The 56,947-nt window shown below is 34.7% G+C and overlaps 5 protein-coding genes and 1 long non-coding RNA gene across 11 annotated transcripts; 3 read left to right on the top strand and 3 right to left on the bottom strand.

Annotated features, from left to right (window-relative positions):
- The first annotated feature begins 6,905 nt into the window (after nt 1-6,905).
- LOC140983615 (nucleoside diphosphate kinase 3) lies at nt 6,906-10,197 on the top strand. Its single transcript, XM_073450734.1, has 7 exons — nt 6,906-7,114; nt 7,834-7,968; nt 8,504-8,541; nt 8,632-8,682; nt 9,019-9,186; nt 9,270-9,382; nt 9,900-10,197. The coding sequence occupies exons 1-7, from the start codon at nt 7,039-7,041 to the stop codon at nt 10,021-10,023; spliced, it is 705 nt and encodes a 234-aa protein (XP_073306835.1). The 5' UTR covers nt 6,906-7,038; the 3' UTR covers nt 10,024-10,197.
- An 800-nt stretch (nt 10,198-10,997) lies between these two features.
- Nucleotides 10,998-11,729, bottom strand: LOC140982121 (secreted RxLR effector protein 161-like). Its single transcript, XM_073448538.1, has one exon. The coding sequence runs from the start codon at nt 11,727-11,729 to the stop codon at nt 10,998-11,000; it is 732 nt and encodes a 243-aa protein (XP_073304639.1).
- A 7,088-nt stretch (nt 11,730-18,817) lies between these two features.
- On the top strand, nt 18,818-22,123 carry LOC140983045 (uncharacterized). Its single transcript, XM_073449922.1, has 7 exons — nt 18,818-19,010; nt 19,509-19,575; nt 19,674-19,732; nt 19,834-19,923; nt 20,026-20,165; nt 21,518-21,572; nt 21,737-22,123. The coding sequence occupies exons 2-7, from the start codon at nt 19,509-19,511 to the stop codon at nt 21,911-21,913; spliced, it is 588 nt and encodes a 195-aa protein (XP_073306023.1). The 5' UTR covers nt 18,818-19,010; the 3' UTR covers nt 21,914-22,123.
- A 1,550-nt stretch (nt 22,124-23,673) lies between these two features.
- LOC140983522 (uncharacterized) lies at nt 23,674-24,582 on the bottom strand. The gene has a single exon (XM_073450606.1). The coding sequence runs from the start codon at nt 24,423-24,425 to the stop codon at nt 23,832-23,834; it is 594 nt and encodes a 197-aa protein (XP_073306707.1). The 5' UTR covers nt 24,426-24,582; the 3' UTR covers nt 23,674-23,831.
- A 6,279-nt stretch (nt 24,583-30,861) lies between these two features.
- LOC140982464 (uncharacterized) lies at nt 30,862-33,375 on the top strand. Of its 4 annotated transcripts, none has more exons than XR_012176275.1 (3): nt 30,862-30,973; nt 31,153-32,131; nt 32,290-33,375. It is a non-coding gene; the product is annotated as an uncharacterized lncRNA (long non-coding RNA). The 4 variants fall into 4 exon arrangements; XR_012176277.1 differs by having other exon boundaries at nt 30,862-31,379; nt 31,475-32,131; XR_012176276.1 differs by having other exon boundaries at nt 30,862-31,571; nt 31,899-32,131.
- A 9,194-nt stretch (nt 33,376-42,569) lies between these two features.
- On the bottom strand, nt 42,570-47,411 carry LOC140982463 (calcineurin B-like protein 4). 3 transcript variants are annotated; one of them, XM_073448973.1, is made up of 7 exons: nt 47,306-47,411; nt 47,137-47,219; nt 46,915-46,974; nt 46,543-46,651; nt 43,346-43,479; nt 43,119-43,234; nt 42,570-42,802 (listed from the first exon to the last, which is right to left on the bottom strand). In XM_073448973.1, exons 1-7 carry the CDS (start codon nt 47,373-47,375, stop codon nt 42,736-42,738), a joined length of 639 nt encoding a protein of 212 aa, XP_073305074.1. In that variant the 5' UTR covers nt 47,376-47,411; the 3' UTR covers nt 42,570-42,735. The 3 variants fall into 3 exon arrangements, with proteins under 3 accessions (XP_073305074.1, XP_073305075.1, XP_073305073.1); XM_073448974.1 differs by having other exon boundaries at nt 47,301-47,407; XM_073448972.1 differs by having other exon boundaries at nt 47,288-47,400.
- Between the last annotated feature and the right edge of the window lie 9,536 nt (nt 47,412-56,947).

Raw genomic sequence — 56,947 nt, 5'->3', positions numbered from 1 at the left:
TTTTATGCGCGTGAGTATACATACATACACACTAAAAATTTAGTTTGTACGTACAATCACTATGTTAGGAGAGCGAGAGTGGCCAACAGTTGTGGTTCACTCACATAAATTCAATACCCATTTATTTACAATATATATTATTTAGTTTTAATTTATATTTTTAAATAATTCAACTAATGAGTAATTAATTTTTAAAATAAAAAAAGTAACGGTTGTTTTTATTAAAAAATTAAAAAAATTGTTTTAACGTCCATTTTAATAAAAAATAATCAAATATTCATTTACAAATATTCACACATTACAACAATTATTGAATTAGTATTTTATAGGTTCTCTTACGTTTAATTTATATGTTTTTTTATTTTATGCCAGTATGATTTATTTTTATATGTTGTACTCTTTTATTTCAAGTTTATAATAAAAATTTTAATTTTTAATAAATGACACCCATNTAAGAATAAGATGAATGAGTGGACATCGGGACCTATAAATAATGAGTGCTAATGTTAAAATGAATGTGAGAGAATAGATGTGTTAATATATTGTGTATGTGACATGTGGACATCACGATTTTTGACGAGGTGATAGGTGTTATAATTGGAACGAATGAGGATGCTCTTATAGTGTTGTAAATCTTGTGGTAGAGGTGCAAAATATTACAACAATTTGACCAAATTCTATATGATTATTTCAGAAAAAAATTATAATACCTTTACTTACATGTAAATTACAATGAAAAATTAAACATATTTATTTTTTTTGATAAAAAAGATGGTGAATCATCAAGTAAACTAAAAATCCACAAGACTCGTCTATTCCAACCTCCATATCACCATCAAAGGCTAAAAAATCCAGATTGAAGATGATGTTATTGAACCAAGTGGCAATAATACTTCATACTATGAACCAAATCCTGGAAAACGAATTCCAATATTACAATATTTGGTTGACATATTACAATATTTGGTTGACATATGGGATGAGGCAAGAAGAACATACATTGATAAAAGACCGAGTCAACCTATATATGATTATCCTTCTACTGATTGTGAGGGTCAAAATAAAAAATTTAAATAATCTTGGTTCCAAAAATATTCTACAGAAAAACAAAGTGCATTTTGTTTCTCTTGTTATGTTTTTTACAATAATCCAGCACAATTTGATATGTTCACTGTCAAGGGATTCAAATATTGGAAAAGAGTTGATGGTAAAAATTGTCCATTTAGACGACATGAAAGAGATGGAAACTTAAGACATGCTTTTGTCATGAGAAAATGGGGAGAAATGAAAATGTAGATCAACATATTGACAGGAGGATGGAAAACAATATTCTAAAGAAATTCAACAAAATCAGTTACTTTTTAAGGTATCTATAGAAAGTGTGAAGTTTCTGGCAATACAAGGATGTGCTTTTAGAGGTCATGATGAATCAGTGAAGTTTGCTAATCGTGGAAACTATATTGAATTGATGAGACTGTTAGGAAGATTAAATTCAAATGTTGGTTAAAAATTATTTTGGAAAAAGTGGCAAAAAATGCTAAGTATACGTTACCAACTATCCAAAAGGAGATTTTACAAATTATTGCTGATATTGTGAAAGATAAAATTCGTCAAGAAATTGGGGATGCTAAGTTTGTATCTTTGTTTATGAAGCGGGTGATGAATCTAATAAAGAACGTATGAGTATTATTTTGAGATATGTTGATGTGGAAGGGTTCATAAGAGAACGATTTTCGAAATTGTGGATGTTGAAACTACAAATGTATTAAATTTGAAAAAAGAGATATGTAATGTATTAAATAAATACAATCTCTTTGTTGAAAATTTAAGAAGACAAATATATGATGGTATTAACAATATACGTGGTGAATGAAATGAACTACAAGCTTTATTTCTCAAGGATTGCCCACGTGCTTACTATGTCTATTGTTTTACTCATAGAACAGCTTGCTATAGTTGCACTTTCTATAGAAGTGCATAATGTATGGCGTTTTTTCTTGCACTAAGCTCAATTGTCAACTTTTTCGGTGCTTCTGCGAAACGTCATTTTCATTTGAAGTTAATTCGAGAAGCAAAAATTATTGATTTAATAGCATTAGGGAAGTTGAGAATGGTACTGGAGATGATAAAAAATTTTCTTTGCAACGAGTTGGAGCTACTCGTTGGAGCTCACATCTTAACTCTGTTAGGAGATTGATTGATTTATTCGGTTCAATATGTACACTTCTTGAAGATCATATTGATGGTGGTTTGAACTTTAATATTCATGGAGAGGCTAAAAGTTTGTATTTGGATATAAAATCATTTGAATTTGTTTTTTTTTTCTTACTTTTATGCGTGAAGTTTTGAGGATGTAAGATATGTTGTGTCAAAGATTGCAAAGGGATAAAATTGACATTTTGAGTGTTGTGAATTTGGTCTATACTACCAAGTTGGTTCTTCAACATATTCGAGATGATAGATGGGAAATAATCATTTTGAATGTGATAAAAGTTTTGTGAAGATAATGATGTTGATATGCCCCATTTGAATGATTGTTATATACAAGGAACGTCCATGTCAGCCGAAGAATAACACAACAATACATGATTGCTGAAACATCTGCTTCTTAAAATACTACTGAAATATTTTTTTAAAGATATGACCGAAAATACGCACACTTATATAAACATATAAATATAAATAAGTTAATCATGTGTTTTAAAATTTATCCAATCACCAAAGCATAAAAATCAAAAACAATTGAAACTACCGTTTAAAACCCCTGACTTAATCATATTATGCGGAAGAAATGCAAGGTCCTCGGGTTATCAAGTGCGCCCCCAACTTCGCCTACTCAGTCTTCAGCGCCTCCAGTCTCCACATCCTTATGACCACCTGCATCAATCATACTCAGTGAATCTAAAGACTCAACACACCTGAACTGTAATAGAAATTACATATACATATCAAGCAACAATGAAAAGTACTGTAATTAAAATAAGTTTCACGATCTTCAAAAGTATAAACATAAGAGTAAACATATTCATCTCAAATCATGTAATATCGTATCATCATATAAATGTTCATTTTTCATTATTGAATTCAGATAATTAGTTGTGACTTTCGTATCAGCTCTAAGTCGATGGATCCATCTATGTATAACCGCGGTACCCCGTGGCGGGGGACATCAACGACAGTTTTACCCATCCACTGAACCTTGCCCTTACATGTTCGTGTTCATATTAGTCACAACTAATTCACCTCCTTCAAAACATGTCATTATATTAACCACTTGTAAAATTCATGCATATACATACCTTTTTTTAAAACCAATCATGCAACGTGTTTCTAACATTAACACAAAAATTCATGTTCAACATCAACGTATACAATTTAAATATGCATAAACAGTTGTCACGGCACCGCCAGGGCTACTAACATAACTCGGTTGCAAAAATGCCCGATGCCCAATCACACTTATCGAATGCCTTAAAAACATATTTGTAACAATTTCTTAGATGTAAACTCGAGCCCATACTTTAACTTCTATAATCCAATTAAAACTTAGACCGGAGTCCCAGTTTGAACCTAAATTTTAACCATAGTTCAGAGACTCCTAGCCAAATCCCGTATGACCCAATTAAACCCTCAATAACCTCGGACACATTGACGTATCAACACCCAAAACGAACCATGCTCATCAAAATCATTAACCCAAGTGCAGGACTAGCGCCTAGGCGCTGGCTGAGTAACCCTGCGGCGCTACAAGAGCCGAAGCTCAATCGCTGCAGTGCCAACTGGGCAGCGCTGCGGCGCCATAACTGCGGGGAAAATGCCTAAATTTCCGGCCCAAACCAAGCTCGAACTAACCTATCCTAGACCACAACAAGACCTTCCTGCACTGCCCTAGCCATGACCTTCAACCCCATGCTCTCGAATACACGTGAACCACCCGTACGCCCCAAAACTGAGCCACAAACAGGAAATTTCGACCGGCCTCATACCAACCCAATCCACCTCTGAACCTAGCCCTTAACATCAACAACCAGACGTGATTTGAGTCCTCTAGCCCTCAATCCTGGCAGCCCCTTGCAAGATATGTCAAAAACGATATATACATGAAAGCAAAATCATATACATGAAGAAAAACGTGTAAATACCGAGCCAAATCATTCGATCTGACACGTATCATGAACAATCACTCCAAAACATGTATTATGGTGTGAATGACGAGAAATTAAAGGAATCGGTCGTGCCTTGATATAAAACGCTCAAAAATTCGAACCGACAAAGCGAGGGACGAGCACCGGAGAGACTTGACAAGCTTCTACTGAAATTTTCTTACAAGGAACAAAACCAAAGCTGCTGCTAATGTTTGAGAGGTGGGCGGCCGAGAGAGAGAAGGTGGGGGTAGGGTTTTGGGAGTGAAATTTGCTTAATAATTAATTAGGATAATGAGCCTAGTTTTTTTTAATAATAAAGTGTAGAGATCTAGGCCCAAAAGCCCAATAACAAGCTCATTAGACCCAATGACACGTATGTAAAATATTTCGTTTAGTTACGTTTTCCAAAATATTACCCGGACCCTCAAAAAGTCATTTGCTTAGCTAACAATCTTCTACCGGTTTAAAATATGGTTCAACGTGTAAAAATTTACATATTAAAAAAGGGCCTATTTTCGAAATTTACATATCAATTATATTATATATTAAATAATCAAAAATAATTATTTAATAAAAATATTTTTTCCTCAACTGTCTCCGATCTACATTCCTCGTTCGGGCGTGAAATACTGCTAGAAGCTCTATATTATGCAATTCAAATAGACCATGCCATAAAATCATGAAATCGTGTCATAGCCATGCATTAAGTGCATTTAAAAAATTTAAATTAACATTTTAATAAAATCCTAGATTTGCATGCATTCTGGTTACATCGTTCGAATTTCTAGACTTTACAATTACTATCACTTTCATATATTCAATATTGTAATAGATTTTCAGTTGATGGAGTTGAACGAAAGATTTTCAAGGAGTTCAATAGAACTTCTTACTCTTAGTAATGCATTGAGCCCGGTTGATGGATTCAAATCATTTTCTCTCCTTATTATTTGTTCTTTAGTCGATAAGTTTTATCATCAAGACTTTACTAAAGAAAAAAAAGATTTGGAGAGACAAATAAATCCTTACAAGTTAGATGTGCCTCGTCATGTACGATTTCAAAAACTTGATTCTCTTCATCACGTGCGTCAAAGAATGGCTGCAACGAATAATTCATACATCATCCTTAAATTGATATATTGATTCGGTTGGTGTTAACTCTTCCAGTTTTCACAACAACTACATAATAAGATTTTTCGGGGATGAAACTTATCAAGACGCCGCTTCGTAATAAAATGAAAAATGAGTTTCTAACCAGTATCGTGATTATCTATATTGAGAGGGAGATCATTCTTGCTATTGATACAGATTTTTTCATTGGCAAATTTGATATTTTGAAGAATTGCAAGTTGCGACTGAAGTAGAATTCTATCATTTTTTGTATATTTTGAATACTTAATATTTTTATCCTTGAAGCAAATATAATACTCTATATTTCGTCTTTATGTCTATATGTCTATGGCATACAAAATATGCTGATCGGGAAAAAAATTCATGTCTACGCCCCTGGTTGTAATAAACTCCCAACTTAGATTAATCATGTTCATAAAATAAATATGAATACGAAGTATTTTTTATAAGAGTTAATTGTACATTCATATTTACGCTAATATGAGCCCAGAGTTTCAGAACGTGACATTATCATGTAAGAGCATCCTCAATGGAATCTCTTTCATGAGTTGGCAAAAGGAGCTCCTTCGAGTAACAACTAAAATCAATAAATGATTTTTTAATCATTGTTAAATGTCTAATTTTTTTAAAAAAAATTAATTTTTCTTATAAATATATTTTCAATATTTCATTTTACTTACCACTTTTTTACTTCTTTTAGCTTATTATTTCATTTCTATATTTTTATTTTTATTAGAGATGGGATAAAATTCTAGTGCTTCTTTTACAAATCTTTTGAATTCTCCAGACGTAGAAGAAAATACATATTCTAAAAATACTAGAATTTGTCCAAATATCCAATATATTCAATTTTCCTCTCACACGCAATAACACCCTTTTATAAAATTTCAATTATATAAATGTAAAATGTAAATAAAGAGTGAGATGCATAAAGAAGTTGTTGAGAGGTTTTTTAACAGGAGAGATGGATGAGATTTTTGGGTTTTGATATATATAACTCCCATTAAAATATATATACATAATTTTAATAAAATTCTAGAGGTTTAAAGTCTCAATAATTTATTATAAGATATTTTTTATTGTAAAATAATACTACGAAAAGTTTTTTTAAAAAAATTATTTGAATTGGTGACTATTAACTCCTAATTTTTATTACTATGTAATTTGATTATGGACAAAAACTTTTGTGATACGGTCTCACAGATCTTATTTTGTGAGACATATAACTTATTTGTGTCATTTATGAAAAAGTATTTGATATCAGAATTTTTGGAGATGTTTCGTTCTCCCGATATTTGATAACGGAGTTTGCTGTAAAGGTTTCACTTCCTAAGTTCAGATTAACGGTTGATGTGTTATAGTACGTGTCCAGTGAATCAATTTATGACTTCATGTAAAAATAATTTTTATTTTAATAAAATTAACAGGTGATGTGTTATAGTAGGTGTCAAGCGAATCAATTTATGACTTTTATGTAAAAATAATTTTTATTTAATAATATACTAATACAATGATGTTTTTTTTTTTTAAAAAAAATACCGTTAAAAGTGATATGGAATCGAGGGGTGATTAATTTAATTTAATTTAATAAGAAACACGTGTTACCTTCCTAGCATTCCGGAAAGTGCGTTGAAAAAATCCAATTTTAACTTTATACCAGAGTCGGCCCAAACGGAATCAAAAAGCCACCACTCATTGCACTGCTTTTCCCAACCTAACTGATTTCTTCATTCAACCAACCAATCCTAGTGCTTGTTGCTGAAGGATGAGGTCTCAAATATGCAGATCTGCGAAATATTTCCTCTCAGCTGCGTCCAAGCGTTGCTCTCGTTCGTTTTCGGGTAATTTTTAGCTTAATTCGTAATGTTTGGATAATTGGATCGGTGGGCTTTTTCTCAGCTGTATTGTATTGTTCGTAAGTTTTACTGATGACCGATGCATGGAGTTGTTAGATCTGCGTTGATCATAGTTAACGAATGCGTGATTGCTGTTCGGTCAACTGATTGGATTTTCCAGGAGGAGTTTATTTTTGGACTTGGTGGCAGATGGTTGGTTAGTTATCGAAATGGTGTATTTTTCCATGTTTAATATATGAAAACTGCGGTTTTAGTTTTGTTCTGATCAGTCATTACTGAGAGTCTAGATTGGTTATCATTCAGTGACTGTTGTTTGATTAATTGATTGAAATTTGTTTAGAAGAGAGTTTTTTTTTGTTGGAAGTTACGAGTGAGTGATTGAATGAGCTTAATTTTGACTTTATTATCTGTTTTTCTTTTATGAGTATATAACTCAAAAAGGATTGATCGGGCAAACTATGCAAATTTATTTTGTTTTAGTGTCTCAGACCCATATCCTTTGGCTGTTCTCACTTTTGAAACTGACCGAACATCCTTGGACACATGCAACTTGAATGAGAACGGTTGTATTGTGAATATGTGCTGCGCTATCAGAGCCTGTTGGTTTATCTTTTAATAATAAATTATTTGAGCAAAAATTGAAATGTGTCGTTATGCCTTAACATGCTAAGAACAACAGAAGTTGAGTAAATTCATAATTGCAGGAGGTCCTGCTGCTGCAGCTGCAGCTTCAGTTTCATGCAGAGGAAGAGTTTCATCTTTAGCTTCATATAGTGCAACTGAGTCAGGAAAGGCATATAAGGTTTGGCTTTCTGGGGCCTTATCCCTTCCTGCTGCAGGTTATAGCCCGTTCCCCTTCTGAATTGAATTTCTTTTCCATAGAAATGCTGTATTTTATCTTAGATGAATGCTAAATTTTTTATCGTCTTTCGGCTGCCTACAATTTCCTTATGCAAATCCTGCACTATATTAATTTAATTAGTGGAATGTTGGAAAGATAAAAAAGAAGAGCTGCTTTGTCCCATGCTTAACATTGACATTGTGGCATCCGTTGCCTCTTCTACGGGAATTGTTATATGCTTCTGCAATGTAACAGTATGGAAATTTTCCCGTGTTATAGTTAGAAATTGGGCATGTGTATGCACTTCCCAAGAAAGCTACTTCATCCACAAGCCTCCATCATTTTCTATTAGTCATTTACCTGGTTCCCTGTTATGCGCTTTCCCTTATGCAACTCAGAAGCTGTTCGGGATGTGGTTATTTTGCGTTGATTCAAGTTTTAGTCATGTATCTTGATTCGCCAAAGATATGAAACCTGAGCATCAGTCGGCACTAAAATTTTATATTATGTCTCTCTTTTTTTATGTGTTGCAGCTTTAATGCTTAGGGAACAGGAGGCACACGCAGCAGAGGTACTTCGACCAAACATTCATTGTCTTGTAGTATGTATGGTTTATCCGTTCCTTTCTGCTGAATGAAGCTGCAATGTTACTTTTTTGTAGATGGAGCGAACTTTTATTGCCATCAAGCCTGATGGAGTGCAAAGGGGCTTGGTATTGTTCTGTTAAACTTGTTCTGTTAAAAATTCTTTCAAATCCCATTAAAAGGCTATTGGCGGGTGGTTACATTTGTTTCTCGATTTGTATTTACTTAGTACATGGCTTAATGTTTAATTTTATTTACTTATCCCCCTGACAGAATTACCTATGAAGAAGTATTTGGTGTGGTTTGGTCTTGCTACATGTTCATTAAGACCATAAAAATCCACAGAATAAAAAGAAAATTATATCGGAACCATCCTCTTTGTATGTTTCAGGTTTAGGCATCTCTTCTATATATCTGTGTGTATTCAAATTTATTTAATCTGACCAAGTTTCTAATGGTTTCAGATATCGGAAATCATATCCAGGTTTGAACAAAAAGGCTTCAAGCTCACGGGAATCAAGATCATCGTTCCCTCAAAGGATTTTGCGAAGAAACATTATCATGACCTCAAGGAAAGGCCTTTCTTTGATGGGTTGTGTGATTTCCTAAGTTCTGGACCAGTTATTGCCATGGTTAGAATATCTAAGCTCCCGCTTGCAAACTCTGTACACAATCTTTTGCAAGAACCTAATTTACTCCATTTGTGCTGATTCAGGTTTGGGAAGGTGAAGGAGTGATCAAATACGGTCGTAAGCTCATTGGAGCTACAGATCCACAGAAATCAGAACCTGGAACGATCAGAGGGGATCTAGCAGTTGTGGTTGGAAGGTATGTTTAAGCTTAGTTTGTTTTGTTTTTTTGGGGTTGTATAATCACACCGTTCACAGATTCAGAATGTGCTTGCTTTTTTTTAATCCAGCAAAATTAACCCTCACAACAAGTTATGTCCAACCAACTGTTTGATGTATATTATGTGAAATTTGAAACAAAAAATCATAGATTATGTGCCAATGTTAGTAAAAAGAGTTCATTAATAACTCGATTTCAAAATAAACTATCATTAATCTACTTGAATCGACTGTTACAGTGTTGTATCCTTGATATGTTCAATGCTGTTCTATCATATGTGATAGATGTGAGATTACTTCTTTTGTGATATGGTTAGAATTTGCGTTCGACAAGGGTAATTTAACCAAGAATCATGCCACTGGACACAAGATTTCCAAAATTGAGTCTAAGAACTTGAAATAACAATTCTCCCAAATTTGTGAATGAATCTTCATTCCCAAGTGTGGCATTTTACTTCTGGCTAACATAATGCTATCATTTTTGTTATGGTTTCCAGAAATATAATTCATGGGAGTGATGGCCCGGAGACTGCAAAGGATGAAATCAACTTATGGTTTAAACCTGAGGAATTGGTTAGTTACGCGAGCAATGCTGAGAAGTGGATTTATGGTGTCAATTGAAGTGCGACTCTTCTTTCTTTTGTTAATAAATTCTTCGAAACTACCCACTAATATGCTGCTGGGTAAATCATCTAATTAACAATGGTGGTTTCATCTTTTTCTCTGCTGAGAACTTTGCCTCCAATAATGTAACACTAAAATTTTAATTTAAAGAGCGGTCAAATTTTTGTTGTCTTTTTATTGGTTAATACTTTATTCTTATTTATTATTATTATTATTATTATTATTATTAGAATAATGTTAAAGGTACAACCAATATATCGTTACAACAATATTTACAACTATTATATCACGAGATTTTACTGTTATATCGCGAGATTTTGTATTCCATATATAGTGAAATTTTGACAAATTGGATTTTTACATTGAATTTTTCGTGTTGTACAAATTGATGTATAAATATGGATGTACATATAGCATCACTCTTATTATTATGATTATGAGATGGATTTTAATTAATTAAACTCAATAAGAAAAACATTTTATAAAATATAGGAATGAAGAGAGACTATTCTTATTCAATATGAATGGAAAGAATATTCTAATAATATGAAAATATTCATTTCCCTTTTGATGCTCTAAAAAGCATGAGAAGAAAATGGCTCATTGACTTCGTTCTATTGCTACTTATTTCCTCTTACATAGTATGCTTCATTTTCTCTCCTCAAACATGTCTTTGTATACCCGAAAGTTAAAATTACATTGGAAATAAGAAAGAATACCAGTCATATGTTATGTATAATTTTAATGAAACAAAAAGTATTTCAGATCTAATTAGAGATGACAATATTAGAAAGAAAAACGAGGCAAAAACTCCATTGATGAATGAACGAGAGTTTCTCAATACAGCAAAGCTATGTTTCTGTAATAAAAAATCTGAGATTCAACTGCTACAAGTCAACCTATTTATACCAACAGTAAAGAAGGGAAAATGCGATAACGTGTTTTAAGTAAATGACTTCTAATATTCCCCCTCAAGATGGGGGGTGAATGTTTTCAATTCCCATCTTGACCATCAGTGCTCGAAGCTTTGAAGGAAGAAGGGCCTTAGTGAACATATCTCCAAGTTGTAAGTGAGAGGCAACGTGCATTACTCGGATGATGCCTGACTGTATTCTTTCGCGCACAATGTGACAGTCAATTTCAATATGCTTTGTACGCTCATGAAATACAGGGTTGGATGCTATATGAATGGCTGCTTGATTATCACAAAACAGCGTCACTGGAATATCGATCACCGTGCACAAATCCTTGAGCAAAGAAATCATCCAGACGGCTTCACAAGTAGCATTTTCCATGGACCTGTACTCGGCTTCAGCAGAAGATTTAGACACAGTTTGTTGCTTCTTTGATTTCCATGAAACTAATGAACTGCCTAACATCACACAAAATCCAGTGACTGAGCGACGTGAATCAGGACATGCAGCCCAATCAGAGTCCGAGAATATATGCAATTTGGCTTCGGTCTTCGAACTATAGAACACACCCTGTCCTGCTGTACCTTTTACATATCTCAGAACTGAATACACAGCTTGCAAATGAGCAGATCGTGGTGCTGAGACAAACTGACTAAGTTTGTTTACTGGATAAGCCAAGTCCGGACGTGTGATAGTGAGATAAAGCAGCTTTCCTACAAGCTTACGGTATAAGGATGGGTCTTCTAATAACTCTCCATCATCTTGACTGAGTTTCGAATTGACATCCATAGGAGTAGTGCGGGGTTTACTCCCAATGAGTCCGGCTTTAGTGACTAACTGAAGTGCATAATGACACTGATATATGTATATGCCTCGTGAAGATCTTGCTACCTATATGCCCAAAAAATACTTCAAGTCGCCCAAGTCCTTTAGCTTGAATTGCATGTTCAAGAAAAGTTTCAATCTCTCAGCTTCAGCATCATTGTTTGTGGCAATTACTATGTCATCCACATATACCAACAAAGCCAAGAAAACATCACCGTGTGTACGAACAAATAAGGAACTGTCCGCATGAGATTGAACGAAACCAACCTTAAGAAGAGTAGAAGAGAACTTAGCAAACCATTGCCGAGAGGCTTGTTTGAGCCCGTATAAGGATTTTTGTAGCTTACAAACAGCATTAGGTGGCAAAGATGCCCTTTTTTGTTCATATCCAGGAGGAAGTGACATGTAAACCTCCTCAAATAAGTCACCAAGCAAAAATGCATTGTTCACATCAAGTTGCATCAAAGACCAACCTCGAATGGCTGCTAAAGCTAGCAAAGTTCGGACTGTGGTTAATTTAGCAACAGGAGAAAAGGTCTCAAAATAATCTACCCCTTCTTGTTGCGTATACCCTTTTGCGACTAAACGGGCCTTATATCGTTCGAGAGTCCCATTTGCTAGAAACTTGGCTTTGTAGAACCATTTGCAACCAACAACGTGTTTCCCAGGAGGTAAGGAAACAATGGTCCAAGTGTCATTGCTCTCTAAAGCACACAACTCATCACTCATGGCCTGACACCATTCCGGGTGCTGAACAGCCTGAGAAAATGTGCGAGCCTCGTGGATGGATGAAATATTGTTGACAAAAGCTCGGTAGGAAGGTGAGAGCTGATGAGTGCTGAGGACCAATGACAGAAGGTAAGCTGTTGATGGCTCGGGTGAGCTTGAGAAAGTAGCATAGCAATTATAGTCACGTAAGTGACTAGGTTTGGTGGATACTCTTTTAAAATGGGATTGCAGTAGTGGGTCAGCAGCTGGCGATGGTAAATTAATATGTGTGGGAAGGACACTTTCAGAAAAGAAATGAGAAGAGGGGTCGGGTGGAGATGATTGTTCTGCAAATGGAAAAGTTTGCTCTTGAAAAACAACATCCCGAGATATAAAAACTTCATTGGTGTCAATATTGAGAAGTTTGTAGGCTTTATAACCTGAGGGATATCCAAGAAATACAGATTTGATGGCACGAGGAGAAAATTTGGAGCGTTGGCTCAAAAGTGTAGAGCCATAGCAAAGACACCCAAACGATCTAAGGTGAGAGTAAGCTGGCAGCTTCTGAAACAGCAACTCAAAAGGGCTTTTATCAGAAAGGCGTGGAGAAGGAGTTCTGTTGATAAGGTAGACTGCAGTAGACACACAATCACTCCAATAGATCAAAGGAACATGTGATTGGAACAACAAAGCTCGAGCTACATTTAAGATATGCTGGTGTTTTCGTTCCAGAATTTTGTTGTGGTCGTTCAACACATGAATGATAGGATACAATTCCCTCGTTTTTGAAAAAATTGGAGAAATTCAATTCTGGAGCATTGTCGGAACAAACAGATTTGACTTTGGAACCAAATTATGTATGGACCAACTTGCAAAAATCAGGAAAAATGCGCAAGACATCAGACTTGGTTTTCATCAAATATATCCAAGTGTATCTTGTGTGATCATCAACAATAGTAAGAAAATACTTGTATCCTTCAACACTCAAAGGATGAAATGGATCCCAAACATCAATGTGAATTAATTCAAAAAGAATATCACAAGTTAGGTTGTTGGAAGAAAATGATAGTCTCTTTTGTTTAGCTAGGTGACAAACTGAACAATCAAGTACATCATTTGGATTTATTGAATCATCATGAACTAACTGGCCTATTACAGATAACCTAGGTGAAGATGGATGCCCCATTCTATAATGCCACAATTAGCTATGAGTAAGAGAAACATTATAGATTACAGGAAGAGTGTTGGATGGATTCAGAACATAAAGGTCACCAACGCGGCTACCCATCCCAATCCTCCTTTCCTTGGTGATATCCTGAATGACACAAGAATTAGAAGAAAAGGACACATAACACTTTAGATGTTCGGTCAGAGAACTAACAGAAACAAGATTGAAATGGAAGCTGCTAACAAAAAGTACATTCTCTAGTATCAAATCAGGGGACAACAAAACAGACCCTATATGTGTTGCTGCCACTGTGGAATTGTCAGGTAGTGTGACTGTGGAATTTGTCGCTTTATAGGATTGAAAATATGCAAGAGAACAGCAAATATGATGTGTAGCTCCTGTGTCTAAGACCCAATGATTATTGAGGATAAAAGAATCATAGAAGGATAGTGAAGAGATACCACTGAGACACGATGCAGATGCCTCAAGCTGTTTAGAATCCATGCTGATGCCATAACCAAGCTGGAGTTGGGTACTCAAGAAGGCAAGAAGCTGCTTGCATTGTTCAGAACTTAATGACTCAGGTGCATTGCTGATTGGTTGTGGATTGACTGGAGTATCATCAATTCTAAGATGATTTGCTCGAACTTTAGATGCATGGTTGTTGGATACAGAATGGTGCTTCAGCTTGTATTTGGGGTGACTTGGTGGATATCCATGCAATTGGTAGCATTTATCAATAGTGTGACCTGGATAGTGACAGTGAGAACATGTTGGCAGATCCAACTTTCTACCTTTATCACTTTTACCATATGAGGATCCCTTGACAATCGCAGTGCTCGGATGAGTAAACGAGTGTGAAGAATGATCCAGTGACGATCCAGAAAAATCATAATGTATGGATCGTTGACGTTCTTCCTGAACTACCAATGAGAAGATCTTCGAAATTACAGGAATCGGATCCATCATCAGAACTTGAGCACGAATCTGAGCATATGACTCATTGAGTCCCATCAGAAATTGCATAACATAGTCTTGATTTTGGTACGTCACCCACTCTTTCATAAAACCACAATTACACACCGATACCGGCTGGAAATCCTTCAATTCATCCCACAGAGTTCTCAAACGAGTATAATAAGTGCTAACATCCATTGAACCTTGTTGCAAACCAGCCAATAGCCTTTTGATTTGAAAAATTCGAGGTGCATTACTTTGATGAAACCTTTCACGGAGATCTATCCAAATCTCATGTGCGGTAGCCATATACATGAGGCTATCAGCTATTTCTCGACTCACAGCATTAAGTAGCCACGAAATCACCATGCTGTTGCATCTAATCCAGGCACCATACAACAAATCTTCGAGAGGAGGACGCACAAACGTTCCATCAACGAAAACAAGCTTATTCTTAGCAGTAAGTGCCATAGACATCGCACGACTCCACGTATTATAATTGTTACCTGTAAGGGAGTGAGATACAAGCACTAAACCAGGATGATCACCGTTTTGGAGAAAGTATGGGCTGCTCGAATCATCGCTAATTCTCCCATTCTTCGAAGTCGTAGCTTGAAGATGTGGCGCATTTGCTTTCACCATGGCGAGAACAGAGTAGCGACCGGATTTAACGCTCTGATACCATATTAGAAAGAAAAACGAGGCAAAAACTCCATTGATGAATGAACGAGAGTTTCTCAATACAGCAAAGCTATGTTTCTGTAATAAAAAAATCTGAGATTCAACTGCTAAAAGTCAACCTATTTATACCAACAGTAAAGAAGGGAAAATGCGACTAATAAAACGTGTTTTAAGTAAATGACTTCTAATAGACAATGAGACTGGTTATGATTTTTGAAACAATAGTGAAAAACATTATAAATTAAGTTCAATCATCGAAGTACATTTCAGTTTTCCACATGTTGTTAGAATCATGAATTTCCAAGCGGAAGGTGAAGCTCACTTCTCTTCTGAGCGTGAAATTGGCGATCTTCTACATCCAATTCTCAATTTTGCCCTTCATTCTTCTGAACGTGAAACGAGTCTTCAAAATTTGCCATATTCCCTTCTGAAGTTTGAGCGTGAAATGAGTCTTCTTTTTTTTTTTATTTTGTTTTGTTTTTTATTTAATTTTTTTTAAAAAAAAACACAGTTGGGCACCAGCGCAAACCCTGCACCCCTGGCCTCCACATATAATTCACATCCATCTATTTTGTTTTTTTTAAGAAAACCTTTCCGCATAAACTTTAATTATCGTAAAACCAAAATATCTCAACTTCACATCGTTTATTTTGTTTATATATCTATACTATATTATTAAGTTTGTGACACTTAAAGTAAATAACTTTTGGTGTCATGATCTGTTTTAATAATCTATACTATATTTTTAAGTTTGAGACACTTAGAGTAACTAACTTTTGATGTCGTGGTCTATTTTAATGATTATTTATATTAATAAAGTGTTAAAATTTTAATGCAAACCACGTGTAGTTTAGAGGATATAGTATTTATTTCTTAGACATAGAGTTGTGGGTTCAATTATTATTTGATTTTTTTTTAATTTTTTTAATTTATTTTTTAATTCATATAACAAAATTGAAATATATTTTTTCAATATTTTTTATAATTATATTTTGATCTACATTTAAATATAAATCAAAAAAATTATAAAAAAATATGGTAAAAACACTCAACGGGGTGGGGACAATAAAAAATATACGACTCATTTTAAATTTAATTAAATAAAAGGGATTTTGACTTTTTTAAATCAAAAAAAGGGAGTTGACTGCTGTTAATTAGGTGAGTTCATTTATTAAGTCATTGGTTAGTTAGATTTTAATTTTTTAAAAAATATTTTTTTAAGAAAAAAAAAAACTGCTTGGGTCGAGGTGAAGAGCTTCACCTCGACCCACCCAAGCAATTAAAAATTGTAAAGAGCTTGGGTCTCCTGCCGAGACCCAAAGACCCAACCTCTTCACAATTGTGAAGAGCTAGGGTCGTGAAGAATTTGGGTCGAGGCCTCTCGACTCAGCCCGACCCAAAAACAAATGTTCGAAAAAAAAAAATCTCGACCCATCTCGTCCAAAAAAAAAAAAAACTCGACCCAAAAACAAGCGCGTCTCAATCACGCTTGTTTCAAGAAATTAAAAAAAATTACAATATCCGGTTACAAATTTGTAACCGGGTATTGTTGTAGCACACAAATCAATGGTGTGCAATGGTGAATATTTTAATGGAAAAGATATTTGGATGACATGGCTTGGATAATATCCACCGTTGTGGATGCCCTTATAATATAGCATATTTTTTTTAAATATATACTATTGTCTATATAATAATCTTATTTATGTTTTGTAGGTTATGCCACCTGTGATCAAGAGAATACGTGGAAGGAAAAAACAAAACAGATTTCCATCTGTCGGAGAATTTGGTAGAAGATAAGATTGAATGGTATGTAATTTGTTTGAATTTAAAAAGAATCGATTTGATTTTATTAATATGTAATGTGTTTGTGATGAATTTTTAATTTTGGTGTGGATCGAGTGGACAAGATTGTAATGTGTGTAGTAGATTTTTAAATTTGGGTCGTGCGGGTGGTAAATTGTTTCAATTTTGGGACGAGTGATAATGTTAGAGGTTTGGTTTAGGGTTTTGTTTAGGGTTTAAGGTTTGGGTCGAGTTTGGGTCGAGTGGGTAGGAAATTTTTGATATTTTTGAATTTTGATTATTTTATAATATATAATTCACTTTATATATGATTAGAATGTAAATATATATAAAAAATTTATTTGTGCAAACATTAGTTATATGTTATAATTTAAGTATGTTAGTTAAAAAATTCATAACAAGTTGAAGAATGTATCTCTTATTCTAACAATGTGGGTTGAATTTATACTCGACTAAAAATCTTAACAAATTTTATAATTCCACTAAAATTCATAACAATTTTATAATAATAGAACTAAAAAAAATTCATAACAAATTTCATTACATATTCACTTTAATGTAATGAATGTATATCAGAGCATATGAAATTAATGTTTATTATATATAAACATTAACAAATTTTATAAAATTTATAATTATACTAAGAATTTTAACAAATTTTATAATAATATGCTTCTCGACTCATCTATTACATTATATATATATATATATATATATATATCTTTATGGGTCAATAAGCCAAAATTATGTTTCTCGACCCATCTCGACCCACGCGACCACCAAAATTGGGTCGCGTGCGCCGAGTATAATCTCGACCCAATTTTGTGACGAGTTATAACCTTCGACCCAGTTTTGATTGAAATTGTTATAATCCTTAGCACATAAAATTAAATTACCAAATTGAGTGTACTGCACCAAATATTTTATCTTTTTCTCATTTAAAAATGATACAATTTTCTTACAGATTTCATCGTATCTTAATCCTAAAGTTAACTTGCATTCAAAATTTTTTTATTAATTATAAAAATTTAAAATTAATGGATCGTGACGGGTCGTGAAGGGGTCGTGAAATCTTCACGTCACGACCCCGAGTGGGTCGTGAAGCCCACAATCCTGGGTCTTGGGTGCTTCACAACCCAAAGCCCAAACTTGGGTGGTTGGGTCGTGAAGCACCACCCAAGTACTTGGGTGGTGAAGCACTTGGTGCTTCACGACCCAAAGTTGGGTGGTGAAGCACACGACCCCTGGGTCGTGAAGCAGTTCACGACCCAGGGTCGTGAAAGCCGTGCTTCACCCTGAGCTTCACGATCCAAGGTGAAGCTCGTTGACTCTGACGAGACCCAATAAATTTCATATCTCAAAATAAATTTATTAACAATACGTGGTTTTCTTATTGGATTTGTTGCAGAGGAATAACTTGTAGACTCGTGGTTAATTGTTAGCCAAAAAATGAGAGGATAGAAGGTTGAGAAGAAAAAGATTTTTTGTGAAGACAAGGAATGAAATGAGATCTAGGATTGAGTCGAGAAATATGAAAAAATTGAGTCGAGTAAGTTTTTTTATTTAATTAAATTATAAATTTTATTATATATAAAATTAAAATACATTATTGAAAAAATTAATTCTTAAACAAATTTTAAACAAAAGATAAAAAAATAAATTACATTTACTCTCTTTTTTTTTTAATAAACTCTTCCCCGACTCTCTTTTTCCTCTTTTTTAATAAACTATTCCCGGACTCTTTTTTCCTATTTTCCCCAACGGGGTGTATGTATACGCGTTCGACCGCGTCGGTGGTCGGTGGAGTAGCTACAGGTTTTGAACCTTTTAATCTCGACGATATCTTATTCGTATTTGTGTGAAAACCCTTACCCTAATTTCTTTAAACTTTCTTCCCGGAATTCATTCGCTTAGGTGTTTATCAGGTAATTGTATCTTCGAAGTTTGATTCTTATTACGTGCCTATATTCATTTCTTTGTTCGTGTGCTCTCATATTTACGACGTTTTTATGATTTGTGCTTATAGCTACGTAATTGGGTTTTTTCACCCTTTTAGCAATGTTTCGAAGTTCCTAATATTTTGTGTTTCGGAATTGTGGTGGTTTTTTGGAAGGATACCTTGATTCAACAAGTGCGATATTATGTGGTTTCTATTGTAGTTTTCTTGAAAATTTGTTATGAAGATGAAGTGGTAGGAAAATTGGTAATTTTTTTAATGAAAAAACTTGTCTTGAGTGGTGGAAAATGTGATGCAAACGATTTTGTTTTAAAAGCCCCTTTTTCTTGCCCTTCATATATTTTCCCTCAATTTCACTTTGCTTGATGCTTATGTAATATGTTTGTGAGCAAAGCGTCTTGGGGAATCTGGTTTGAGCATGTATATGATGATCCTATTTTCCTGATAATTTCTTTTTCCCTTTCAGATGGCAGCTAAGCCCATCAGTAGTGAAACTATTGCACTCGCGGAGAAGAAAATGGATATGACGTTGGGTATGCTTTTATTTTAGCTTTTTTGTTACAGTTATTTGTGTAAAACTATTAATCTATTATTATGTTGCTCATGTCCTGTGCTATTACTTTTGATACAGATGATATTATTAAAATGTCAAAGACTAATGACGCTAAGCCTAAGAAGCAAAGAGTTTCAGTGAGATTTCATCTTTGTTTTTTCTTGATCCTTTTTGTTTTTCTGCTGAGAATATAATTTTTAACATCTGGATTGAATAATTTCTAATTGGATTATGACAGAATCGGAATCAAAAGTTTGCTAACAATGCTACCCAAGATAAATCAGCAAGATTAAGAAAATTTATGGATACCAGATCCTCCCTTAGACAGGTAAACATGGCCGAAGAAATCTATCCCATCAGTTAGAGGCGTTAGGAGTTATTTATTCTATGATACAAATGGTTCATCTAATTTCTTATTCTCCTTTGATAGGGAGCTCTTGCTCGGAGGAGGTCAAACTTTCAGGGAAACCAGTTTCCTTTGGCAACTGAGGCTGCTAGAAAGGCTGCTGCTGTGCCTCTTCACAATAGAGGTTTTAACAGAAATAGGACTTTCAATGTTAATAAACCAAGGTAATTTATGTTCCCTATTTTACAGAGGCTGTTACTGAAAATAACTATTATAATTCTTTTGAATTCATCGATATCGCATCTGAAATATTTTTTTTTATTTGGTGCAGGTAATTATTGGTTAGTCGTTCATTTTGTGGTGTGCCACTCTACTTGTCTATTTTCAAAAGCATGCTGTTGGGTGTAAGGGCATCGTCTGGTGCTTTTGAATGTTCATTGTCAACATGTGAAGCATGCTCATTCTGGCAAGCTTATCTTTTGGAAGTGGTATTAATCTAATTCACATGTTTAGGAGATGTTGAGTTGGCTTTTGATGGAGGGGGGGAGTTGATTTCCATTGACTAAGAGGAAGATAAATTACATGTATGAAAGTTAACTGTTGACTAACAGAGTTGCATACGGTATCGAGTCTATGCCATGGCGCAATTATTTTGTTTGTTACTGAATATGAAGTTCATACTTCAGTAATATCAATATTTATTGTTGGAGGTCTATGACAGATGCAACACTGTAGAAATGTGACCTTGTTTGCAGTGTACTCTCATGGATGATTCTGTATCGTATGCTAACTTCTGATGCTAGAAATAGGTCCTTTTGCTTTGAAGCTCGTATGCCAACAAGCTTGTCCCATTGGGGTCGAAAATTAGGTTGATTAATATGGTTCCTATAGGAAGCTGCCTGTGTGTTGCATGTTGGACGATTATCTTCTAGGCTCATTGCTATTTTGTTATTTGATAGTTTCCGTTCTGAACTGGCATTGCTTGGATGGTTTGGGTTCTGAATCGTTGTTGCCGTGGTAACTAATGGTTGCGAGCATAAGCCGCAGTGGCATTTGAGCTGGGGAATGTATGCACAAAATAATGAATTAGATGGCGCATTTTGGAGGTTACTTGTTTAGCTTGTGAAGCTATTTTTCACGAAGCTTGAGCAGCATGTGTAGTCCAGTTGAATTTTCTCATGTTATTGGTAAACGTTGATACTGAAAAGCCAGTTTAAGCTGTGGTACTTCTCGTGGTGGTTCCGTTCTGCTTGTCAAGTTTCATCTACTGTTCCTACGAGTCATTTGCATATCGACCGATCAGGGAGGGATTGTTTCCTGCTTCCTGAAGAGTGTTTCTTTATATGTGGGTCAGAATACAAGTTTTTTAATGAATAAAAAAATATCAGATCCACCTTTGATTCTGCTATGGTTTATCTTGCTTTTGTTGGTTCAAGCTGCAAGGTTGCATCTATCATGATATCTGACTGCCATACCAATTTTGTCTCATGATATTGGATGTCTTCGATACCCTGGTTAGTGCTGTACTATTAATTTCATTTTTTATTTCCAATTATACTTTTTTCCATGTATGCAGGGTTGGTGCCCCACCAGTTAAGAATGTTTCCAATGGAGGTGGCTTCACTGTGAATGTATAATTCTGCATATCCATAAACATTCACATTGTTGCATATTTTCAAGTGTTGTCTTTCATCATTAATCTTTTCATTTGGGCTTTGCTGCAATACAATTTGAATTTGGGATCCTGAATTTTCAATTCTGTGATTAGTCGACTCTATTTTGTAATTGCTTGCAGAAACCGGCGCATCAAGCAAATGTTGTGGCCAAACAGAGGACTCAAACATTAGACTCGTTATTTGCTAACATGAAGGAGCAGAGGATGAAGGTGTTATCCAAACAGAATAATGGACGGAGGAGAAATGGAGGTGGTCAACATGCTGTGCCATGGGTGAGGGGTCGTCTCCACTATTAACTATCGTGTGTGCCAACCTCTGTGTTCATGGAGCTACGTTCCTAGTAAAGATGACTACACTTTGGTTTAAAATTCATCTTTCTTTGCGTCTTGCTTGCAGTATTGGCGACCAAGATATTATCTTGTTCTATTGAAATTGTTAAAGTCTTCTGTGTATGATTGGCTTATTTGTTGTGTAATCCTATCTCTTAAACTAAATTTTTGGTATAATGGCTACGTAGGCTATGTTAGTAATGATAAAATGAAATAAAATACTGATAATTTTTGTAAATGGCATACGAATTGCGATTGGAGTCCACAAAATTTGCTTAAAGCACACATCCATCAAATGAGCAAGTTCGGTCAAAATGTCGTAAATATTTGTCGATTAGTGAATTCAATAGGTACAAAAACAAGTAGATAGTGTTGTCAAAAACGGGTCAATGGGGTGGGTCGGTTTTTATGTCGTCCTTCATTTGTGCTGGTTGGGATATTGCAAATCCAAACCTGTTTATTTGATGGGACAAGAAAATGAACTCGTCAATTTTTAGTTATAGATCATAAATTGTCAATCCAACTCATTTTTTTGACGTGACGTGACAGGTTAAATCGATATACCTAACTCATTTTAACAACTCTACAGGTAAATTACATTTCTCACTTTCAACATCAGTATATAATGTGGCACATGCGATGACACAAAAATGATTTATCAATATAGAAATAGAATTACCGATATTTTGTAACTTATCTGACATTAAAATATCAAATTTAGAGACTCCAACTTAAAAAATGGAATTTAGCATTCAATATTATTATTTTTGAAAAATATTATAAATATGGATTTGGTTATATGTCAATGGAATGCCTTTTTATTCCCGTCAAAAAACAAAAGTAAATCTTTTGACCCCAATCCCGAGGGAGTGGGGCAAATTTCTGTGACTTTCCACCGTTCAAATAACATAACTACCACAAAATACGGGTTCAAATGCCCTAATTTATGGCCACTTTTCATCAAAGATCAAAATACAATACTTTAGTCGAGAAGGATCCGATCATAGTTTAGGAATAGTTAATTAAAAATCATTATATTGGAATTACCACTTCTTTTATATATAAAAAACGATTTATCCTATTTTCAATATTGAAAAAATCATTGTTGTTACAAATTTAACATTGAATAACAGAGAAAAGATAATGTCTTTTGTGAGACGATCTCACGAATCTTTATCAGTGAAAAGGATCAATCCTACCGATATTCACAATAAAAATTAATATTCTTAGCATAAAAAGTAATATTTTTTCATAGATGACCCAAATAAGAGATCTGTCTCACAAAATACGACCCGTGAGACCGTCTCACACAAGTTTTTACCCAAAAAAATAGAGAATTCAAGATAATGAAAGACGAACTTATCATAAAATGATTTTTTTCCTGGGAATTTATATCTCAATTCATGAGACTAATGTTGCATAAGGTGAACCCATTTAGATGTTGATTAAATAAGATATGTTTAAGAAATTTTCCAAATATATTTTCAAAAATTAATAAATAATATTTGATAATAACATGGAATAAGATAAGGTATCAATAAATTAGTTCATTCGGGTTTGGTAATAGGGAGCAAGTATATAGTCATATTTCTTGCTTCTTCTTTGGTTTTACGATTATAATTGAATTATTATTGTTAGGTATTATTTTTGGTAAAATAGTAAAATTTTTAGTTAATTTTTTTATAATCTCCATAATACTACAATAATTTTCATCATCTTGAAAAATGTGAATCAGAAAATTAAAGATTTGCCATTTAAATAAAGAAAAATATCAATATTTCCAAGTTCCATCGATTTTTTTTTTTAGGAAAAAACTTTTTCCTTTTGGTTAAATTAAAAAAGGGGTGACAATTCTCAAAAAGGAAAAATAAATGAAAGAAAATGACTAACAATGGAATGCCAAAACAGATCCATCACTAACACCAATGGCCACCCTACAATCCACCCTCGTCACCACATGGTGATTGAAGAAATGAAGGATCCGGACCCGACCCGCCATCTCAATCCTCGACTCCACCTCCATGCTCGGCTCGAACCGTGGTCCGTTCGTCGCGGTGGGACCCACCTCCCCCCTCGTCCCAGCTGACGCAGGCATTAACGGGATCGGCTGAACCGAGAACGTGGCGGCCATGTACTGAGTTTTGCCAGCGGAGATCTTCCCGGCGGGGATGAACATGAAACCTACCTGGCTTCCGCCGTAGAGCAGCTGCACGGAGCTGTCGTAGTGGGTGAAAACGGCGCGGTTGGGGTTGCTGACGGTGACGTACTGGGAGAAGGTGAACCTGACGGTGGCGTTCGCGGCGGAGAAGGAGGGGACCTGAACGGAGTTGACGGTGAGATTTGGCTCTTTGGGTCTGATGACTGTGAAGTAGATAATGAAGATTATAATGATGAGGAAGATCAAGAAGATGGCGGCGAGAGTGCATGAGGCTAAGTTTGTGCTGCCGGTGGAGGTTCTGCGGGGGTTAGGTTTCCCCATTTCTTGAATATTTGGATTCAAATATAGAGTTAAGTTGATTCTCTAGGTTATGTTCTTACAACATGGGAAGGTGGAGAAGAATAGACGAGGCAAAAGTGCGTGTGAAAACAAAGACTTTTTCTTGCATGTTTGATTGTTGGTATTATTTGTCTTTTGACGGGTTTTTTTTTCAAAAAAATAATTTCAAAAATAATATGGTTGCTGGCATTTTGAAGAGATACTGCAAAACGCCATCATTTGTGGCGGATATTGCAATAATTGCAGGGTTTAACTATAGCTTTTCCGTCAGCACATCATATACTACAACAACATCTGTTGTAAATGTAAATGGAAGCTGCAACTTTTAAACGTGTGGCTTTTAATAGCCAAACGTTCGAGCATACTTTACTATAAATAAACCTTCAAGATTTGCATATGAAGAACGATATAATCAAATGAAAAAACAAATATTCGTCCATTTAAAAAATGTAGATTGAATTTTTTCATTGTGTACCAGAAGATCTCGGTGTTATCTACTTACAGCGACATATATATCATCAACAGTTTCATGTTGATGATATATACTGCAAGAGTTAAGCGTTCCGACAATCTGGTTTGAATGTTATCTGTTGTAAATTATTTATACAATCGTGTCATTGCATACTTAAATCATATGATATTTTATGGGGTTTTACAATTTGTTTTCGAGTGTTTGACAATAATTTAATTACTGCTCTTATTGAACGATAGCGACGCGAGACACACACATTTTATTTTAGATGTGATGAAGAAATTGTCATGTTACAAGATATTTCGATAATTTGGGGTCTAACAATTAATGGTGGCTTAGTGACTAAATAGATGTTTCACATACAGTTGGTTAATGACAACATATATGTCTTAGTTTACCACTATTGGTCCATCAGTTGAGTTTAATACTATATGACCTTTTGTTGGATATGAGATTACAACATCTGAACCATCAGGTGTTTTTTTTTTTTTATAATTCAGGGCCATCTACTTCATCATGTTTTTTTGGTAACACATACCCATCTGATCCATCAGTTTTTTGGGGTAATACAGGGCCATCTAGACCATCAGGTTTTTTCGGTAATACAGAATCATCTGATCCATTAGGTACTGCCCAACATTCGTTTGCTGACCATGATTATCAAACTTTAGTTTGGTTAAATATCCAAAGTTTTACAGATCTTAGTAATGTTGGTCTGCAAAAATTTGTTCATGATATGTGATCCGAGAGAAATATTATTAATCAAGATATTAGACTGCGTAGAACGACGAGAAAACGTAAACCACCCGAGTGTAGAACTGGAAACCATCTGTATCATTGTAATTCTGATGATGATTCTTTTGATTGAAATTTTATAATTTAGATTTTTCTGATGGGAACCGAAAATTATTTGTATCATTGTATCAATTAAATTATATATTGCACTAAAATTTCATAATTAAGATTTACATATTTTCAAATTATATAAAATATTTATTTTATTTTTAAAAAGTTAAATACAATACTTTTGTATATCGACAACTAAAATTTAATATTTAACATGAATAGATGATTGATATTGATTTTATTTGAAGAAGTTAAAAAAATAATATATATCATACTAAAAAATATCATTTGTATCTTGGTATCGATTAAATTATATATTGCACTAAAATTTCATAATTAAGATTTACATATTTTTAAATTATATAAAATATTGATTTTATTTTTAAAAACTAAAATTTAATATTTAAGTACTTGAATAAATGTTTGATATTGATTTTATTTTGTAGAAGCTAAAAATAATGTATATCATATTAAAAAATACCATTAGTATCATTGTACCAAATAAATTATATATTGCACTAAATTTTCATAATTAAGATTTTGATATTTTCAAATTTTATAAAATATTGATTTTATTTTTAAAAATTCAAATACAATACTTTTACATAGTAACAACTAAAATTTAATATTTAAAATGAATAGATGATTGATATTATTTTGAAGAAGTTAAAAAATGATATATATCATACTAAAAAATATCATTGTACCAATTCAATTATATATTGCACTAAAATTTCGTAATTAAGATTTATATTTTTTTGAATTATATAAAATATTGATTTTATTTTTAAAAAGTCAAATACAATACTTTTGTATATCAACAACTAAAATTTAATATTCAACATGAATATTCATTATAAATAATTTTTAACCAACATCAATACAAAATTCATATTAATTGATCAGGAGATATCTTTGCAGTCAGTTCTATATTCTTCAATTATCGATATTATTCTTGTATCACATTTATCTGATTGTTGAAATAAAAAATTGAATAAAACAATTATTTCATAATAAAAAAATAGAATAAGCAAAAATATATGTGACAAATTAGAATTAAAAACATTTTTACATATTCATAGTTTGATGTTGTCTATCTCTAACTACTGGCTAATTCATCTCATTTCTCAATCGAGTTGTTATGTCACTACCAACTCTTTTTCTTTCATGTCTAACCGGGTTATGATGTAACTCAAACGTGGTTAGATCCCAGTATCATTCATATGTAAGATGTTGAAATCTTCCCTCATATGTTGCTAGGTACTCAGACATGTAGTACTATGACTGCACAAGTGTTGTCGGATCTAGCTAGTATCATTTAGAGGTGCAGATAACATGGAAACATGGGATGCCAAAAATCGTCCATTTACCACATGAACAATCATTGGTTGATAATTTCACCACCTGCATACGCTACAAAAACCGCTCTTAAAATTGAAAAAAACCGCTTCTGTATGAGTATTTTTTTGTTATGCTGGCACGACTTGCTCTTCCTCCAGTCGCAACCAAATCTGTTTGCTCTCGTACATCATATTTGGCAAAATGATGTTCACTAAATTTTCTTGCCCATTCCTCATACTTCCGACATTTTTAATCTGACCATATTTGATTTTCTTAAATCATATGACTACCTCTTGTCACACGTTCAATGAAGTACTGTACGTACCTCAGAAAGGTCAAGTGTAATATCGCAGATATAGGAAGTCTACGAGCTCCCATTAATACATTGTTTAAACACTCCGACATATTGGTTGTCAACTTGTCATCACCCAGCGACGCCAACCACTGTCATGGGTCATACTCCATTTCTCTTTCGCAATTCCAGCCATACATCTATGCCTCAAAATGTTTTTGTTCTTGATTGCTTCCATTTTTGCTTCAAAATTATAAATTTTATGTTGTGTGCCTGCCTCCTAGCATAAATATTTCAAATTAGCATATTTGAATTTAGAATTAAAATTTGAGCAGACGTGTCTCAAACAAAAATGATGCACATGATGAGGAGATTGAAAACATGGTAGATCCTTAGCTTCTCGCACAATTTCCTTATATCTATCAGAAATTAGACACATACAATTTGAATCACAAACAACACGTCAACCAAGATTCTCCACGAACCATTTCCAGAAATAAGATGTTTCTTCATCTACAATGGTGAATGCTAGCGGTAGAATATGATTTTTCGTATCCAAAGTTTCAACGATCAACATTTTATGCATGTATTTTGTGTATAAATGTGTACCATTGACAATAATAATTTTTCGACAGTGCCAAAATCCATCCATACATTACCTGAATGCCCATAAAACAAAGTTCAACGTCTTTATCGCTTCGGTGTTTGATCTGAGATGCTTCCACTCCACAATTGTTCTCTTATTATATTTGGACATGACACACATATATTTTGGACTTAGTTTCACGAAATTCTCCCATATACCATATGCAATTTCCACCTTGTGTTTCAAACTTCGCCATGCTTTCGGATACGAGATTTGATATCCATATTTATCTTTCTCATTTTCCATAACATACTTAATCTCGTACGAAAGATCACATCGTTCAACTCCCAATAGAGTGTGCCACCATATCACTGTTTTAGTTGTGATAGTATATACCAACATTGATAGATATACGTGTGTGAGGTCCGACATATTTTATTATTTTCCAATAACTCGTTTTCGACTTGAAAGAAGCTCAAAGACCCCATCGACATAGGACCATAGAAGAATCATTTTTGCACCTTAATTTCCACAACATGTATATGCTATCCACGACATGATACTCACACCTAACAACTACAACAAAATAATCCTTCACAGATGCAATCAGATAATTCTTATTCTTAAAAAACATATTTACACATAATCATCCTATCCCCGTATTATAGTAGCTTGTTCGCATTCCAAAAAATACACCGACAAAATCAAGAGACTTTTCCCCAAAAAATTTATTGAAAAATGATGACTGTTCAGAAGTTGCTAAAAATAAATGGTATGATTTTCCTCTGCAAAGTTTCACAAGGTGGTTGACGAGATGATGTCCCTTCATCAGGATTAGCATGTGTATTCACATTTCGTCAGCATTCAATTATTATTATTATTATTATTATTATTATTATTATTCTTCTTCTTCTTCTTCTTCTTCTTCAGAATCGCTATGTGACATTTCCGGTTCATTATCACTCCTAGAAACATCATCATTAGTGACCATATCTGGACAACGAGCCTCGTATCTGAGCCATCATTGATTGTTGCACAATTATGTATTTCTGGATTCCAACTTGCTCTGTCAACATTTAGGCCCCAACCTAGTGTCGTATTTGGCCAACATGCAGCATGATTTGGTTCAGACGAGCCGCTGATATATTGATCCTACGATCCACTTCCATGCTCCAAATATATATTGCTTAGTCCTTCAATGACTTGTGCAACATATGATTTTGGCTCATGAAAACCCCCATATGAAGAAGTACGTACTGAGTTGGTTATTTGAACCCTGAATCAATATGTGTGGAACATATGATTTTGGTTTATCAAAACCAACATGATGATCAACTGGATTTGTTTCCATGTGTAATGCAATATATGCATATTGGTACATTGCATTGTAAAGTCTAAGGTGTCGTCATCAACGAGAGTGACTTGAATTTCATACTAAGATTATCTCTCCATTAATGAATATTTTTCTGAAAACTTCATAGTAAACTTCATTGGATCGATTCCTAACATTTTATGCTAAACTTGAACAAACTCTAACAAAGTGAGAGACCATAATACTCTTATCAATCTAATATAAGGAATACATTATTCGATCGATCTATTCTCGACAATAACATGATCGTCAAAATATAAAAGCACATCAATAACAGCCATTTGGAAAAAGAAATTTCGGATAGAGGGAAAGTTAAAAGAAATTGACAGAATAAATTTAGACTGAATAAGTGTAAGAAAGAAAGAAATACAAAGTAAATAAGTTTAGAAATTGTGAAGATTTTGAATATAACGAAACAAACTAATGAGAGATTTATAGATTTTGAACGCATGAATCATGCACATTCAACGGGAGAATTGCGCTGAAAATAAAGATACAATTGAGGAAATCGCGTCGAGGCAGCGTCCGCTGCTACTTTAAGCAGACACTGCAAAATAATTTTGTTGCATCCGCTATTGCCCATGTCGTTTTGCAGTAATCTTGCAAAACATCACCATCAAAATATTTTTGAAATTAATTTTTTTAAAACTAGTAATAAAAAAACCCGTTTTTGTCACTTTTATTTGCTAGTTATTATTTTTTTTTTGTGAAATTCTCCTTATATAACTCATGCGTCGTATTCTACTTTTATTTGAAGTCGTTTATTGTAAGTTGTACATAAAATGTGAAATTAGTATAGATAAGAAGGTATAAACACCAAGACAGAAGATTATTGAGCTATATATATAATTCACTTCTTTCGTCTTTCCATCACCTTTAAGCGCAAAAAATTCAAATCAAATATTTATTTAATTTTCTCTGTTTTTGGGGATAAACCCAAAAGTAGATTAATAACCAAGAAATTAAATAAAAAGATATCGCACTAAAAAAAGAAAATAATAAGACAGTGCCCCATATTTCACGGAGCACTAAAAATGTCTACAAATGGAGTGATAACCATTCAAAGTGGTCATTAATCCTTCCTCAAAAAAGTTTCGATAGAAATCATGATGTTTTAATGGTGGATAATGAGAATTACTAGGATACAAAATGTTGGGATAAATAATTAAACTTTGTTTATAAAATAATCGAAAATTTGACGTTTGTGTTGTTGTAATGATTTTTGATTTATATCGATATTATAAATTATAACTTTTAATAAAATAATAGTCTTTTGCTCAAAATTCTCAACACAATTTTTAACACACAAAGAATGTCATTGAATATTTTTTTTAAAAAAATAGAAGCTAAGAAAAATTGTTCTAGCTTTACTAATATAAGTAAGGCTGATTATTCGACGACTATCATATCATGTGTCAACTTCTAATTTGTTAAAATGATTTGAAAAAGAAACATACTAACTTAAAATTCAACCAAAAATTTATAGATCACAATAATTCCCATCAAACTTAAAATAAATACATACAAAAAAAATCCAAATTCTTGAAAACAAGTTTCATTCATTGATCTCATCGGCCTACTGGAAGGTTCTGCAATGGAAGGATTCCTGTTGATTATCTCGGTAGTTTAGTGTTCTGTTTCTTTATTATTTTTCTTTTCTTTGGTTTTGTGATTAAAGGTTTAATTACTTGGTTGATCTTCAAAGTTTGGCGTCGGATGCAGCTAGAATTATCTTGGGGTTGGACACATTTATCTATTTTCAGACAAATTTATCTTGGTGTTTTTTTTGCCCATCCCCAGTTTTATGTGACCTATATCACTAAAATGCCCACTTGCTGGATGTTCTTGGGAGGAGATGATGTGGGGTGGAAACTGGAACGAAGATCAATGTTCTTTGCTTCTTCGTGAACGTGAATCTTGAAGATTTGCCTTTTATTCTTGAATCTTTATGAAGTTGGATTGAATTAAAGATTACATGAACTGGAGATTATCGGTCTTATACAATGCTGTGGGATGATTCCAGGAATGTAATGCCTGATTTTTGTCATTCTTTAATCTGACAATTTTTTTTTTTACTTATTTGACTTTAAAAGCATCATCTTGGGCTGCCATTTGTGCCCAGTTATCTAGGGGAGACAGGCTCTGTCGAGGATATGGTCCAAGGTGTCGACTATGCCTCTGCTGGAGCTGGGATCATCTTCTCGAGTGGTTCTGAATTGGTATTTCCGTCAAAAAAGCCATTTAGTATATTTTTTACTTCAACATTGGAGCTGGCATAAGTATTTTAAATAGTGTGACTGAAACTTTGTTGAACATGGTATATTTGACCTTGCTCTTTAACTTCACTGTTTTATGTGTAAGATGCTGTGATTTCTCTTATGAGTAGCAACAAGTGTTCCAACTGTCTTATGTTCATGCACCGATCGGAATGCAGTGCTTGGGCTGCGACGTGGTTTAGAAATTTTGAGTTGGACTATTACAACCACGCAACGGCAGTTGCTTGGTCTCAGAATCTCAATATTATTTGGTTTTGACAACTTCTACAGGGGCAGCATATATCCCTCACTCAGCAAATTCTGCAGGTTATGGATACATCTCAGCAGTTCATTCTTAGTATGGGTGAGGATGCATCATACGATCTTATCTCAAACTCCATGTTCTACATTTCAATCGGAAGCAACGACTATATACACTATTATCTCCGAAATGTATCTAGCGTACAATCTCTGCATCTGCCATGGATTTTCAACCAGCGCGAACGATGAAGCAGGAGATTAAGGTAATAAATTTATATATTTTTAATAAACTACGTGAAGTTTAAAGAATTTACATTCTGATGGGAGGCTTTCTCTACTCGATTCAACGCGGCACCAGATCCATTTGAATGTCATAGAAAAATGAGAGCTATCCTGAATTCAATTTACTCCTATCTTGCAGAATCTCTACAATACAAATGGTAGAAATGTGTTTGTCATGGGACTAGCCCCAATAGGACGTGGGTCATATTACTTGTGGTTGTATCATAGCAAGAATATTGGGGAGTGCGTCATGATGATAAATGACATGATACTAAAGTTCAACTTCGCCATGAGATTAATAGTCGATGAACTTAACCACGAACTTCCTGAAGCCAATGTGATCTTTTGTGATGCATTTGTGGGCTCTATGGACATCATAAATAATCACAACCGTTGCGGTAAGAATTCTTGATCCTTTTTTTTGAGCAAAAGAATTCTTGATATCATTTCCACGAACAAGTTGTCGCAACATTTTATCGAATGCTATTTATATGAGCCCTTTATAGGATTTAGTCTCACGACTGATGCATGCTGTGGCTTTGGAAAATACAACGGGTGGATAATGTGCATTTCCTGTTAGAGTAGAAGCCCTGCAAGCCAACGGTTGGCTAGGGAATTTATTTACTCAAGTGTAATAAACAATCTTTATTTTAATATAATTTAAATTTTCATGGTTTCAGTTTACTTTATCTGTATACCCATGCAATCAGCATAGATAAAGTTCTTGATTATACTTTAATACAAATGAATCGTAATTCGATGTTGAAACTCATTTGTAAACACTGTATAATCTAAATTCGTTCCTAGTCGATTCAGCCGCCTAAAACATGGATAAAAGTCGCTTGAGCTCGAAACTAGCATCTGTGATGTTGTGTACCGCGTTTCTTGGTAAGGGCATAGAGATGTCCAAACATGCAGATGGGTAGTCATATGATGATTATACCGAACAACCCTCCCTCGGACTTTCCAAGTGGTTATCATTCATCGAGAGGATAAGTTCGTGGCTATGATTGTACACCATTAGTCCTTACGACCCGGGACAACACTGAGGATCTATATGCTAAGGCTGTGCTTTGACTCGTTTACCGACTCTAGGAGAGTCATCAGGTGGCGAGGTTGGGTACAGTTGCGACACATGTAGGAGCCAGTGCATTGTAGTCGGGAATTCACCGCTCACCTACGGGTGTGGATATCCTATGTGATCTGATGAAGTAATAGTGCATGGAATCTCTGGCCAGAGTATGAGATGTACATTGGAGAAAGAGTTTTCCAAATAGTACACGCGATGCCGCTATTATATGTGTCACATAGTTATCGAATTAATATGCAACTCTCGTGAACCAATGGTTGCAGATTCGATCGGGATATATGAGATGAAGGGATCGTAATGTACGTTAATCATAATCGACTGGTTTTTGTAGGCACTATCAGTGATACCTAAGGGATCACGGGGCGATGCTACTAGACGCTCTTACCATGATCCGATGGGTGCAATCAGAAATGAGTTCTGACATTCTTGATCAAGGTGTTGATGAGAAGAATGGGGCTAACTAGGGTAAGCCCGAATAAGAATAAATATTATTCTGAATCACAAAGAGTTGTGAACCCACGGCTAGCTGTATCCCTGAATCATTGAGGGTCACACAAGCACTGGTTTACTTGTTCCCGTTGAGATAATAAATTCAAGGAGTTGAATTTATAGAAAACGTTGAGATAATGAATTCAATGAGTTGAATTTATAAGAAATAAGTTTGATATGATCAATCGATAAGCTTATAAATAAAGTTTATAAAATCTTATAGAAATTTTGAGAGCAAGACTGTTAAGACAGTCAAAGGAGTACACCTGTTGGTGATCTCGAAATTAAAGTGTGCATCATAATAACAAATAAGTTGAATTTCTCACATCGATGATATTGGATCGTCGATCGGGATTATGATGAGATTAATATAATGTGAGCATGAATCATGAGCTTGTAAGAGTATAAGCTCATCATACAAATTTATTAAAGTTCAAATGGGCTTTAATAATCAAATTATATTTTAATTGAGTTAAAATATAACCCATTAAGTTTTTATTAAATATGGTATTGATTTATGTAATATGGAGATATTCATGATACCATAATTTAGAAACTTGCACACAAAGTAAAATAATATTAATGCATGATATTCTCAGAATATGTGCATTAAAGATTCGAGATTGGCTAATGTATATGGCATGCAATTAGAATCCATAATTATTTAATTAATCTGATTAATTAAGTAAAGGTTGGATTAGAAAATAATTAAGGATTTTATTATTCTTATTTTGCACAAGAATCTTTCGAAATTTTCTTGAAAATTTTGTAAGGCATGACCGAAGCTTTGAAATAGAGGTCCAATAGAGGGGACCGAAGATTTGGCAAGGAATAAGAATATTTCATTAACACAATGAATTGGATTAATTAAGTTAATGAATATTTAGTATTAAAATAAGGATTTCTTATCCTTATTTAAAAAGCATGCATTCGGCAATCTTAAGGTGAAGAACAAAATATCGGCGATTAAAATTCTTTCACAGGCAGCTCTCGAAAATTCCTTCTCTATTGCAAGAAAAATTCGGTCACTCCTAGTTTGAGAGTTGTGTCGATTTTTAGTGCAATATTTTTACGAAAAAGTTCTTCTAAATTTCTAATGCAATTTAGAAGAGGAACAAATATTCCAGTCGTGGATCGGATTAGGAGATTTGAAGAAAGTTCGAAGGGATTTACAACAAGAGCTACATCCGCTAATACCGGATTAGTTGGTGCAAAGTGAATTTTCACTAAAGGTATATTTACTAAACATCCTATGAATGTTTTGATTTTGAAAACCATACGAACACTCAATCAAATATATTTTGATTGTCAAAATAAAATAAAAATTTTAAAAGTTCCGCTGCGTTTGGGCATGTAGAAAACCAAGATCCAACAGTGGTATCAGAGCCAAGGTTTTTCGAAATCGTATGGTTTTGATATTGAATAATTTGTTTCTAACCACACAAATTTTTTTTTTTCAGAAAATTGTAGCACCATAAAAATTATTCTTTCCAGAAATTAAAAAAAAAAATAGACTGCCCGGAATTGTTCCGGGCAGCCGCGTGCGCGCGCAGAGGCCGCGCGCGAGAGCTGTGCGGAGCGTCCGCACAGCGAGCGGCGGCTGCGCGCGCTAGTGCTGTGCGGAGCGTCCGCACAGCGCGCGGCGGATGCGTGCATTCCGCACGCGGCGCGCACAGTGGGCCGCTGCGCGCACAGGTTGGTCCCAACCCGCGCTGCCCGGGAGTGTCTCGGGAACCGTGCTGGATGATGGGCTTGAATTGTTTGGGCCTAGGGTGCAATTTTCTGATTTTTCAAATTTTTGGGCAAAATTGATATTTTTTGAAAATTGGTTTAATTTTTGTTTTGAAAAATTAAATTTTGTAAAATTAATAATTTTCTTGTAAAATCTATAATTAGAATATGATTTTAATTATTTATGGTAAAAATGAGTTTTACAAGAAATCAATTATTATTGAATTAATTGGAAATTAAATAAAGGTGTTTATTTAATTTATTAAATTCTTTAATAATTGTGGTGGTTAGTGATAAATTATTAGATATATGATTTATCAGTTAATTAAATTTGTTTAATTAATTGATGTTAATATTTGATATTAAATGCATGAAGGATGATCGAGAGCTTTGACCAATGTGTTAGGTGTATGTTAGGATATTTTACTGTTTTATTCATTTTGTTAATATTTCATATTATTAAAGTGAGCCTGGTTTATGGCCCGTTCCCACCCCCATGAGATGTATCCCTTATGTGCCATGACTATTTAAATGTAATTTTTAGAAATAGTAGGAGATCAAGGCTGGACGATGGTGGACCCGATGCACAAGATGAAGACATGTAAAATATTGGAAGCTCTTGTAATAGTTGCATTTGCATCTCTGCATTCACCTAGGTTTTGGACCTGGATCCATGTCTGGCTCACATGGATCTAATAGTGTTGGCGATCGATCATCCTTATTTATTTATTGTTGAATGTCATATTATGATATATGCGATATATAATAGTATGCATGTATGTATATTATTAAATAATATAGTTGCATGAATCCGGCAAGCATACAAACATGGCACGCGTTTTTATAAAATAAAATGATGAGACAATTTTAAAATTAAAATCCCTCATTTTGAATATGATTCAAAATTTATATCAAACCGTAAAAGTAAAAATTAAAAGTGTTTAATTTTTCCTTGCCTTCCATCAACCGTGGTTGCATGTTGATCGCTACCCGCGGGCAGTGTCTAGCTCATATTATTGGGGAGGCCTGGACGCCGGAAAGCTGTGATTTTCACTGGAAATATGATGTGAATTGAGTGGAACTCCCATGACTTCGGTTCATATTATTGGGGGAACTCATGGCGACCGTCTACTACAATTCAATATTGATGGGTCGGTTTGACACGCGAAAATAAACGGCGTCATATTATTGGGTCCTTATTAAACGTGAGGCAAAACACGCGGAGGTTGCATAGGGATGCAATTGGACTCTACCTTTTAGAAATTATAATTGGCTGATATTATTCGGGATTATAATTGGCTAATTGGACTCTACGTGCCCACTAAGGAAATACGATTTCCCTTTTTCATCAGAGTGTGGTGGAAATGTCAAAATAGTAGGAGGGAAATTTATAAAATAAAAATACATATTTTATATCTTAAAATTATTTTAAAATAATCAGCAACCATTATTCTGTTTCCATATCAGTATATTTTCGATTTCGTCACATAATCCAATTTTGTTATTAAGAAGCTAATCGAATCTAATTTTCAAGACCGGTTGGGAAAATTATTCTAAATTCGGAGAAAATGACATACACACAAGAGTCAGTCCTGCTGAACTGACAAAGCATGCAAGATGGTAGGACCATAGTAGGCAAGCTAAAGTGTCACATGCTCGCTTCTATGTCAAATGAGCTGTATGGACAGTTTGAGGAAATGTTGAATGCTGCTGACATTCGAATACACATGCAAGAGTTGCATGGTGCATGAAACTAGTACAATGATGCACACCATTTTTAAAAGCTCATGACTACACGCATGCAAGATGGGGCTCTGGCCCATGAGCGCGGTGTACATATGACTGGGCTTATTGAGAATGTGGTGGGCCTGGAATATGTGATTCCTAACGAGTTACTTGATGACATTAAATTGTTGTCTTTCTCTTCCTCATTTGACGGGGTTATGGTGAACTTCAACTTGAATAAGATAGATGATAGCCTTGAAGAGCTAGTCAATACGCTTATAACTTATGAGATCACCATAAAACATGAAATTGTTGTTTTTCTAATGGGCCTCTCGTCAGACGAAAAATGACCCACAAGGTAAGGGAAAGAAATGTTCTGTCCCTCACAAGAAAAAACAAACCCAATAAGAGGCAAACTATGGAAGACACTTAAAGGTCCCACAAAGCCCGATAAGTCAGAACATATTTGTTTTCACTGAAAGAAGAATGGATATAAGAAATTATCTGGGCCAAAAATGTTTTGGCAATGATAAATGAATATCCGAAGTAAACAGGATTTCAACAACAAACAAAAGAAAATTAGAAGATCCAAATCACGCACAAATATGGCACGCTAGACTATGTCATATTTCTCAAAGAAGGATGCACAAGCTAGTGGGAGAAGGCATGTTTGACTTGTCAGACATAAATTCCATACCTACTTGTAAGCCCTGTCTAAAAAGAAAAATGACCAAGACTCCATTCGATGGAAACGTGGAACGTGCGGATGGGCTACCGATTTGATCCATACAGACGTTTGTGGCCCGCTAAATGTTAGCACAATATTTGGCCAATCCTACTTCATTACCTTTACTGATAACCATTCGAGGTATAGGTATGTTTATGTTTATGAAACACAAATCTGAAGCATTTGAAAGGTTCAAAGAATTCAGATCTGAAGTAGGAAAACAGCTAGAAAGAAGTATTAAGACACTTCGATCTGATCAAGATGGAGAATACTTGAGTGCTGAATTTTTGGGTTATCTAAAAGAGAATGAGATTCTATCACAGTGGAATCCACCAGCAACACCACAATTGAATGTTGTTTCTGAACGTCGAAATTGAACCTTGATGGACATGGTTCGATCTATGATGAGATTCACTGAATTGCCTAAGTTTTGGGGCTTTGCGCTTGAAACTGCGGCAATATTGTTGAATAATGTCCATATTAAAGCAGTGGATAAAACACCATATGAGATATGGATGGGAAAAAACTCCCAAATATTCTTACATGAGAATATTGGGATGTCCTGCTTACGTGAAGCAGACAGTGGGAGACAAATTGGATAGTAAATCCACTTTGTGCTACTTTATAGGATATCCAAAGAATTCTGTTGGATATTATTTCTATCATCTCAATGAAGCAAAAGTGTTTCTTTCAAGAAATACCACCTTTTTGGAAAATGAATTTCTATTAGATAGAAAAAGCAAGATGATAGAACTTAAAGAAATTCAAGATACTCCATCAACTATAGAAGTTGAATCCATTTCCCCAACAACCAGTAGTTGAAGTACACGTTCCTAGAAGGTCTGATAGGGTTATCAGACCGCCTGCAAGATACACGCTTCTTCATGAACAAGGCCATGATGAGCCTTGTGTCAGAGATCAATATATGGTCTCAAGCAGGCGTCAAGGAGTTGGAACCTCAGATTTGATAGCACTATCAAAGAGTTTGGTTTTGCTAAGAATCCTGAGGAACCATGTGTGTACAAGAAAGTTAGTGGGAGTGCAGTGACATTCTTAATACTTTATGTTGATGACATTCTACTCATTGGGAATGATGTAAGATTAATGCAATCAACTAAAGTATGATTAGCAAGTAAATTCTCCATGAAAGACATGGGTGAAGCATCCTATGTATTGGGAATACAAATCTATAGAGATAGATAAAAAATGATACTGGGGCTCACCCAAACCACTTATGTCGATACCATTCTGAAGTGATTCTCTATGAAAGAGTCCAAGAGAGGATACATACCAATGTTTCATGGTGTTACTCTATCTAAAGCTATGTGTCCCAAAACTGATGATGAGATAGAGATGATGACACGTATTCCATATGCGTCAGCAATTGGTAGTATCATGTATGGTATGGTATAGACACGTCCTGATGTTGCTTACGCTCTGAGTGTTACAAGCAGATATCAGGCGAACCCTGGTCCAATGTATTGGAAGGGCGTGAAAGACATTCTTAAGTACTTAAGAAGGACTAAGAACTTGTTCATGGTCTGTGGGGTTGGAGAATTTAAATTGGAAGGCTACACTGATTCTAGCTTCCAATGTGACGTAGATGATTCGAAATCGACTTCTAGTTTTGTATTTATGCTAAATGGTGCGGGTGTCTCGTGGAAAATTTCCAGGCAAGACACCGTTGCGGATTCCACTACTGAAGCTGAATACATTGTTGCATCTGATGCAGCCAAAGAGGCAGTTTGGATGAGGAATTTTGTCCAAGAGTTGGACGTTATTCCTAATAGAGTTGATCCAGTCTCGGTGTACTGCGACAACACTGGTGCCGTTGTGCAAGTAAAGGAACCAAGGTCTCATCAAAGATCCAAACATATACTGAGAAAGTTCCACATCATCCGGGCGATTGTGAGAAGAGGAGATATATCAGTCGAAAATTCCCCTCTGCAGATAATGTTGCTGATCCACTTACAAAGCCCTTGCCAGGACCATTGTTTGGGAAGCATCGCGAAGCATTGAGATTAAAGTTATGGGTAGTTGGCTCTAGGGCAAGTGGGAGATTGTTAGAGTAGATGCCCTGCAAGCCAACGGTTGGCTAGGGAATTTATTTACTCAAGTGTAATAAACAATCTTTATTTTAATATAATTTAACTTTTCATGGTTTCAGTTTACTTTATCTGTATACCCATGCAATCAGCATAGATAAAGTCCTTGATTATACTTTAATACAAATGAATCGTAATTCGATGTTGAAACTCATTTGTAAACACTGTATAATCTAAATTCGTTCCTAGTCGATTCAGCCGCCTAAAACATGGATAAAGGTCGCTTGAGCTCGAGACTAGCATCTGTGATGTTGTGTACCGCGTTTCTTGGTAAGGGTATAGAGATGTCCAAACATGCAGATGTGTAGTCATATGATGATTATACCGAACAACCCTCCCTCGGACTTTCCAAGTGGTTATCATTCATCGAGAGGATAAGTCCGTGGTTATGATTGTACACCATTAGTCCTTACGACCCGGGACAACACTGAGGCTCTATATGCTAGGGCTGTGCTTTGACTCGTTTACCGACTCCAGGAGGGTCATCAGGTGGCGAGGTTGGGTACAGTTGTGACACATGTAGGAGCCAGTGCATTGTAGTCGGGAATTCACCGCTCACCTACGGGTGTGGATATCCTATGTGATCTGATGAAGTAATAGTGCATGGAATCTCTGGTCAGAGTATGAGATGTACGTTGGAGAAAGAGTTTTCCAAATAGTACACGCGATGCCACTATTATATGTGTCACATAGTTATCGAATTAATATGCAACTCTCGTGAACCAATGGTTGCAGATTCGATCGGGATATATGAGATGAAGGGACCGTACTGTACGTTAATCATAATCGACTGGTTCTTGTAGACACTATCAGTGATACCTAGGGGATCATGGGGTGATGCTACTAGATGCTCTTACCATGATCCGATGGGTGCAATCAGAAATGAGTTCTGACATTCTTGATCAAGGTGCGAATAAGAATAAATGTTATTCTGATTCACAAAGAGTTGTGAACCCACGGCTAGCTGTATCCCTGAACCATTGAGGGTCACACACGCACTGGTTTACTTGTTCCCGTTGAGATAATAAATTCAAGAAGTTGAATTTATAGAAAACGTTGAGATAATGAATTCAATGAGTTGAGTTTATAAGAAATAAGTTTGATATGATCAATCGATAAGCTTATAAATAAAGTTTATAAAAGCTTATAGAAATTTTGAGAGCATGACTGTTAAGACAGTCAAAGGAGTACACCTGTTGGTGATCTCGAAATTAAAGTGTGCATCATAAAAACAAATAAGTTGAATTTGTCACATCGATGATATTGGATCGTCGATCGGGATTATGATGAGATTAATATAATGGGAGTATGAATCATGAGCTTGTAAGAGTATAAGCTCATCATGCAAATTTATTAAAGTTCAGATGAGTTTTAATAATCAAATTATATTTTAATTGAGTTAAAATATAACCCATTAAGTTTTTATTAAATATGGTATTGATTTATGTAATATGGAGATATTCATGATACCATAATTTAGAAACTTGCACACAAAGTAAAATAATATTAATGCATGATATTCTCAGAATATGTGCATTAAAGATTCGAAATTGTCTAATGTATATGGCATGCAATTAGAATCCATAATTATTTAATTAATATGATTAATTAAGTAAAGGTTGGATTAGAAAATAATTAAGGATTTTACTATTCTTATTTTGCACAAGAATCTTTCGAAATTTTCTTGAAAATTTTGCAAGGCATGACCGAAGCTTTGAAATAGAGGTCCAATAGAGGGGACCGAAGATTTGGCAAGGAATAAGAATATTTCATTAACACAATGAATTGGATTAATTAAGTTAATGAATAATTAGTATTAAAATAAGGATTTCTTATCCTTATTTAAAAAGCATGCATTCGGCAATCTTAAGGTGAAGAACAAAATTTCGGAGATTAAAATTCTTTCACAGGCAGCTCTCGAAAATTCCTTCTCTATTGCAAGAAAAATTCAGTCACTCCTAGTTTGAGAGTTGTGTCGATTTTTAGTGCAATATCTCTACGGAAAAGTTCTTCTAAATTTCTAGTGCAATTTAGAAGAGGAACAAATATTCCAGTCGTGGACCGGATTAGGAGATTTGAAGAAAGTTCGAAGGGATTTACAACAAGAGCTACATCCGCTAATACCGGATTAGTTGGTGCAAAGTGAATTTTCACTAAAGGTATATTTACTAAACATCCTATGAATATTTTGATTTTGAAAACCATACGAACGCTCAATCAAATATATTTTGATTGTCAAAATAAAATAAAAATTTTAAAAGTTCCGCTGCGTTTGGGCGTCTAGAAAACCGAGATCCAACATTTCTCCCGATATGGCTTGCAGTAATGCTTCTAGTCATATTTGGTGGGACAAATTTCATCAGACGGTATACCGTCAATGAGATCCTAGCAGACAACGTCTAGTCCAGGGTGCACATAAGCATGTGCTACCCCATGAATTTGCAGGACTTGTTAGACAAAACAGCTAAGAGATGATCCCAAAAAGTCGACTCAAACATTGTAGATCTTAAATTCTTGAGATAATGATTTCTTCTGTACAGATCATACAAAGATGGGATAGTGAAGAACTTATTGATGCAAATGAGAAGTATGTTAACACTTCTTGGATTTATAAGCTTAGCAAGTTTGTGCTTCATTTACTAATGTACATTGAAACGATGTAAGTAGAAAAAAGTCTGCACATTTTACACTATGACTAGTTAGTGATCAGTTGAAAAGCTAGTCGACAATTTCCTCTTCCTTTTCTGATCTCAACACAAAACTAGGAAATGCAGTTGTCAAGTCCCTGAAATGGAAAAGAATACAATCTGTTAGCCGCACCTCAAATCAAAACAACCTTCTGAAATTAAACCGTTGCCAATTCGAACAATTTATGGATCTAGAGCTAGGTGATTTGTGACAACACTGGATTTGTCGTGGAAGAAGACGAAGATTTTGAACTTTATGACTACTCGATATATATGTGCATGTTTCGAATCTTAAACTTGGGAGATTTTTGAGATTGGCTAATGGTTTTTCAGGAAAAAAATCCTTGACTTATGCACACACAAGATGTGTTTGGATTTGTTAATTAATTAACTATGGTTGAGATCAAGAGTTACTTTAAGTAAGGAACTGTCATCATGTTCTCTAACAAGGATGGTTTCCGAGCAACGAAATCTTTCCACTCTTCTATGTCTATCTTGCCGTCTCTTTCTGAATCTGCTTCCTCGAATGTCTGCACAAAATATAGCAAGTTCTAACTTTGTTTATTTTCATTCTCCCCCTGTAAAATATCCAAAAGGCCTTACATAAATAACAAAAGAGAATAATTGACAGGTTCCCACGCCTTATCTATTATGGCTTCAATAATATCATCAGATAGGATCAAGCTTGACTCAGCAAGAAATTCTGCGATCATCTTCTTTACCCCTTCTTTTTGGATGAAGCTAGTGTTCCCAATGTCGTGTATCTTAAATGCGACTGTAATATTAGCAAGAAAAATCAGTTCTTGAAACCGTGCCTTATCATGTGGAAGGAAACGTGATTTGTATTGCAAGACATAAATTTATTTCCTAAATTATTTTCCTTCTTGATAAGATTTTGCATAGTAATTTTGCCATTCTAGAATGTTAAATTTCTTAAACTCTAGATTTGATATTTAATATTTAAAAGAATTTCTATTAAGATCAACACAAGTCTATATATATTGAAGAATAGTTGATGCAAGAGGCGATGCGAGAGTATAGACCAGAGAGAAGCGAGACAATCAATGCACGGGAGAATTTTCAGAAGAACTAGCAAAGACGAAACATTATAATTATACTGTGTTGCTAAGTGTTGAAGACATTTGAAGACAACACTTGTGAAAGTGTTAAATGGAGATTTTGTTTTGTTGCTCCAATTGTCAGCACATTGTTTTGCATTTTATGGTTTCATTTTAAATCTGATTATTTGTTTTAGGATGCAATTTGTTTTCTCAACTTGTTGAGAAAATTAGTTTTTCATTGAATCACATGTATTGATTTTATAAACTGACTTTATGTTTTCTATTGATTATTTTATCATGAGGTATCGCGCAAGTATTTATACTTATGTTAATTATTATGGTAAATTTTTTGGGAAATAATTATGCTTGATTATTGCCTTTGTTAGACCGATATTTTCCTAATATTTTAATATTTCACCCGTTAACATTTTGTTATCATTGGTGAGTTTTGTGTAATCTGTTAGGTGATGAAAGGCTACTCTTAAGCGAATTTTTGTTACCGTTGATCGGACTGTTGTTTACCCATTGCCTATTAATTTTCACTGATCCATATTCTTTTCTATATTATCTGCTCAAATAATTATTGAATTATGATTAACTATGTGTCAAATTCTCTCTCGACTCTTCTCACTATCTCCAAACTTAACAATGGCTGGAAAGATTGACTCCCACGGTATTCGAAGTGAGATGAGTTACAAGGAGAATGTTGCCCCCCAGTGTGACAACACCAGAAAGAGAAACTCATACATCAGCTTTGGAAATTGTTCATGCACCAAAGATTCCTACTCTCCTTTAAACAATTGTTCCAAGTGACCCCGAGAATGAGATTGATGTTGAAAATCTTCCCGATTTTTCTGTATTGAACAAGTGTTTCTACCACCACCCCAGTTCTATGTTCCAAAGCCGGATACAACCTTGACTTCACTTCGTCCAAGAGATTTCATCAGAAGGGCGAATCATCTACAAGACCATCATTGGATAACATAGAATACACGTCTAGTGACGATTCATATAATGTTGATCAATAAATTTCCAGCACATCCAAACAGGGTTTCTGCCGCAAATCTGACATATTTTTACTCTATTCTTCAAAAAATGTTATATGCAATTGGACTCCTTCAACAAACTATACAGTGGTGACGAGACCGCAAACCTTGGTTTTATTTTCCATTGGTACTCAAGGTACCTTTAATTTTTGGAAATTTGTATTCAAAACAGTGCTTCAATTTGCTGAGGGATGATTCAAGTCGTTAAAACAACCATTTCTCTCATTGATTTATTGGATCCTTGAGTCTCAGTGGTTCGTTAGGTACATTGATGATCCTATATATGTATGATGTAAGAGATCTACTGAAGATTGTCCCTGCCATGTTCAAGGGTAATCGGAAGATAGACCTACCCTGATATGATGGTGCCCCAGATGCTGGCAACACGGCCTCAGCACATGACTTCATAATGATCACTCCAGCACTTTCCAAGCCCAAATTGACTTTACCCTCAAAAAAATTGTTCAAGCCAAAGAACTGATCATTCACTATGAAGATCAAGTGGCTTATTACAGACTTTTATTGGATGTGACTGTCCATTTTGAACAAAAAAAGGAGATAGTAGTGGTGTACAAACTTCTGAAGCAGTACGATCAGGAACAAAAGAAAGTTCAAACACTGAAGACGAAGCTTACGAAACTGCTAACACTGATAGCGATCACTGATTTTATTTTATCATTTTATCCTCTCCGAGTATTTCTAACACTGACATCGATCAATGATTTTATTTTATCATTTTATCTGCTCTGAGTTTGTTTAGTTTTGAGCTCTATCCCGTGTTGTCAACATTGCAAACAACACTCAATCTAACATGATCTTATTCAGGGGGAGATATGTTTTCCAATTCAAGGGGAGCTAAATGGAGTTGCCTTGACTTGCATAGACTTGTTTGTGTTTATTTTGTTCAGAAAAAGGAAAAATGGGAAGATTGAAAGGAAACGTGACTTGCCTTGCAAGACACAAATTTATCTCCTAATTATTTTTCTTCTTGATAAGATTTTGCATAGGAATTTTGTCTTTCTAGAATATTGAGTTTCTTAAACTTTAGATTTGATCTTTAATATTTAAAAGAATTTGTTTCATAATGAAATATTGTTTTCCTTTATCTTATAGGAACTTATTGAAAGAATTCTATCCATATCGGTATATATTAAAAAATATTTGATGCAAGAGGCGATGCGAGAATACATACTAGAGAGAAGCGAGACAAGCAATAGACGAGAGAATAGTCAGAAGAACTCGCAAAGCCGAAGCATCGTAATTATATTGTGTTGCCGTTGAGTATTGGAGACATTTGAAGATAATACTTGTGAAAGTGTTGAGTGAAGATTTCGTTTTGTTGATCCAATTTTCGACACGTTGTTTTACATTCATTGGTTTCGTTTTAAATATGATTATTTGTTTTAAGATGCAGTTTGTTTTCTCAACTTGTTGAGGAAATTAGTTTTTCTTTGAATCACTAGTATTTGTTTTGTAAACTGACTTTACGTTTTCTATTGATTATTTTGGCTATAGTCATCGCATCCTTGTGCATAATTATCAGTGTTATTTTAATTAAGTTAATTATTTGTGTGTTTTATTATTCCGTTGCATGTTGTCATAAGATGTCATAACATCTTATACAACATTTATATTTGACACACACAATTCTTGCTTTTATGTTAAACAAAATTCTTTCAATATGCGCCCATTCTAGTGTAAGAAAATTTAACAAGGAAACACGGGTCGTACAAATGACTTTCTCTTCTTGAGGTGTATCGGGATGGAATATGCTCAAAGATCTGACGAATTCTCCAAAATCTATCACGCCATCGTGTTTCGAGTCAAACAAGTCGAACATCTGTTGAACCAGAAACAACACAGGGACATGTCTGTATGTACGTATTCAAAGAACATAAAACAACGCCCCAGGCCAGACAGTATTCTTGAGCTAATACAGCCATCTTAAATATGTATCTCTTACATGTCATTTGTCAAGAAATTTAAAATATTTATATATATTTTATGTATTGTATATTTATTGGTTTCTCCCACTAAATGTTTTGCATTTTAATTTCGCACTTCATTATCAAAGCCAATGTCTATTATTGATGGCTTACGTACCCTTTGTGCCAAAAGAGAGCGCTTCTCGTTATTTCTGAACAATCCAAGCTGAAACTCCTCCTGCAACAAATGCTAATTGAGTTTATTGATTTCTAGTGAAATTTGGATGGATCCAACATAATTATTGAATAGTCCAACGTTTAATTATGCTATACGAGATGTATTTTACTCAACCTATCTGCAGTTGATTAAGCAGCAAAGTCAAAAAAACAGATGGTTTACCCTATTAATGAATCCATCATCAACTATAGAGCTACTCAGTTTCCTAAACAGCTCGTCCAAAGATTTCACCTCTTCCACGGTAACTGCAAAGTTAACAAACGAACCCGTGAATCCAACGTTTCAAATCTAATCAATCTGAACACAACCTAACCTTTATTTAGTACCATACATCTTGTTTGGGATGCAAGAATGGATGGATCTTCGAATGCTTGCCTTTGCTTCATGCAAACACACCCCATGTTTATATAGTAATTAGGTAGAGACTTCTTTTCTGATTTTTTAAGATGGTCTTAATTTGTAAAATGATGGGTTTAATTTATACAAAAGGATAGAATTCAATGATCATGCGTTTGTCCCGTGCTGTGAACTGCAAGTTTCGTAATGCTAAACAACTCCACTTTTGTTTTTTTTTTTAAAAAAAAATAATAATAATAGATACCACGTATATTGCTGAATGATCACAATCTCATTAAGTATAAACGTTGAAATACAACATATGTAAGGGAAAATTAGAGCTAAATTATTTCATCTTAATTAAATAGATAATTACTTTTCCATGTACACGAGTTCATGTCTGCCATTTCTTGATCATAGATTTTCTTGGTCGATTTTAAGAAAATATCAAGATGACGGGTGATCCAATATCATGTTATAAAGCATGCACTGCTTTATATATATATATATAAATTCGTGCTAAAATTTCCTGAAATAATAATAGTAAAAATTTTGTTTCCATTGAGAATAATATGCACTCCGTCGCCTGCACGATCGTTCCGGTCTGCGAATATTAAATAATTCCAAATGAAGAATATATTCAAAACTTGAAGAATATGTGAAGTCAGTAGTCATGTCAACATATAGTTTGCATCTGAGTCGTCTTCCTTAACCAGTACTGGTGGAACATGCATGGTTCCTTCTGTCTTTGTTTTTAGGAAAAGAAAAAGAAAAAAGACGAACGGTGTCTAACAATCGAACTTTTCTTTTAGAACATGCATGGCAAATCTCTTATTTAAAAAATGAGATTTGAGAGTCGATATCATATACAAAAAAAGAGAATTGAAACTCAAGTCGAATAATTTGAAAGATAGATCACCTTTAAATGATGAACCGATCAACCAATTTTTTTTTTAAAAAGAATTCTTTATTTGTAAAATATCAGGTAATTTATCGTTCAAAAAAATTAGTACTCTTTTTATTATTTTTATTAAAAAATTATTTATTTAAACATGTGTTTAGTTTTCGAAAAACTTTCTATAAATCCATCTGAGCCACTCGATCGTAAGTGAAAATGATGTGTCAAAGATAACATGGCAAGTAGGGGTGGCAAAATGTAACACGAGCCAACACGAAAAAAATCAGGTTCGGGTTGGGGTTTTCGGGTTTGGGTCGGGTTCGGGTTAGTGTTAGGTTAGATGGGTTTCGGGTTGGGTCGCGGATTGACCCGAAAACTTTTTTTAAAAAAAATATTACTTATATTTTTATATATTGTATGTTTGAACAAATTTATTGTATATTTATATGATAAATTTTCATTATTTAATATTTATTTTGTATATATATTTTTTTAACAATTGTTTATTTGATTTAATAAATATACTTTTAATTTTCTACAATTAAACTTTCAAATTTAAATCGAAAATTTTGTTATTACGTGTTTAAATTAAAATATTATTATTTTTTATTTTTTCGAATTTTTTACATTAATTTTTTTTAAATAAATAAAATTCGGGTTAAACGGGTTGAGTCGGGTTAGACGGGTTCGTGTTCGGGTTGGGGTTTTCTGGTTTGTTCGGGTTGAAAAAAAAAAAACTTCGTGGGTTGACCTGAAACCCGACCCACCTGACCCGATTGACACCCCTAATGGCAAGTCGTATATTCTGTTTAAGGAATATTGAAAAATTAAAAGGAACCTTAAATATTTCATGTACAGAAAACGTACATCTGCATCTAAACTAGTTTAGCTTGATGATTTACAAATCAACCCTTGTTTAGGTATAATTTCATGAAAAATCTTCATTTATACATTTAATATGGATATACATATATATACCACAAATAGTTGTAGGAACTATTAATATTGACTATTAGAAAGTGTAGTTAGTGACACTGACATAACTCAACTTTTTAACAGAAAATTGTATTTTTGATCTTGTATAATGTAACTATCATGGATAATTCTCAATCTTGGGTATAGTGCTCCATGAGTTTTCTCATGCGTCATTACTCATAGTATTATCTCAACACTGTAAGTGATTTCTGTGGGGTCTTTAACCATAATCGTTATTACAATGCAATTTGATTAGGGTTAATTAATTACAGCAGAAAATGAGTTAAATTTTTCTTTACAATGAGCACAAAATGTGTCAACTTTAATTATAATACTCAAAAGAATATAATATAAAGTCTCATCTAAATACATCAGCTAATATGCCCACACATAATCAACACAACTCATATAGCAACACATCATATCCTCGAGACATGTCCCGGTATATAAATACATATATATACTGGGATAGACAATAAAACCTCAAATATCAATTGTGACTCCCTCCAGAAGCACCCTATCCGCTCTCCTGATATCCTGGAGTACCCGTCATTGTCCACATACAAAGACAAAAACAGCCCCCTCTGGGGTGAGCAAAGCTCCTTATGGAACAACCACAATATATACCACAAGTATCTAAACAATGATATATGATATGCAATGCACGTATGACGTGGAGGTATCAGGTTAAATGCCCATCCACTGAGTATATATCAGAATCAATCGAATCGCTATCAAATCAATGCTCGAGCTGGCACACCGATCTCAATCAGAGATACTCGTATGATAGCGTCGACAAAGCGCCATCAAATCTCAAATCTCAATCAATCATCGGGGCCACTAATGGCTATGCTTTAAGGGCCACATAATGCCAAACATAGCATCGTGTTCACAAACCCCAGAATCAAATCCAATCATATCAAGGTATCCAAGGATCAGAGCTCAATGTGTATGTCATGTATGCCACATCAACTCAACAAATAAGGCATATATACACAGATTCTCAGTCAAATCAATCAAACATATGTCATATGATACAGATACCTATCGTATATTACTCTGTCGCTACATACCTCAATTCTTCCTTTCCAATCGATGTAGCTGAAGATTTCAGTATAAAAACTCTATCTACAGCAATAACACATTCATTTCATTCAAATTTAACAATATAAGTTTCAAATATCTTTTGAACCTTTGAAAATTCATATCTGAAAGGTTTATTGCTCATAAACTTACAGGAAATTAATTAAAGTGTGAATTAGAAGTTAGTGTTATGCTCGGGTGTTGTCAACACCAGTACACAACACTGCAGCGGAAATTAATTTTTAACACACTCGTAAACTATAATAAATAAACACTAGATTTCAATCATGCACAAGTACGAATACTTGTGCGATGCCTCATGGCAAAAATTCACTAGACAAACATGTAAAACGTTCACACAAACCAACACTAGTGAAAAATAACAAAACTAAATTCTTTGACACTCCGAGGAATTAAAATGCATCAAAATAAACCAATACTATAAACTAGTTTCATAAAATAAAAATGTATTGCTTAAAACCAAACGAAACCACTCTTAGATCAACACTCTGTGTCAGTGTTGTTCTTGAGTGTCGTCAACACCGGACAACAACACGGTGATTATGTGAGTCAATCACACAAACTCTTCACGCAGATGTTCAATGCTGAATTTGTTCAGGTTCAGCAAAAACTCCAGTAGTCATGAGCAGCACTTCTCCCGTCATCCTCTCTTTTTTTTAGTCACAATACACACACACACACACACACACACACAAGAGTTTAATATGAATCAAACTCTATTCAAAGCTAGTATATTATATCTTATAGATAAGTTCCCAAATTATATTGAATAATTCTCATCTTAATAAGATTATCTATATCTAGATAAACAAATCTTATCAAATGATCAAGTTAATTCAAATTAGTCTAGAAATAAAAAATAAAATATTTAATTGATTAGGAATCAGATGTTCCTTTCAATCTCCTCCTTATTGCATTTCTGGACAAAACTTCCAAAAATGGTGACAGACGCTCCTGTAGTCAGATTAGCTCCCCCTGAGTATTAAAGTGTATCTCCCCCTGAATGAAACATGTTAGTTTATTGGTGCTGTGAACAGTTTTGTCAACACTATCTCTCAACACCAGATACCCAGACAAGTCAAATGAAGACAAGGAAATATGAGTTCATTACTTCATCATTTGAATCAGCAAACACAAAAGAGCACATAAACTAAATAACAATGAAATCAGAGGAAACACAAACACCAAAAAAATGAGAAACCACAAGGGCCTAGTCAACTGGATAATCAGTATCATCTCATTTGGTTGAGGTACCACGACCATCATGCCCATTTTTGGCGGATCATCTCTCCTTTTTTAAGCAGAATGCACGCCAATCTATAGAAGTATCCGATAGTCAGCGATTTTATTTTCGTAGTATGAAATCACGTCCTTAGCCTGTTTAATCTTCTGGAGCCCAAAATCTATTTGTGCGTGGATCTCGGAAGTGGTTAACAAGATAAACCCTTCAGGAACGGATGATGATGAGGGGGAGGTGTTGCCAACATCTGGGGCAACACCAGTAGCAGATGAGGGAGCAGTGTTGCCAACCTCCGGGGAAACACCTGTAACAGACCAAGGAAGATCCACTATCCGATTCCTTTTGAAGTATGCAGGGGAAATTTTCAGTGATTCCCCTATATCTATCAACTGATCCTCAGCTTCTGGGACAAACCCTTGTGATTCTAGGATGCTATATATCAGGGAAGGAAATGGGAGCTGTGTTGATTTCAAACCTTCTTCAGCAAACTGTAGAATGGTGTGGAACACCAACTGACCAAAGTTAAATGGTCGACCCATCCCAATCTTGAACAGAGTGATGGCTTGTGGTCTGGTGACCATAGTAGAGTTGGTTGAGAGAGTCCAATTTCTGATGGCGGTCTTGTGCAACACAGAATAGAAAGAGGTCAAGTTTGCTGCTGCCAATCGCTTGGGAAGGCTCGGAAACTCCGTAAGGAGACCCCCGGTGAGTACAGAGGTGATAGAATCAATACCCGGAAGATCACCTGAGTCTTCATCAACAGGGTGTTGTAGAATTCATTGATGGAGAACGGTGAGAAGTCATAGATAGCATCGCGTACAAATACGCGTCCAAACTTTGTAGTCCTCCCATCACCAACACTGGAGGTTAGATTGCAGTAAAATTCCAGAACTGGCCGCCTCGCATAGGGCATAACAGAGTTCACTGTCGAACTCAACCTGCGGGTGTGGAGAAAAGCAGTGAGATTGTACTTCCCATAGGCTTCAAAATCAATATTGCGTTCTTCCACGAACTCTCTATTGGCATACGGGAACCATTGGCCTACAGTGGATTCAGAATAGAACTTAATAGAAAAAGAGGTGGCTAGATCGTAGTCCTCAGAGTCGGTGTTGTCAACATCTGGCTCAACACCAGTCTCAACACCTCCAGCATCTTCCTCAGACCCAGCTGCTCGATCAGAGCTATTATCAGACCTTTCTGCTTCTGACATAGACTCAGATTCCGATAGAATCTTCTCGGATGACTCAGGTTGGGCTTCACCTGCTTCATGCACCGATTCCTGTCTCTTTTTTGTTTCTCGCAGGCTGTTAAAGAAATCAGCCAGTGATTGTTCGTCCTCAGAGGAGAAACATACCTCTTGAGGGGGATCAGGATATTCCTCAGGTGGAGCAACAGAGGTAGATGAGGAAATTAACATATGTTTTTTTAGTGAGGGCAGGACGCTTGCGAGCAACCAACTCATAGTTTTCATCATTGGAGTCATCTGTTTTTGTTCAGAGGTCAGCTTTGAGATTGGCACAGGCTTCATAAGTGGATTTACGGTTAAAGAGACAACACAGTCTTCAACACCCTTCACAAACACTGTAGTCTTTGAACCAGAGTTGGGCGACTCACCATGTTCATACACACTTTAAACATATCCAAGACCAGTTCTGCCGTCCTTTCGCATAGTTAGCATTGAGTCAAGTTTTGATGAGCTTGAGTTGAATTTAGTAAGTATCTTTGATGTCTTCTCAAGATGATCCTTGACTTTACATAGTTCAAGGTCCTTCTTACTCAGCAAGACTTCAAGACGAGACAAGTAGCTCTTTAAATCAGTGTTTTCTTTTGAAAGTACGGAGTTTGTCTCATTTCTTTTGAGCCAATCATCATAAAGTTCTTCGTACATCATCTGGATAATCTTCACAGTAAGCTCTTCTTGGTCAGATCCCTAGGTTTCATCAAGATCTGAGTTCTGCATAGATTTAGCATTAAGACATAGTGACTTTGACACGGTGTTTCGGCCTGGTGTTGCAACACCAGTGGCAACACCAAATGGATTGACCTGCAATTTGTATATATCTTTATGGATGGCAAATAGAGAGGTGCAATCATCTCCTTCCTTGGAATCACGTTCTTCATCGGTATCTTCGTCACTTAAGGAAGATGCCATGTTTTTATTTCTGCGAAGTCGGTTGGCACACTCATTTGCATAATGACCAAATCCGGAACATTCTCTACATTGTACTAAACCAACTTCCTTTACCTCTGGTCGACCCAAGACTTCATTCCTTGATCTAAAATTCCCTTGAGTAGGTGCAGACATTTTATTTCTTTCAAAAAGAACAAAAGAAGGTTTTGGTGTTGTCATGTTTTTCTTCTTGTCTCTCATTCTTTTCAGTAGTCACCAAACTTCTTAATAATCAAGGAGATTGACTCATCACCAAGATCAGATTCATTTGCCTCTTGAATTAGGCTGTTCACGGAGTCATCAGTAGTTTGTAATGCAATGGCCTTCCCTTTATTTCTTTTCTGTATGTCCAGATTCATCTCAAATGTCCTGAGTGAGCTGATCAAATTTTCTTCGTTAAGTGTAGAAGTGTCCTTAGACTCGTCAATAGCACAGATTTTGATGTTAAAGTGTTCTAGGAGAGATCTCAGGACATTGCTAACCAGTCTTTCATTCGACATAGGATCACCGAGACTAAAAGCCTAATTTGCAATGTTACGTAATCTTCGATCATATTCAACAATTGTGTCGTTATCCTCCATTCTCAAGCTTTCAAATTTGGAGGTTAACATCCTGAGTTTGGTTCTGCGTACACTTTCAGAGCCTTCGCAGTGCTTCTGAAGAATATCCCACACTTCTTTGGCAGAGATGAAGTTGGAGATAAGGCTGAACATGTTGACATCAACAGAGGTGAATATAGCGTTGAGCGCCTTCGAGTTAAAATTTGAGGTTTGGACTTCATCATTAGACCATGAACTCTAAGGTTTAACTCTACTATCCCCATCGTCATCAACTGTTGTCGGTGGAGACCGACCATCTAAGACTCGTTGTCACACTCTTTCTTCGATAGATTTAATGTACATCCTCATCTTGACTTTCCAGAGGGCATAGTTTGATCCATCCAAGACTGGTGGTCTAAAAGCAGTGCTAGAATCCAACGGATCCATCAAGCTATTAGTATAATACCTGTAAAAAAAAGCAGAAGACTAGAATCAATCACTTAGTGTATCAAGCGTTGGTTCTGATATCACTTGAAAGGTTTATTACTCTTAAACTTACAGGAAATTAATTAAAGTGTGAATCAGAAGTTAATGTTGTCCTCGGGTGTTGTCAACACAAGTACACAACACTGCAGCATAAATTAATTTTTAACACACTCGTAAACTTTAATAAATAAACACCATATTTCAATCATGCACAAGCACGAATACTTGTGCGATGCCTCATGGCAAAAATTCACTAGACAAACATGTAAAACGTTCACACAAACCAACACTAATGAAAATAACAAAACTAAATTCCTTAACACTCCAAAGAATTAAAATGCATCAAAATAAACCAATACTATAAACTAGTTTCATAAAATAAAAATGTATTGCTTAAAACCAAACGAAACCACTCTTAGATCAACACTCTGTGTCAGTGTTGTTCTTGAGTGTCGTCAACACCGGACAACAACACGGTGATTATGTGAGTCAATCACACAAACTCTTCACGCAGATCTTCAATGCTGAATTTGTTCAGGTTCAGCAAAAACCCGGATTTCAATAGATCCTCCATATCTACAAACAAGAAAACAAGAGTTTAATAGGAATCAAACTCTATTCAAAGCTAGTATATTATATCTTATAGATAAGTTCCCAAATTATATTGAATAATTCTCATCTTAATAAGATTATCTATATCTAGATAAACAAATCTTATCAAATGATCAAGTTAATTCAAATTAGTCTAGAAATGCAAAATAAAATATTTAATTGATTAAGAATCAGATATTCTTTCAATATCAAATCGAAATCATAACATAATTCGATTCCGACTTCAAAACTTAGTTTCTTATCGGTTATTCTACTACATATATGAATTTCGACTTCAAATACATGCTATTCCAGCACTTCAATAAATAAGGGTGCTGAAACTAGAAGAAACTTACCTCAAAAGAACGCTCTCGACGCGAGGAGTCCGAATATATAACTTGTTCCAAGTTTGGACAACGTTTCAAGGTAGATTCGGACGATAGAAATCGAGTTTCTCTCGTTTATTCTCGAAGTTGATGAAGGGAAATGACAGAACTAATGTACAACAGCTTGTTCTTATCCTTGCCCAAATTCGGTCTCACGCTCGGGCGGTAACATCTCGTGCTCGAGCGCGAGACATTCTGTCCCTGAATGCCATTTTGTGCCGCGCTCGGGCGGTAACATCTCGCGCTTGAGCGCAAGATGTTCTGTCCAACTTTCTCAGTCCCATATGAGCAAAAGTGGTCAACATGAAAGTTGTAGAGCTATGTCTTGGATTTCATTTGCCACTAACCTCACTCAATTTGGATATCGTACGCAAGAGTTATGCTCATTCTCTCAAAATGTGTCAGTGCAGAAACTGAAATGCACACGTTACATTTCGAAATGATTTTGTCCCTATTTCTAAATGGATTTGGACAAAACTCATAACATAAAAGGTTTAGTACTATGTATTAGCTTTCCAATGAATTTGGTTTCATTTCATGTGGACTAATACTCAGATAATTATGTTGACAACCGTAAAATGAGTCACTTTTGTATTGCGGTTCAGCACATCGTTCAACTACAAATCAATTTCTAATTGAATCTTTCATTATTACCACCTATTTTCTCACTTTCATTGTCAAATATATACTTCATACACGTAATCACCTAACAATTTCATAAATTATCGATAAGCAACATAGGATTTACGATAATACGATACACGGTCCTTTCAATTTCTTTCTTGTCCAATACCTCTAGAAACCGAAGTACTTAAGCATGTAGTTTCTGGGTTACATTATAGGTGCTTAAGTCTGGAGATTCTGGATTTGATTGTCCATCTATTATAATTAAAAAATTATAAATTTATGTGTACAATGCTTTATTTTTATTGATATTTAAAAACGCAAATATAAAGATTATTTATAAAAACATTGTAGATTAGAAAGAAACTAGAATATATAAAATTAGTAATTAAAAGATAATTATGATAGATTATTTTTCATAAGTTCAAAAGTTTTTCTGATATTTTTCTTCTTTCTCATTTGTAATAATTCCGAATAAAATATATAAGTAAGACAGAAAAAATATTATTCATTAAAAAAATCGTATAGGGCCCAAATTCTCTTCACGAAAAAATTAAATTAATGTTGTAAAAAAACCTAAAGAAAAGCCCAAATTGTGTTGGGTCGTATAGCGAATTATATATA

This window comes from Primulina huaijiensis, chromosome 8, assembly GCF_012295235.1.
Source record: "Primulina huaijiensis isolate GDHJ02 chromosome 8, ASM1229523v2, whole genome shotgun sequence".
Taxonomy (NCBI): domain Eukaryota; kingdom Viridiplantae; phylum Streptophyta; class Magnoliopsida; order Lamiales; family Gesneriaceae; genus Primulina; species Primulina huaijiensis.
The sequence above is the reverse complement of the archived record's forward strand: the minus strand, read 5'-3'. Positions and strand labels throughout refer to the sequence as shown.

Coding starts and splice junctions, on each gene's coding strand:
- LOC140983615 (XM_073450734.1), top strand. CDS start 7,039: ATGAGGTCTCAAATATGCAGATCTGCGAAATATTTCCTCTCAGCTGCG. Junction 7,115..7,833: donor TTGCTCTCGTTCGTTTTCGG/GTAATTTTTAGC, acceptor TCATAATTGCAG/GAGGTCCTGCTGCTGCAGCT. Junction 8,683..9,018: donor ATGGAGTGCAAAGGGGCTTG/GTATTGTTCTGT, acceptor TAATGGTTTCAG/ATATCGGAAATCATATCCAG.
- LOC140982121 (XM_073448538.1), bottom strand. CDS start 11,729: ATGGATGTCAATTCGAAACTCAGTCAAGATGATGGAGAGTTATTAGAA.
- LOC140983045 (XM_073449922.1), top strand. CDS start 19,509: ATGGCAGCTAAGCCCATCAGTAGTGAAACTATTGCACTCGCGGAGAAG. Junction 19,576..19,673: donor GAAAATGGATATGACGTTGG/GTATGCTTTTAT, acceptor CTTTTGATACAG/ATGATATTATTAAAATGTCA. Junction 19,924..20,025: donor CCAGATCCTCCCTTAGACAG/GTAAACATGGCC, acceptor CTCCTTTGATAG/GGAGCTCTTGCTCGGAGGAG.
- LOC140983522 (XM_073450606.1), bottom strand. CDS start 24,425: ATGGGGAAACCTAACCCCCGCAGAACCTCCACCGGCAGCACAAACTTA.
- LOC140982463 (XM_073448972.1), bottom strand. CDS start 47,375: ATGGGGTGTGTTTGCATGAAGCAAAGGCAAGCATTCGAAGATCCATCC. Junction 46,652..46,914: donor GCTCTCTTTTGGCACAAAGG/GTACGTAAGCCA, acceptor CTGGTTCAACAG/ATGTTCGACTTGTTTGACTC. Junction 43,480..46,542: donor TCAAGAAGAGAAAGTCATTT/GTACGACCCGTG, acceptor CTAATATTACAG/TCGCATTTAAGATACACGAC.